The sequence below is a fragment of the Stegostoma tigrinum genome, chromosome 5 (assembly GCF_030684315.1).
Source record: "Stegostoma tigrinum isolate sSteTig4 chromosome 5, sSteTig4.hap1, whole genome shotgun sequence".
NCBI lineage: Eukaryota > Metazoa > Chordata > Chondrichthyes > Orectolobiformes > Stegostomatidae > Stegostoma > Stegostoma tigrinum.
The window spans coordinates 13,271,676-13,343,764 of NC_081358.1; the positions used below are offsets into that span (position 1 = coordinate 13,271,676).

The following is a 72,089-nucleotide window of genomic DNA, read 5'->3' on the forward strand; positions in this document are numbered from 1 at the left end:
AGGATGCGGTGGATACAGGTACAGGTACATTTAAAAGACATTTGGATAAATACCTGAATAGAAAAAGGTTTGGAGGGATACGGGCCAAACACAGGCGAGTGGGATTAGTGAAGTTTGGAACATGGTTGGCATGGATTAGTTGGATCAAAGGGTCTGTTTCCACGCTGTATGACTCTGTTTATGTTTATGATGCAAACACAATGAGAAGGAATCAAAAAGGATATGCTAGTGGAAGTGAGTGAAGATTTGAGAATCATACAGTGAAGCAGATTCAACCTTACAACACGTTTCACACACTTTCAAGTGTATAACTTTTACCTCAGGTTAAACAAGTTTAAGATCATTAAAACAAAAGTTATTTCAAATTCCATCATCAAATCCACACCAGGGCATAATAGATGCCATTCCAAAGGTAGTCAACACTTGGAGTAAGGCAGTGGCAAAGTAATATGTGAAATATCAACAACATGATACTATAAATGACAGAAAAACATTTAGACAAAATTCTTCAATCTCTATGTTCATCAACCCACTCACTGCTAATAAAAAGGCACTTAACTGCAAAATGTCACTACACAGAAATTCAACTGCAAATTTCTGCCTCAACCTCTTGCTTATGGTCTGATGGTGGTTTACGCTACATCTGAAATTTACTCACGGACTTTATACCAAACTTCTGTTCCAAACATGGACACTGTGAAATTGCTAACTGATGAATGATAGGGAGCAAAATACTCCTATTAATGCAGAGTTATGAATTTGAAGTCAGCAATTTCTAAGTAAGGGAACAGATTTGAATAGGTGGGCTGATCAAATCAATACCAGCTGTTACCACAGCATGTTGTTACAATACCGATTTGCATTTTACAGCTGTAGTGCAACTCTACCAATCATGTGCTGAGACAGTACCAGAAGAGGAGAATGGGTCATGCATAAACGTCGAGTCTCTATTGAATTAAGAAGTGCCTAAAATATTCTGTTCGTTGATTTATAAAGAAAGACAGGCAGCAATGTAGCAATATGTTTGTGAAAAGTGATATTCAGTGTTTGCAGGAAAAGGAAATATTCCTTCAGTACAGCATAAGATAAGAAACCTGCAAATTAAAAAAAACTTTGTATTTAACGAGACCATTGTAGAGAACACATTTTATCAAACTAATAATAATTTTAAAAGCTTTCAGAATTCAAATGTTTAATATTTAAAACAAATTGACATACTGGACATTGAACTACTCATTAATAAAATGGCAACTGTATATCAATAAACATGAGGTCTTGGTCCTAGTGATTACTTCTCTCAGCAGATCATCTTCCTGCATCAGAGTCAGCATTGGCAGACAATATTGTTTCCTCCCTAAAAACTAAAATCCTAGACAAAATCACAATTATCTCTATTTCAAAATACAACCGATTTTAAAGCGAAAATGTACGTTGCGTGTTCAGCTAATAAAACTATTTATTCTTGTGGTTCACAATGGCATCTGAATCTGTACATTGGACTTAGTGCCTTATACTCTGTACAGTAATTTCCAGAATTCAACTACTGTAGATGCATGAAATTGTTGATCATAATTGTGAAAAACACCTTCTACTTTTGTGAAACTTAAATACCTAAAATATTTTTTTTACAGTACCCTGGAAGAAATCAAGTGTAAACATACAATTATCAAAATAAAGATTTGCAGTTTTGTGACAATAACATTAATTTTCCAATTAGTTTTCAGAAGATTAGAATTTCTACATAAAAGAAATGAGTTGGAACAATATGGTTTGATGAACTGATTTCTATGCAAAGGTTTAGAACAGTGTTTTACAGAACTAAAGGGTAATGCATTGAAAATCTATACTTGGATTAGACTTGTATTTCTCTAAATTCATTTTAAGTTTGAAAAGTTGTAGAGCACGTCCAATTTCAAAAGACAGCAGCAGTGGACATTGTAGATCTTAAAATCTTCTCAGGACACTAACAAACAAAAGGCTCAGCTACAAATGTAATGAGAATTCTGAAAAGTTAAAGCCAACACAAACCTGTTTCAGACCCAAAAAGTAAAAACACACTAATCCCATGGCTGCAGCAGTCAGCTTTGTTAGACTGGAATATGGGTCAGGGCTAACCACATTTACTCACAATTCCCCATTTTAGCATTATACTGAATTCCCTGTAGGTTTAAGGTTTCTACCCTACACTGTGTCAACATGGATAAACCTAGTATTTGCTACACAAATAGATTAATATAGTTTCTAAAATTAATATATTGTATCACAAAGTGACCTTCAGCTCTGGATAAGTTCTTCTGTGCGCACACTCTTTTGCACAAGGACTTAAAACTGCACACCAGCCATCAAACTTGGCTAGAAAGTGCTGGCTCTGATTATCGCCATGACTGGCATACATTCAGTCAAAAACAAACTAAAAGAATATTTTGACTTAATTTCTCATTGCTAACATTGCATTAATGTCCCATATCAGGTTCCGCAGTTGATCCATTATTTGCTTCAGTTGTTGATTTTTCAGTTTGAGGCTCTGTGAGGAAGGAAGAAAAAGTAAAACATTCAGGAAAACATTACCCTTCAACAACTTAGATCATGTCTTTCAATTTACCTTTTGTCCCATTGTTTCACCGAAAAGCTTCATTTCCAACATGAAGCCTGGCAAGTAATCTCATTTACTGTGCAGCACACCCTGGGAAATAGTTTGAAACATGATCGTTCTCTTGGGGTATTTTCTATTTACAAAATTACAAATCTACATATGTTTACTGTTGGTGTTATGCGTACGGGATCAAAAACAGCTTTATCCCCCCCCCAAGTACATCGGTACTTTTCTTTGGGGGTGGTGTGCACACGTGCATCTCTGTCTGCATTTGTGCCTGCGTGCACTTGCAACACCTTTCAACACTTGGTCTGTTTATTTCAGGAGCTTTTCAAATGCCCATTAAAAATGAGACAAATTCTCCAAAAGGCATAATTGCAAATGGTCTCTCACACACTTGCTTTCCCACTATTTCTGGGATGATCAAACACCATCCACCATATACACTAGGTTCCTGTGCCTACAGCTGTGAAATGACTAAGTGGTAGTAGGATACATGAAATTTTTTCTGAGCATCACAGCTTCACCAATACACTGGAACAGAAACTTATTGCAATGTGTACTTATATATGAAAAATACAGTGAAAAGTTTTATAAGTATACCCACCATTATGCCTACATCAATGTAAGAAAAAAAGTAAAATTGAGACTGAATTCATCTCAAATAACTGCTTCAGGGCTCAGGGGAAGCCGATTAAGGAATGATGGAACACCCCAAAGATGTAGCCAGGACGAGAATGTCATTTCAAGATGAGACGACTATGCCAGGCCACTAGAAGACTGGGCCGGAAGCCTCTGCCAACGACGAATGTCATGCTAGGCTGCTGGAATACCTGGGCACCGAAGACAAACTCCACACCTGGTACAAGGCTGCCACACTGGGCTGAGGCCAACTTTCTCCACCTTCAGGCGCCCAGGCCCAGCTGCAGACCTGGAGACTCACCCTAGCCTGCAAGTCCAGACCAGGGGAGTCAGCCCGGGTCGGGATAGAGCTGTGTCCAACTCTAATGTTGCATTGCTAATGTTATTGCAGGAGGCCTCCTCCTTCACCTGCTCCTCTCCAGGCATTCCTGTAAGTTCCAACTCTCTCTCAATGGTTTCTCACACTCCATCTCTCCCATGAGGGACTAACCCTGTTCCTGGGATTGGGCCTGCTGTGTTCATCCAGCCCCACATTTTACTGCCCTGTTCCTGGGGTTTGCTTCAGTCTGGCTCCTACTCTATCTACATGGCAAACTACCATCAAAGGATACAAGGTAAATTATAGGGTTATGCAAAAATATCAGGATAGCTGAAAGGATTTTGACAGAATCAAGATCAAGCTTGGGTAGTTACATTTTTAAAAATAAATCCAGAAGTTAGATATTCTAATACTTGAAAGAACCAAATTGGTTTCAGCTGCTTTGCAGAAATTCCATTCGTCCCCAGTCTGTGAGGCTAGCAGAATTTCAAACATTTTAGGTACCTGCTACTTCTAATATTCCGACACTAACTGACATTATTATGGGGCAATTCAGATCCCAGAGTGAAACAAGACTTGATAGATCATATTTGATTTGATTTGAGGTTCTGGATAAGGGTCACTGAATCAAAACGTTAGCTCCACTTTCTCTCCAAAGGTGGGGCTAGACCTGCTGAGTTTCTTCAGCAATATGTCTTTCTTTCAAAGTTTGTCTATATTGGTTTTAATTAGGTCATCTCTCACTGAAACACAAGTATGGAATGCTGTACATTCTGATTTAATTAGTTTATTAACAAGGTGAAGATAAAATGGAATAAACCAAAACATTTATTGATACAAATTCAAAGGTTTCTAGACACACAGTAAAGTATAATCCTATTAATCCCTAAACACTCCTTTGTGAACTGAAGTGAAAAACAGTTTTTGGAGAATACCCAAAACACATGCCTGATACAGTACTGAAAACATCACCCACCTGTGACAATCTTGAATATTGGACTGTAGATAATGGCTCCAGGAAGAAATTGTACATCTGAGCTTAAATGTATTCAGCTTTAAGTGACCTCCATAAGAGTTTATCCCAACACTTCTGGTCTAGGACTAAGGCCAACTCTTCCCTCTAAGGTAATCTAAGTGTGCTGCAGCTTTCCCTTCTCAGCAGCACTGGTCTGTACAATCATCCTTATCCAAGGACTGCCCCACTCAAAGTAAAATCGAAACCAAAACTCTCCTCTAAATTATGGGGGCTTCCCTTACACTAAAAAGTTTCAGAAATCTCTAACAAACTTTGAGACCCCATTATTTATCTTGGAGGGGCACAAAACAATCTAAGATAAACAAAATAAACATTAATGGTGCACACAAATTCCTTCACTCTAGCGCCAAGTTGCAAAAATTGTTTAAAGAAATTATCATAGCTACAAGATAATTTTCAACTTTGGACAGAAAATCCATTTTTACCAACTCAAAAATATAAAAATGCAAATTTAAAATAAACATAATTATAAATCAGTTTATATTATACTAAAAACTGCTTTAGAACTTAGTGAGGCACAGAAGCTGTCTATTACAAGGCAAACAAAATGATACATGTAATCACTTGCTAAGTCAGCAATACCTGCACCTACACCTGGGAGAAAGCTGGACATTAGGGGTGGCTGTTGCATACGTGAGGTGGAGATACACTAGACTTCACAGTGAAAATGACCAATGACCAAAATGATCAATGCAAAATAAATAATCTGCTAAATGACCATCCTGCCCCTCTACCCTCCAAGATGATGTGGTAGATACTAGCATAGCAGGTGCCTGGTGCTGCTTATGCTTGCCTACCTCAAGCTAGGAGAACCTTCCACTGATCCTGGAAATTTCACCAAGATTGCTGCTGGAGGGCATCAGGCACAATTGCCTGAATAGAGACCAGATCAATTATGGGGCTTTTTTCCCCCCAAAAACAAATATATTCTATACAATAAAATGACACTTCATAAGGTTAATTTCACCCCAAGTTGATACCTTCTTAAAAGCAGCAATAATTCAAGTGCAAATCCTGACAATGAACAGGAGCAGACTAGTCATATGAGGGATCATCATAGTCAACCCTGGCTCTGTTCTTATCCCAAAGTCTTTTTATTTCCCTTAGATTTCTGAGGCTGACTGAATTCTACCTAATGTAACACTAGTTGAGTTTAGTTAAATCAGTAGAAATTGGAGATACATGGGAGATTTTCCAGGTTAGATGGTAGTCACTTCTTCAGATGAGAACTTCCAAGTAAAAGGGAGAACGTATGTAAATACTGCACTCACTGATTTTAGCCAAAAAGGGTTTTTTTGAACATGCACACAACGTGGTGGGAAAGATTTAACTCTCGAAGACAGACAAGAGAATGGGACACAACGGACAGCCATGGTCTGGCACGGGGATGGAGGCTAGTGACAGAAAGGCCTGCATCCTTCCAACTAAACTGGCTTGTGATCACTAAAGTATGAACATGGAGCTGCCTGTTGATTCTTACCATCTGGGCTCACGTAAGTAATTAGAACATAGAACATAGAACATAGAACAGTACAGCACAGAACAGGCCCTTCAGCCCACAATGTTGTGCCGACCATTGATCCTCATGGATGCACCCTCAAATTTCTGTGACCATATGCATGTCCAGCAGTCTCTTAAATGACCCCAATGACCTTGCTTCCACAACTGCTGCTGGCAACGCATTCCATGCTCTCACAACTCTCTGCGTAAAGAACCTGCCTCTGACATCCCCTCTATACTTTCCACCAACCAGCTTAAAACTATGACCCCTCGTGCTAGCCATTTCTGCCCTGGGAAATAGTCTCTGGCTATCGACTCTATCTATGCCTCTCATTATCTTGTATACCTCAATTAGGTCCCCTCTCCTCCTCCTTTTCTCCAATGAAAAGAGACCGAGCTCAGTCAACCTCTCTTCATAAGATAAGCCCTCCAGTCCAGGCAGCATCCTGGTAAACCTCCTCTGAACCCTCTCCAAAGCATCCACATCTTTCCTATAATAGGGCGCCCAGAACTGGACGCAGTATTCCAAGTGCGGTCTAACCAAAGTTTTATAGAGCTGCAACAAGATCTCACGACTCTTAAACTCAATCCCCCTGTTAATGAAAGCCAAAACACCATATGCTTTCTTAACAACCCTGTCCACTTGGGTGGCCATTTTAAGGGATCTATGTATCTGCACACCAAGATCCCTCTGTTCCTCCACGCTGCCAAGAATCCTATCCTTAATCCTGTACTCAGCTTTCAAATTCGACCTTCCAAAATGCATCACCTCGCATTTATCCAGGTTGAACTCCATCTGCCACCTCTCAGCCCATCTCTGCATCCTGTCAATGTCCCGCTGCAGCCTACAACAGCCCTCTATACTGTCAACGACACCTCCGACCTTTGTGTCGTCTGCAAACTTGCTGACCCATCCTTCAATTCCCTCGTCCAAGTCATTAATAAAAATTACAAACAGTAGAGGCCCAAGGACAGAGCCCTGTGGAACCCCACTCACCACTGACTTCCAGGCAGAATATTTTCCTTCTACTACCACTCGCTGTCTTCTGTTGGCCAGCCAATTCTGTATCCAAGCAGCTAAGTTCCCCTGTATCCCATTCCTCCTGACCTTCTGAATGAGCCTTCCATGGGGACATGAGCCTTACATGAGCAAAGCATAGGGTTTTGGCAGTTTTGGAAGTCTGCTCTACAAGTTATTTCTTTACAGGGTGGGAAAGAAAATCTGATGAAATATTAAATTTAATGTCCTGAGTGAATTATTTACATGTACAACTGGCTGAAAATTTTGAGGGCTTAACATTTCTCCTGTTCCCCAAATGCCAAACAGCTATGTGATGTCTGAGTCTTGTTGACATCACTCTCAGCAGCGCAGAGCCATTTTCTCCTTTTCACACTTTTATTTACACTGATGTATATTGCCATCTTTCCTTCACTACCATTAGCACTTCCTTTGCTCTGGGCACTACTTGTTCCATTTTGTCCTCCTTCCCATCTGTCAATCCCTTTCATTCCTGAAGAGTTGTATCAGACTTGAAAATTTAACTGTTTCTCTATCTTATAAATGCTGCTAAGACCTGCTGAGTTTCTCTGCTTTTACTTCATATTTCCACTATCCACAGTATTTTGAACTTACCTAACTTGGTTCCCAACACAATCCACAAGACCAGAGAAAATTACAAGGATAATTTATACTTAACTGGCTTCTGACAGTTTATTAGCCATGGACTGTGCAGACAATTCACTGAGTCCTTTTCAAAGTTGTTGACATGAGTTTTTCCATAAATCCGAGTGGTTAAACTTAATCAGTTTTAGTAGCCCAAACATTTTCACTTCTTCTGATTTGAAAGTGTTGCCAACTAAACTGTGCCATTCAGGCAGCTTGTTCCTTGAACTACCCTGAATTACTCCTCGGAAAGAAAAAAGCTTGGTTCTAAACTCAACCCTGAAGTCTCCTGAACGGGAGTAAGAACTGACTTAAATGTGGATGGTTCTGTACTGAAAAAAGCCAATGAATCTCATAAAGACAACAGTTATGGACATCTTTCCATTAATAACATGGGGGCATGCAGTCACATGCTTTACGACAAAAATCACTTTAATCAAATTCACAAAGTCAACTCCGATTTTGTTTATTTTAAAACACTTCACAGAAATAACCAACACCATCTAACTATTTTGAAAGCCAAACTTCAAAAACTATACTTGTACACAATACACCTTTCATCACAAGATGCTATTCAGACTTTCGGTGCTATGTACCTATGTTCCATTAGCCTTCCTGAATACTGCTGACTTGTGTGCTCGCTCTGGGTTTCATGCACAAGTACCTCCAAGGCCCTTTCTGTTGCAGTTTTCCCTATTTAAATAATACTGTCCTTTTGTTCTCCCTTCCAAAATGATCAATTTCACATCTTCCCACATTATACGCCATTTTTGCAATTTTTAGCCTACTTACTTATCTATATTTCTCTAAACTGTTTGTATCCCCCTCCCAACTTGCCTTTCCGCTTATTTTTAAAAGCTGTTTGCAAAGTAGGCTGCAGTACATTTGCTTCCTTCCTCCACGTTATTTACATACTGTAGTCACAGCACTAGTGTACCCCACTGATTTCAGGTCACCAGTCTGAAAAAGAACCCTTTACCCCAATTTCGCTGGTTCTTTTCCGATAGCCAACATTCTATCCACACCAATACATTACCTCCAACACTATGCGCTCTTATCTTATGACTTAAGATTTGTGAAGGACATTGTCGAATGCCTTACGGGACTCCAAACATATCAAATCTTCCAGAGATAATGGGAACTGCAGATGCTGGAGAATCCGAGATAACAAAGTGTGAAGCTGGACGAACACAGCAGGCCAATCAGCATCTTAGGAGCACAAAAGCTGACGTTTCGGGCCTAGACCTTTCATCAGATTCTAGGCCCAAAACATCAGGTGTTGTGCTCCTAAGATGCTGCTTGGCCTGCTGTGTTCCTCCAGCTCCACACTTTATTACATCAAATCTTCCAGCTCACATTCCATGAAAGATTAATAGAAAATGTAAGGGCATGAACAGATACAAAAATACGAATTGTGCCTCACTTATTAAATCATGATGCTTAGTATATGATCAGATTTGAGGTTAGACACCTACATGCAGCTACATGCTTGTGTCACAATTCTCAGTTTCAAAAAGCTGAATTGAGAAACTACAGCATAATTACTACTAGGTTTATTGGGGGAAAAAGGAAAATACACTTCAGGCTCTTCCAGTGGCTCATTAATGTATGCAGTGCACCAAAGATGCCAATTTCTCAAAATCAATCTTTCATGTACATTGTGTTAACTGTTTTCAGTCAGGACATTGACCAGTCACTATATTGCCTCAGCATTCCAGGCTAGATGGGAAGAAAACTAAATGAAATTTCAGCAGATTTTCCATCCCCAACAACTTTTCAGAGAATGATGGATTAAATTTGGTCAAAGCAAAACGTGTTAAGTCATCTAAAGTTGATGATAAGCTCTTGATGCTTCTTTTTGCCATAATTTTAGATTTAAATATGAAATACTATTTAAATCAGGTACTTCAGCCTGGAACTGCACACAGCAATGTACATGTTGAATAGGATTTCAACTTCACTGCAGAGTTCAGCTCTTCTACAGGGTCCTTTGGCACATTTTGGTCACTTGTTTAGCTGCCTTCAGCTACCAATTACTATTTTACAGCATTTTCATTTACACAGTCCACATTTGTTTTTCTGAATTAAGTATGCTGGCTTCCACCATTGTTTTCTTTAATTAGCCACTACAATGCTGCATGGAAAATCCCTGGGAAGAGCTGTCCACTGATTGTATCTCTTTCTAAGAAAGCAGATAACTATGGGCCTCGTACCTCCTATATATTACACATGCAAGTTCAGGAATTCACCGCCCTGATTATAGCAAGCATTTTGACACAGACAATGAAGATCATAAACAGAACATATATCAGGAATAGAGTCACTGAAATAAGAATAAGCGTGTGCTGAGAACCTGTGACACCAAATTTAGCTGAAGTAGGATTCCTTTAAATATGGCCATTGTTTTACAAATGTTAAAGCCCATATTCAGAATTTTAAGAAACAAAATTGGTCAAAAGGTCACAAAGATTTGTTATTGTCTGATATTTAATCCCGAAATAGAAGCCAAAAAATACTTCAGGTAGATTTGAATCTTAAAACAACATTGTTAGCCATTGTGACACTAGCATGATGATCCTCTTTTCAACATAAGCTGTTTACTACTGCAGTGCTCCAGTCTCATGCATTTCTTATGAAAGGCACTCATAAAAGCTACAGACGACAACTAAAGACACCAATACAACACTTCCCAGATCTCTGTATGATATTCTTATAAAGATCTGGAACGTCAAGATACCATAAACCGCTAAACATCAAAACTCTCAGACTGTAATGTTGTTTAAATCCACCTTCTGTGCCCTGAAGCTAAATTATTATACTAAGGAGAGAGACTGGGGTAACATCTGAATTGATTGGATACCTGGGATCCAACAGATTTCAAGGAAAACTGTATAAATATCATCCAGTCTCTATTTAAAATGATGTTTTAGCCTGAGATTTGGGCTGTCAAATCAAAAATCTTTTTCATTTACCTGCCAAAAATATTGTGAAATAAAGGAATATATTAAATCCAGTTAATACCATCCTGCTGGCCTTAGACTAGTCAGGGAGGTTTCTTAGTGGACTGTATGGTGTCTATTTTAGAGAAGATCCTCAGGAACTAATCAATTAGTTATATTTTTGTAAATGTTTCAACCTTCACTTCATTTTATCATGTGAAACGGTCAATTATTACAGTTCAACTGAGCTGCATTTGAGTTTAGCAGTAAAGACGTTTCAACTGATCTTGATAGTCCTCAGTTGGGGAAAGAGAGAAATATTCAAGAAATTAGCTAGGGCTATTACTCTAAATTTGAAAAGTCAAAAATGTGAGGGCAAAATCAAGCTTCCTGCACTGCCAAGTGTGGGGGGTCTCTTGGAGGAGCTTCCCCCGGTGGAGGGCAGCAAAGTGTTGGGCAGAGGCATCTTGATGCAGCGTCCGGTAGTGAAAGCTCTTAACCCAGGTTCCTTACCGAATATTTCCCCGTGATCATTAATAGGTTAGTAGAGTTATCTAGGCTCACACACTAGGAATGGCAAAGGAACAAGGAATTTGAAAGCACCTACAAAAATCTTTCATCACGTAAGTCACTCCTTTCAAGAGCGGAGACAGTGAACTCTTTAGAAGATGATGAGGGGCGTCGATAAGGTGAATAGCCAAGGTCTTTATATGGAATATGGGACAAATGCAGGCAAATGGGACTAGTTCAGGAAACCTGGTCAGCAGGGACGAGTTGGGCCAAAGGGTGTGCTTCTGTGCTGTTTGACTCTAAAAAGAAATTATCTAGTTGGACATTCTATGGAATATTTCGTAACTTTCCTAATGGTGCAGCAGCTACTAAAACGTTTCATCCTTAGTAGTAGTAAAGTTTCAGCGTATGAATCAAAATATGGTTTGAAAATCTCAGCACTGAGTTTATACATTTTAAAGCTTCTAAATTATTCAAGGGAATGGGCTCACCTTTTACATTTTAGGCACAGTACAAGTAATCAACATGTAGCACTGAAGCTTTGTATCAGGCACAAACATTTTCCAATGAGAAGGAGCAAAAAGGCAAATAATTCCACAAGTGAAAAGTTCTAGTGCTTAATGGTTGGTTTGGATCGGTGGTATATGCAATATTTAAAAGCAAAGCTGTACAGACAGATTTACAAGTGTTTTCAGCAAACTGATGGATCAGGATTTAAGAAAGAAAAATGTATGACTGCTTCTGCCCAATTTAACATTTTGGAAAATGTTTGGTCAAGGCTTTGCAATTCCAGGAATGCCATTAACAAAGAGTGATTGATTACAACTGCTCAGTGACATTAACAGATGTTTAAACTTCACATTTGAAACTTTTTAGTAGCTGCTGACCAAACTAAACAACTTTTTTTAACATAGGTCATTTTTATGAAATGAATTAGCTTCAAGTTTTGCTCAACTAGATTTATTTTTAGTTTTAAAATAAGACACGGATGCCACATCCATAGTTGAGTAAATATCATTAATTTTTGTTTTTGAGTTACGTGAGCCGCAAATTATCTATGTAAAGAAATTGAGATCTTATATTTGCATTATTATAATTCATCGTCATTATTGTGGACCAAGCATGAGTTCAAAACTTGTGACTGCTAATTACCCACAAATTTCAATTACCTACTGGCAAATCAGCTTAGTTATAACCAACGATGGAGATATGAATTGTTGGAAGATAAAAAAATTGCGTCAATTTTATGCAGATGAAGTGTACGAATTGACTCATATCCCCTCAAGGCTTGAAAGGATGAAGAAAGCCACAACGAAAACCTTCTCCTGAAGGAAAGGCAGACGAGAAACAGAACACTGTTTGCTTTCTTTTAAAAAAGAAAGATTATAGATAAGGTCAAAACAAACAAGTTGTATAAATTAGATAATGAGCTTGGGACTAAAGTTCACAAGTTCAACACTCACATGCCACATACACAGTTGAGATTAAGAAAGAGGACCCCTCTCAGCCGAACAGCTTCACAGGATAGCAGACACGCAGATGGTAGCTTTGGGGTTGACTAACATATTTTAAAATATTTGTGTTTTTCCTCAGGGAGGGAGATGAAGGAACTTAACTATTCCCTAAAATAGGAGCAACTGTAAAGGCAGTGGATGGAGCTGAAAGAAAGAGTGAATTCAAAAAGAATAACTAAGGATTTTGGGTGAAACTGCTTGATAGCTGAATGGTCTTTTCTCTTAAAAATTTGTTATGCCTTTTCATCAGCTTTGGAGCTTCTCCTCCATTGTTAAAGTGTTGAAAGACAATGGTTTTAAAACCAGGAGTACTCCACCAAAAAAATAACAGCTTATTTGTTTTGGCAATATTTTATTATCTACAGAAGATACTTATATTGGTTCTTCAGCTGTGAAGAATGAATGTACTCAACATTACAGGTATCACGGGAACAGCAAGAAGAGAGACCCAATTTAAAAAATCTCAGTGAGCAGAAAACACAACACAACCTTATTTTCCCACCGGACAGAGTACTTTGAACAAAGGGTAATCTCTCCAGATCTACCAACTACTTTAAACACAGTAATAAAGTTTAACAGCACAATGAAAAGGGAGTAGATCTGGCACCATGGGGTGAATTCACTTTCCTTTGACTTCTGGAATCAGCCTGCGCAAAATGAAATCTCTCTCTCTCTCTCTCTCTCTCTACTAGCTAAAATCTCAGTTAAGAACTACAGGACAGCTTATTTAACAGAAATATCACAGCACAGAAACAGACCCTTTGGTCCAACTCATCCACCCTGACCAGACAACCCAATCTGACCTAGTCCCACTTGCCAGCATTTGGCCTGTATCTCTCTGGATCCTTCCTATTCATATACCCATCCAGGTGCCTTTTAAATGTTTAATTGCACTCACATCCACCACTTCCACTGGTAGCTTGTCCTGTGCCCTCTAGCTTTGGACTCACCAACCCTGCTCCCCCAACTCCAAAGGAAAATGACTTGGCTAGTTACTCTATCCGTGCCCCTCATGAGTTTATAAACCTCTATAAGCTCACCCCTCAGCCGCCAAAGCTCTAGGGAAAACAGTCCCAGCCTGTTCAGTCTCTCCCAATATCTCAAACCCACCAGTCCTAGCAACATCTTTGTAATTGTTTTCTGCACCCTGACAAGTTTAACAATATCCTCCCTGTAGATAGGCGACCAAAACTGTACACAGTACTCAAAGTGGCCTCCTGTTCAGCTACAACATGACATCTCCCAACTCCTATGCTCAATGTTATGACAAATGAAGGCAAGTACCTTCTTCATTTCACTGTCTACCTGTGACTCTACTTTCAAGGAACTACACGCACGCACCCCAAGGTCTCTTTATTCGGCAATACTTCCCAAGACTCTACCATTAATTGTACAAGTTCTGCTCTGGTTTGCCTTACCAAAATGCAACACCTCACATTTATCTAAATTAAACTCATCTGCCACTCCTTGGTCTATTAGATCAAAGTCCTATTGGACTCTGCGATAATTATTTTCACTGTCCACTACACCACTCATATGCAAACTTACTAAGCACGCCTCCTACATTCTCATTCAATTCATTTCTGTAAAGGACAAAAAGCAATGGGCCCAGCACTGATTCTTCTGGCACACCACTGGTCACAGGCCTCCAGTCTCAAAAACAACTATCCACCAACACCATGTCTCCTACCTTCAAGCTAATTTTACATCCAATTGGCTAGCTCCCTTTGAAACCAACATGATCTAAGCAGTGTATCATGTGGAACCTTGTCAAACGTTTTGCTGAAGTTCATACATACAATGTTTATTACTCTGCACTCAATCTTCTTTGTCACCTCTTCTAAAACATTCAATTGAATTAGTAGGACATCATTTCCCAGGCACAAAGCCATGCTGACTATCCCTAATGAGTCCTTGCCTTTCCAAGTGTATGTAAACCTGTCCCTCAGAATCCCCTTCATTGACTTACCCACCACCGACATAAAGCTCACCGGTTTATAAACCCTTGCCTTTTCCTCATAGCCTTTCTTAAATAATGGCACCACATTAGCCAACCTGCAGTCATCAGGCACCTCACCCATGGCTATCAATGACAGAAATATCTCAGCAAGGAGTCCAGCAATCTCTTCCCTAGTTTCCCACAAGGTTCTAGGGTATATCGCATCCAGTCTCAGGGATTATTCTACCTTTAATGTGTTTTTAGACCTCCAGTACCTCCTCTTCCCTAATATGAACTCTTAAGACAAAAAATATTTCTAAGTTTCCCGATTTCGAAGTCCTTCTCCACAGTAAATACTAACAAAGTAAAGGTCACTTTTCTAAGATCGGTGTGAAGACATATTACAGGTCACAATTTCTCAATCAACAATTATACAATGCAGACACTGGATTTCCATAATAGAGGAGCTTTCTACATCTCATCATGAGAACAAAGCTTCAAATATCATTTCTATTGCAGTTGTTCATGAAATTACGAACATTAAATTATAGCTTAAAACAGCAAAGTAACAAAACTTGCACAAATATATTTTTTAAAAATTGTCAAAAAAAAAATGTTGCTGTACCTTATTTACCTCTACAATTTCCCGCCTCTCCTCATTTGCTAAGCGGAGTTGATTTAACAAGCTACGATCTTCATGTTTTGTACTATCATCCTCCACATATGGAATAAGTTGCTGTGGACATATAACAATACTTTTAATTAAATCACTTTTCTACCTCAACTCCCAAGTAGCTGCTGCAGCTTCGGCACAGTAAGCAATATTACAACTTAATAATAAAATGTGTGGAGCTGGATGAACACAGCAGGCCAAGCAGCATCTCAGGAGCACAAAAGCTGACGTTTCGGGCCTAGACACTCATCAGAGAGGGGGATGGGGAGAGGGAACTGGAATAAATAGGGATAGAGGGGGAGGCAGACCGAAGATGGAGAGAAAAGAAGATAGGTGGAGAGAGTATAGGTGGGGAGGTAGGGAGGGGATAGGTCAGTCCAGGGAAGACGGACAGGTCAAGGAGGTGGGATGAGGTTAGTAGGTAGATGGGGGTGCGGCTTGGGGTGGGAAGAAGGGATGGGTGAGAGGAAGAACCAGTTAGGGAGGCAGAGACAGGTTGGACTGGTTTTGGGATGCAGTGGGTGGAGGGGAAGAGCTGGGCTGGTTGTGTGGTGCAGTGGGAGGAGGGGACGAACTGGGCTGGTTTAGGGATGCGGTGGGGGAGGGGGAGATTTTGAAACTGGTGAAGTCAACAGTGATACCATTGGGCTGCAGGGTTCCCAGGCGGAATATGAGTTGCTGTTCCTGCAACCTTCAGGTGGCAACATTGTGGCACTGCAGGAGGCCCATGATGGACATGTCATCTAAAGAATGGGAGGGGGAGTGGAAATGGTTTGTGATTGGGAGGTGCAGTTGTTTGTTGTGAACTGAGCGGAGGTGTTCTGCAAAGCGGTCCCCAAGCCTCTGCTTGGTTTCCCCAATGTAGAGGAAGCCGCACCGGGTACAGTGGATGCAGTATACCACATTGGCAGATGTGCAGGTGAATCTCTGCTTAATGTGAAATGTCATCTTGGGGCCTGGGATAGGGGTGAGGGAGGAGGTGTGGGGGCAAGTGTAGCATTTCCTGCGGTTGCAGGGCAAGGTGCCGGGTGTGGTGGGGTTGGAGGGCAGTGTGGAGCAAACAAGGGAGTCACGGAGAGAGTGGTCTCTCCGGAAAGCAGACAGGGGTGGGGATGGAAAAATGGCTTGGGTGGTGGGGTCGGATTGTAGATGGCGGAAGTGTCGGAGGATGATGCGTTGTATCCGGAGGTTGGTGGGGTGGTGTGTGAGAACGAGGGGGATCCTCTTTGGGCGGTTGTGGCAGGGGCGTGGTGTGAGGGATGTGTTGCGGGAAATACGGGAGACGCGGTCAAGGGCGTTCTCGATCACTGTGGGGGGAAAGTTGCGGTCCTTGAAGAACTTGGACATCTGGGATGTGCGGAAGTGGCATGTCTTATCGTGGGAGCAGATGCAGCGGAGGCGGAGGAATTAGGGAATAGGGGATGGAATTTTTGCAGGAGGGTGGGTGGGAGGAGGTGTACTCTAGGTAGCTGTGGGAGTCGGTGGGCTTGAAATGGACATCAGTTACAAGCTGGTTGCCTGAGATGGAGACTGAGGGAAACAGGAAGGTGAGGGATGTGCTGGAGATGGCCCAGGTGAACTGAAGATTGGGGTGGAAGGTGTTGGTGAAGTGGATGAACTGTTCGAGCTCCTCTGGGGAGCAAGAGGCGGCGCCGATACAGTCATCAATGTACCGGAGGAAGAGGTGGGGTTTGGGGCCTGTGCAGGTGCGGAAGAGGGACTGTTCTACGTAACCTACAAAGAGGCAGGCATAGCTGAGGCTCATGCGGGTGCCCACGGCCACCCCCTTAGTCTGTAGGAAGTGGGAGGAGTCAAAAGAGAAGTTGTTGAGGGTGAGGACGAGTTCGGCTAGGCGGATGAGGGTGTCGGTGGAGGGGGACTGGTTGGACCTGCGGGACAGGAAGAAGCGGAGGGCCTTGAGGCCATCTGCATGCGGAATGCAGGTGTATAATGTGGTATGGTGTGGTATACTGCATCCACTGTACCCGGTGTGGCTTCCTCTACATTGGGGAAACCAAGCGGAGGCTTGGGGACCGCTTTGCAGAACACCTCCGCTCAGTTCGCAACAAACAACTGCACCTCCCAGTTGCAAACCATTTCCACTCCCCCTCCCATTCTTTAGATGACATGTCCATCATGGGCCTCCTGCAGTGCCACAATGATGCCACCCGAAGGTTGCAGGAACAGCAACTCATTCTGCCTGGGAACCCTGCAGCCTAATGGTATCAATGTTGACTTCACCAGTTTCAAAATCTCCCCTTCCCCCACCGCATCCCTAAACCAGCCCAGTTCGTCCCCTCCCCCCACTGCACCACACAACCAGCCCAGCTCTCCCCCCACACCCACTGCATCCCAAAACCAGTCCAACTTGTCTCTGCCTCCCTAACCTGTTCTTCCTCTCACTCATCCCTTCCTCCCACCCAAGCCGCACCCCCATCTACCTACTAACCTCATCCCACCTCCTTGACCTGTCCGTCTTCCCTGGACTGACCTATCCCCTCCCAACCTATACTCTCTCCATCTTCGGTCCGCCTCCCCCTCTCTCCCTATTTATTCCAGAACCCTCCCCCCATCCCCCTCTCTGATGATGGGTCTAGGCCCGAAACGTCAGCTTTTGTGCTCCTGAGATGCTGCTTGGCCTGTTGTGTTCATCCAGCCTCACATTTTATTATCTTGGATTCTCCAGCATCTGCACTTCCCATTATCTCTAATATTACAACTTACTTGCGTTGCATGATCCAGCGCCATCTGGAGGAGCTCTAACGTACAGCCTCAAAGCAGTTCAGAAAGCATCAAATGATGCATTAACTGGAGATCCTGACTGTTCTGAATAACACTGCAGTGGTAGCTGATTAATCCTGGTAAATATTTTTCTCAACCAACTCAACAGGAAGGAGTATTTCATTTAATCTGTGTTTTCCCTTTGGCAGAGAAATAAGGATTGATGAGCAAGGTTCTGAATGTGAGAACAGCATGTCAATTAGAAAAGAAGTGTGACTCTGATGAACGGAACGCAATTCATTTCAATGCAAGGGGGCTTACAGGTGAGGCTGATGAACTCAGGGTACGTTTAAAAACATGGAATTAGGACACTATAGCTATTACAGAAACCCTGCAACACGACACCTTCCAACTCCTATGCTCAATGGACAAGAGATAGACAAGACAGGCAATGTTCCAGGTTTAAGATGCTAATAGGGAGGAGAGGCAAGAAAGGTGGTTGGGGAGTGGGTGGTGCTGACATTTTTGATTAAGGAATACATCACTGCTGTAACAAGGAAACATATCTCTGAAAAATCATCCAGTGAATTGTATGGGTAGAAATTACAAATGAGAGATGAAAGGAAAGGTCACTTTGATGGGATTGTACAATAGCATTCCCCCCCGCCAAGTAATAACAGAAAAATTGAGAAACAAACAAGTAAGGATATTTCAGATATACATAAGCATAATAAAGTTTGTTATAATGGGGCATTTTAATTTTCCAAACATTGTCTAGGGCTACCATTGTTTTAAAGGTTTGGAGGGTGAAGAGTTTGTCAAATGCATTCGAGAAAACCTCTCTTTATTAATATATGGATGCTCCGACAATACAGGAGCAAAACTTAGACCTTTCTTTGAGCAATAAGACAGGGCAGGTGACTGGAGTAAAAGTGAGTCTAAGGATCATGATCGTGTTAGGTTCAAAGTGGGTATGAAAAAGGATAAGCCTTCCATAAAAAAGTTCAAAGTTTTCAATTGATGTAAGGCAAATTTTCATGGTATGAGACAAGAGATTTCAAAAATTGATTGGAGTAGCCTGTTTGCAGGTAAAAGATGGGAGATGTTCAAGAGAGACAATAAGAGTTCAGAGGCATTTGTTCCTGTAAAGTGAAGGGTAAGGTTGGTATGATGAAGAAACAATGGATGAATAAAAGTATTGATATTCTAGTCAAGAATAAAGGAGAAACTCATTTTAGATATAGGCAACTTAATTCAATTGAATCTCTTAAATCAATATGAAAAGTATGGGGCATTCGTAAGAGAGAAATCAGGAAGGCAAAGAGGGGATGAGGGATAGCATTGACAGATAAGGTTGAGCATAATCCAAAGAGCTTCTACAAATACATCACAAGAGCAAGAGTAACTAGAGAGCGGGTAGGCCCTCTTTGAGATCAAGGAGATAGGAGAGATACTGAATGAATATTTCACATCAGTTTTACTGTGGAGAAAGAAATGGAGTCTAGAGAATGCACAGAAATAAACTTTGATGTTTTAAACACAGTTCAAATTACAGAACAGGGTGTTCAAGAGGTCTTAGAGAATGTAAAGGTGGACAAATCTCCAGGGACTGATCTAATGTATCCCAAAATATTCTGGGAAGTAAGGAAAGAAATAATGAGGCCCCTTGCAGAAATATTTGCATCGTCTATAACTACAGGTGAGGTGCCTGATGGCTGGAGGGTGGCTAATGTTGTACTTTTAAGAAAAGTCTTAAGGAGAAACTAGGGAACCATAGACCTGAGAGTCTGGCTTCAGTTGTGAGTAAATTGTTGGTGATTATAAAGATAGGATTTATGGACACAGAGAAGCAAAAAATTGACTAGGGATAGTCAGCATGGTTTTGTGCAAGAGAAAATTGTGTCTCACAAACTTGATTGAGCTTTTTTGAGAAAGTTACCAAAAAGATTGATGATGGCAGAGTAGTAGACATTGATTATTTGGATGTCAGTAAAGCCCCTGAGAAGGCTCCGCACGGTAGACTAATTAGTAAAGTTGGGTCACACGGGATTCACAGTGAGCTTGCCAATTGTACACATAATTAGCTTAACGGCAGGAGACAGAAAATAATGGTAGAGGGTTGCTTCCCGGACTGGAGGCCTGTGACCAGCAGGGATCGGTTCTGGGTCATCTTTTGTTTGTCATTCCTATAAATGATTTGGATAACAATACAAAAAGCATAGTTAGTAAGTTTGCGGATGATACCAAACTTGGTGGTATTGTAGACAGTGAAGAAGGTTTTCTAAGATTACAGAGGGATCTTGATCAAATGGGTCAATGGACTGAAAAATAGCAGGAGGAGATCAATTTGGACAAATGTGAGGTACTGCATTTTGGTACAACAAACAAGGGTAGAGCTTATACAATTAATGGTAGAGCTTTGGATAGTGAACAGAGGGACCTGGGGGTTCAGGTACATAATTCTTAAAAGTTTGCATCACATACAGACATGGTGGCTAAAAAGGCATTTGGCACACTTGCCTTCATTGCTCAGTCCTTTGAGTACAGAAGTTGGGCAGTCATGTTGAGATTCTACTGGACATTGGTGAGGCCTCTTCTGGAATACGGTGTCCAGTTTCTGGTCGCCCAGTTACAGGAAGGATATTATCAAGCTGGAGAGGGTTCAGAAGAGATTCATCAAATTGTCGTCAGGTATGGAAGGTTTGAGTATGAAGAAAGGCTGGATAGGCTGGGACTTTTGGCACTGGAGCATAGCAGATTGACAGGTGAACTGGCAGAAGTTCATAAAATAATAAAGATATATCAATACAGTTGACGGCAGTTGCCTTTTCCCTAGGATGGGGGATTCCAAGACTAGGGAGTGCATTTTTAGGGTGACTCAAGAGATTTAAGAAAGACAAAGGAGGAAATTCTTTATCCCCCAGAGGGTGGTTTGGGTGCGGAATGAACTTCCCGATGAAGTGGCGGATGCAGGTACAATTGCACCATTTAAAAGACATTTCAATAACTATGTTAAGATGAAAGGGTTGTAGGGATATGGGCCAGGAGCAGGCAGGTGGGACTAGTTCAGTTTGGAATTACGTTCGGCAAGGACTGGTTGGACCAAAGGGTCCGTTTCTGTGTTCTATGACTCTATGGCTCAAGTATGGAGCTACTATTGTTAAAGCAGTGTAACAAAACAAGGTATTTCACCACCTACCCTCAATCTACCAGCAAATTTCCATTGCTGCCCATTGTTCATTCACAGGAATATTTTTTCATCTTAAATCTTTCATTTCTGTACCTTTTAATGCTGCTATTTACCTATTTTAAAATATTGTCAAAACATTGCACAATGCTTTGAAGTTAAATTATATTTTAATAGTAAATCTCAACAGATAACAGCAATTTAATACAGCAATATTTATTCAGATTTCTGAAGCACTACATCAAGCTGCGAGTTTGGTCACTTCTGAATTTAATTTTCTTGTGATCTGTGCCATAGCAGCTCATCAAAGGAACCAGTGAGTAGACGAGCCATCAGGCAGATTGCCCCAATTCAATTCACTTGTGGGCTCGGTCAACATAAAGCAAAAAAACAGAAAACTAAAGAGGATCATTGTTCAAGTCCTTGTTATCAGTAAATTTAACTAGATCATCAGTCTCTTCATTCAAGTCATTTACATCAATTGTGGAAAGTCAAGGCCCCAGCATTTTGCCCAAGGCACATTTCATTACATCTTTCTAATGAGAAAATGACTTTTTACGCCTACTGTTTTCTGTTGGCTAGCCAATCTTCTAGGCATGCAATATATTGACCCACGTATATCAACAGGTTTTATTTTCCAGAATAACCTTTGATACGACATTATAGAAAACTCCTTCTGCAATTCGAAGTATAGTAAATCCATCAGTTCCTGTTTAGACACAACACCATGCTTCTTGGAAACTTAAGTTGGTTGATCATCATTTTCATTTCACACGCTGACTCTGCTTGATTACCTCGAATTTTCTATGTGCCTTGCTACTGTATCTTTACTAGCAGCTTCTAACATCTTCCCTATGACAGATGTAAAGCTAAGTAGCATGTAGTTTCTTGCTTTCTGCACCCCTTGGTTTTTGAATAAAGCTGTTAGATTCAGCCTTCTCTCTAAGTTGTTCAGCTGTTCAGAGATTCTGTGCATAACAATTGACATGCTGACACACAGATTTCCAATTGCAGAAGCTGCTAAGCATGGATCTCGGAAGTCTGCACAGTGGAAAACAATTACTCATAACATAGGTCACATTCACTATTTTCCAATCTAATGGAATCTTCACTATACCTAGGGACTTTTAGAAAATTCAGAATAATGTATCAACTATCTCACTAGTCAATTAGCTGAACATTTCTAATTTTCTTGAGTGACTGGTTTTCCTGATTTACAGCTATGTCTGGAATGTTGCTTGTATATTTTATAATGAAGGTTAAGCAAAATTAGCGTTCAATTCATCTGTCATCTCCTTATTTTCCGCTTTTAATTCCCCAGACTCACTTTCTATAGAAAGAACATTCACTTTAAATTTTCAGGAATATCAACAGAAACTCTTACTATTAGCTTTTATATTTCTAACTGGTTTCTCTTATACGCCACTTTTTCCTCCTTTCAATCATTTGGGCAGAGTATTTTTAAAAAAAAGCAAAGAACGACCAATCTTCAGACTCAGTTGATTCGACTCTTGCCCAATCAGGAGGCTGTAGGTTCAAATCCTACATCAGAGACTACAGCAGATAATATAGTGAACAACATAGCACTATGTTGTTTGGGGTGCCATCTTTAACACAAGATATTAAAGAGACTTCACATCTGCCCTCTTAGGTGGATGTAAAACATCTCATAGAACTATAAGAGAACAGTGGGGAAGTTCTTTCAGTCTGCTAGGAAGCACTTAACCTGCAGCCATCATCACTAAAACAGATTTGTTTTTAAATGAGATAACAAGCAGTAGAGCTGGATGAACACAGCAGGCCAAGCAGCAGAGGAGCAGGAAGGCTGACGCTTTCGGCCAAGACCCTTCTTCAGAAATGGGGAAGGGGAATGGGGCTCTGAAATAAATAGGGAGAGAGGGGGAGGCGGATAGAGGAGAAGGTAGGTGGAGAGGAGACAGACAGGTCAAAGAGGCGGGGATGGAGCCAGTGGAGGTGTGTGTAGGTGGGAGGTATGGAGGGGATAGGTCAGTCCAGGGAGGAAGGATAGGTTGGGGGGGTGTGAATGAGGTTAGTAGGAGATGGGGTGGGGCTTGAGGTGGGAGGAGGGGATAGGTGAGAGGAAGGACAGGTTATGGAGGCGGGGACGAGCTGGGCTGGTTTTGGGATGCGGTAAGGGGAGGGGACATTTTGAAGCTTGTGAAGTCCACATTGATACCACTGAGCTACAGGATTCCCAAGCGGAATATGAGTTGCTGTTCCTGCAACCTTCCAGTGGCATTGTGGCACTGCAGGAGGCCCAGGATGGACATGTTGTCTAAGGAATGGAAGAGGGAGTTGAAATGATTCGCGACTAGGAGGTGTAGTTGTTTAGTGCGAACCGAGCGTAGGTGTTCTGCAAAGCAGTCCCCAAGCCCCTGCTTGGTTTCCCCGACGTGGAGGCGGCTGTAATGGGAACATCGGATGCAGTATACCACACTAGTAGATGTGCAGGTGAACCTCTGCTTGATGTGGGAAGTCTTTTTGGGCCTGGGATTGGGTGGGTGGGTGGGTGGGGGGGGGGGGGGGCGGTGGTGTAGGGGCAGGTGTAGCACTTCCTGCAGTTGCAGGGAAAAGTGCCGGGTGTGGTAGGGTTGGAGGGGAGTGTAGAGCAGACAAGGGAGTCACGGAGAGAGTGGTCCCTCCGGAAAGCAGATAAGGGTGGGGAGGGAAAAATGCCTTTGATTGTGGGGTCAGATTGCAGCTGGCGGAAATGTCGGAGGATGATGCGTTGGATCCGGAGGTTGGTGGAGTGGTACGTTCGGACAAGGGGTATTCTGGACAGGGGAAGGAGGGAGACACGAGGTGGTGAGGAGTGGTGGTCCTTGAAAAACAAAAGTTATCTGAGATGTACGGGAGTGGAATGCCTCATCTTTGGAGCAGATGCAGCGGAAGTGAAGGAATTAGGAATAGGGGATGGCATTTTTTGCAGGAAGGTGGGTGGGCTCCAGCATCTGCAATTCCTACTATCTCTGTTTTTAAATGCATTGCTGCTTGTCTGTCATTACTATCCACTGATACATCTTTTCCCCCCATCATAATAGCAGTACTGCAGAAGTACTTGATTAGCCATAAGGTGCTTTGGAATATCCTAAGGCTAAGAAATGCAAGGTTGAAGTGCAAGTCTTTATCACGTTCCCACATCCACTTCACCAGTAACTACGCAGTAATTACATTAAAACTCTTTTGATATTCTTTAATGATTTCAGTATCTTTTTGAATATTATCCTTACACTTGGCAGTTGGCCACATCGTTTGAAGCCATTACTAAACCATTTGATTAAGTAGCTTCCTTCAATTAATTTATAGTCAGTGCAACATCATAGGGCTGTGCTACACAGAGTCCTGCCCATTCAGTTTTCAAACAAGCTAATTAGTTTGGCATTAATCATAAGCTCCAAAACACCTCTGGGGAAATGTTTATTAAAAAAGTTGATGGATAGTCTTCATATAATAATTTCATTCAGCTCAATGAAGTCTGGCAGATTAGGAAGGCATAATCTACTAGGATGAAACTGAAATGGCCCATCGCTTGGGGCCTTTCTTCACTTTAACAGAACTATAGATTACCTCTAAAACATGCTCTGACTTTATCCATCATGGGTGCTAGGATAACTGGTTGAAAATGCACAAGCTTGACGTGCACTCTGCATTTAAGTATCAAGATAATATTGTGTGGACAATGGCTCAGATGCTGCTGGCTGAAAATGTAAAACAGTAACAAGCAATTTATATTCAAAATACAACATGGTACTCATCACAATACGTGGCTCAATGCGAGGGGGGGGGGAAAGAGCGCAAGAGAGAGAGCGTGTGTGCGTGTGTGCACACGCACGCAAGAGAGGGAGAGAGACAGACACAGCGTGAGAGGGAGACAGATTGAGAGAGAGAGAGTGAGAGATTGAATGAATTAGAATTTGAATTGGGCATATCCTTCAAATACAACCACAAGGGAGTGTTGACAGGGGAGTACACATGAGCAGTTGCTTTTGCCTCACATTCATACATATTTATATGCTTTTTCGATTAAGCAGGATATGCTAAACGCTTCATCTTTTTTGTGTCTCTGCCATTTGCCCTCTAAAAGGCAGCATAAACCAAGTCTAGGTATTTCTTACCTCCATTGGGACAGGATCTAAGCCAGCACAATTTTCATTACATTTGTCGTAGACTAGTCGTAACTTCCTGAAGAGCACAGAGAGCTGTCGAAGGTGCTCTTGCAGTTTCCCCTGCCTATCCTGATGGGTGGCAGTGTGATATGATACACCATTTGGCAACTGAAATGCAGATAACATAAATTGAGAGATTTTTGTATTAAGAAAAATTGTATCTGTAGCAATCCATTACCAAATCCTTGCAACTAACCAAAACCACCATTTAATGTTATGACAGAAATCACTGGGTGTTGAGTTATTTGAAGACTAGTATTTTTCTTAAGTTTGCTGACACCGGGACTTACATTCAGATTCAGTAGAATGCAATTTAGTTGTAAGGTTTGCAAGATCAGCGTGCAAACAAAAAGCACACTGCTGAAGAATGAACAGGATGCTTTATTTAGCTGAACTGCGGGTAGCAGGAAAATTTACAATAATCTAACTACAGTGACAATATTACATCTTATCCTGGCAGGTTAGACCTGCCAGATTTAACTCAACACTTTTAAGAGCAAAAAATTATTTGCATTCAAACAGTGGGGAGAAAAGTGATAATGGGTATCTTGATGGAGTGTAGAGATGATCAGGAAAAGTCGATGACATTAAGAAATACAAAAACAGTTAGTCAGAGACTAGAGTGATGACCACACTAATAAAAAGGTTATTTTGCTAGACTGAGGTGTCAACAAGGTCCCACTCCATCTCCAGAAACCCTGACAGTTTCATGCCTGACTTGGGGGACAGGATAGGCACAATTACAATATGACATCCATTGCCATATACAAAACCCCTTCTTCCATTACATACAGGCAAAAAGTACAGTCGTCAAAAATCAGAAACAAATTGCAACACATTGACATGGATGATTTGGACTGAAGGGTCTGTTTTCGTGCTGTGTGACTCTATGACATTTTTGATTTAACAATCATCTGGATCAGCTTCTCTAGTCTTTCCAACTGGCTTAAGACCCTCATCTTTGATACTATTAGAGTAAATATCCTCTGCACTCTTTCCAGTATTATGGTTCCCGGATCAACACATCTTTCAGCTTGGTCTTAACATGACTTCTGAAGATTCAATGTAACTTCCTTGCTTCTGTAATCTATACTCCATGCATTAAGCAGAAGGTCTCATATTTATTTTCTCTTAAAATAGCCATTGCAACTTTTAAGTGATGTAAAACTATACACTTTGCACATGTTTTTCTTCTACAGCCAAAATTATATAATTTGATTCATTTTCTCCTTTTTCCTGTTAAAGTGCATCAGCTTACATTTCTTTGCATTAAATACTAGCAGCTACGAATCTACCCATTTCAAATCACGTCTGCATACTTCCTGCCAGTCTGAAAGGCTTTTCACTTACTCTCAGCAACTTAGGATGCATCTCATACAGACCAAATGGCTTTTTTATTCTAAGTATTGTTAGTCACAGTATTTAATTACATCAATCTAATTCTACTTTATCTCACTTGTTTACTCATTCTACGTACATGGTATTTAATTAAGACAGATACAAATTATTAATTTAGTGTCTCAGTCATGTGTTTCCAAAGGTTTCCCCGTTAGAGTGTGCAAGAACCAAAGATTAACTTCTGTTCCATCCTAGTGGTGCCAATCTGAACGGTCCTCTCACATTATTAGACTTTTAACAGCTGTTACAGCATCACTTTGTCTAACCAGTAAGGCCCCTTACCAGCACCACCAAATGGAAGCTGATCTACACAAGGATAGTACTGGACAAAGTTGTGTCTCAATCTAATGTGCCCTGCATGAAAGTTGACTGTTTGTCAAATAATAAAAGCCCCACTTGTCCTCACTTGATCCAGATCTCCCTCAACTTCTCAGTCTTGGATCACAGCATGCATCCAAGTGGTTCTTTTCAGATTTGGGTATATTACCAAGAGAAGGCTCAACAACAGCAATTTGCTTAAACATGAACATTTATTAAGTAATAAACAATGATTAAAGAGGCAATAATAAATGGAAAAGGAAAAAGAAACTAAAAAAACCAACTCTCACACTTTTTCTAGAAAAAGCAACAAGTCACATGCTCTTCTGCCTGGCTGGTCTGGAGGCTTAAGTTTGTTCCTGGCATTGTTCACGATTCCAAGCTGAAGCGAAGTCCAGCAGCAGTAGGAGCGGCTTGGAATGAAACTCTCTCCCTGTTACAGTCTGACAAACAGCCAGCACAAAGAAAGCAGACACAGAAAATACAGGATGGGAAAACAAGTGCAGGTGTCATCTTTGGCTCGTGAAGGAATGCTCATAGGACTCATTCAAGGTTATGCAGCTTGTCCAGTACTATTTAAAAATTTCCCAGCCTATTTTCCCCATCCTTTACAATCTATTTTCTCATGTAGCTGTCGAATATCATTAACTTTTCACTCTTCAGTCCATCCTCCACACTTTCCTACCCATGTGCCTGTCCGTATGTCTTTTAAATGCTGGAAGTGAACCTGCACCTACCACTTACTCTGGCAATTCATTCCATACACACAGCACTGCATGTGAAAATGCTGTCCTTCAGGTCCCTTCTAAATATTTCCTCTCTCTCTCTCTCTCTCTTTGCCTTTCCCCTTAAAATTATACCATCTAGTTTTGAACTCCGCTACCCCAGGGAAAAGGCCTTTGCTATTCATCTTATCCATGCCCCTCATGATTTCATAAAGTTCTATAAGCTCATCCCTCAACCTCCTACAATCCAGGGAAGAAAAGTCCTGCTTACGTTTTTTTCTCTCCTCTAGTCTCCACCTCTAGCCAAAACCCCTTCCCAGTCAACAACAAAAAATTCCCTAGATAGTGCTAGTTCTGAAAAAGGGCAACTGGACTGGAAACGTTAATACTGCTTCTTTCTCCACAGATGCTGCCAGACCTGAGTTTTACAGCAAATTCTGGTTTTGTTTTTTCTCTCAGGGGTTTTAGTTGCCTACCAGTGCCTCTTTACACATTTGACTCCATAGCTACTAATTCAGTATGCTTTTTTACAAAAAAAAGTTACAAAAATTTAAATGAATACATGATATTGAAGGGAACAAGGAGTTTTAAAACAGATCAAACTACTATTCCAGATAGCATGCACCCAAGATTACTTACAGAAGAGGTATTGTTCACACACAAACTAACCAGACAGAAGGGAATTCAGGACAGATACAACATATCTTAATAACCTGTAGGAATTCTTTGATAGGGTTACCAGGCTCAGGAATAGAACATAGAACATAGAACAGTACAGCACAGAACAGGCCCTTCAGCCCACAATGTTGTGCCGACCATTGATCCTCATGTATGCACCCTCAAATTTCTGTGACCATATACATGTCCAGCAGTCTCTTAAATGACCCCAATGACCTTGCTTCCACAACTGCTGCTGGCAACGCATTCCATGCTCTCACAACTCTCTGCGTAAAGAACCTGCCTCTGACATCCCCTCGATACTTTCCACCAACCAGCTTAAAACTATGACCCCTCGTGCTAGCCATTTCTGCCCTGGGAAATAGTCTCTGGCTATCAACTCTATCTATGCCTCTCATTATCTTGTATACCTCAATTAGGTGAGTTGAATTGTTTCAAATTGTTGAAAAATAGAATCTACACAGTTTCAATTTATATTTTGGAATGTATTCTGTTGAACTGGTCGATCCGTTTTCTTGGTCAGTGCTGTCTAAACTTATCGAAGAACACAATACAGGAGAAGATCGAGTCTCTCTTATCATGACAGATCTTAAATCGGTAATTTTAACATTCCTGCTGAACAAAACAAAACCTCAGCTTAAAATTGCTAGTTAACCCCCAGCTGCAACAGCTTTTCGGGCAGGGATGGTAAGGACAGTTCCAGATTTCCTCTATGCTTTGTAAAGTTTTCTAATATCACCCCCAACTCCCTAAGTGGCTTTCCTGTAATTTTAAAGTGTAGGCCTTTCATCAAGTTTCCCACCAGAGGAGATAGCTTCTTCTACATGTCCTGTCAAATCATTCAATCATTTTAAACACCTCTAAGGGAACACAAGCCTTGACTATGAAACCTATCCTCATCCTTTACCCCTTTCAGTCCTAGGATTATTCTGGTGAATCAGCACTGTACCCCTACATGGCGAGTATATTCTACATGAGATACAATGTCCAGAACTGAACAGTTTTCCAAACACTGAATGCAACACCCTCAGTCTCAAGAAACTAGAGTGCAGGATGAGGTTTAATTGGCACACAATTGACAAAAGGAACATGCTAAGGCTACAAGCTGACCTTAAATTGCACACGTCAGATGATATGGAATTTCTACCCTAGAAGGACAAGAGCAGATAAAACATTGAAAACGGAAATCTGTACAATACATTTCATAGCCATAGGATGTCCCAAAGGTGATGACATATTTTGGAAGTATAGTCAATGTTGTAACGCAGGAAATTCCACAGCCAGGTTGTGTACAGCAAGCTGCCAGAATAGCAATATGAAAATAACCAGGTAATCCAGTATGAATTAAGGAATAAGTAATGGCCAGGACACAGTAAAGCTTCCCTGCTCCTCTTCAAAGCTCACACAGGATCTTCTACTTTCACCTGGGAGAACTAACTTGATTGAGTTTTTTGAGCAAGTAATGAAGTGGATTGTTGAGGGCAGAGTGGTGTACATGATGTATATTGTCTTCAGGAAGGCTTTCAACAAGGTTCCTCATGGTAGACCCGTCAGCAAAGTAAGAACAAATGGAATACAGGGAGAACTAGACATTTGTTTACAGGACTGACTCGAAGATGAAGACAGAGAATGGTGTTGGAGGGTAGCTCTTCACACTGGAGGCCTGTAACCAGCAGTGTGCCACAAGGATCGGTGCTGATGAAGGCAATTAATATCCTTTATGTGGACTTTTTTAGGTGGCTGTTGTTAAGACTGCTATACAATAGGCTGCCACACAACAGCTGCTATATAGCCCTGCACCAAGGTCCTTCCTTAAGGGGACACTGAACGAAAAATCTTTTGAGAAGAATCTGCAGCCATGTGCAAATTTAGTGCACTTTTTGAGACTCCTCAGATACTAAAGCAGTCCGTGTCACTGCAAGGTCTGGACAATGAGACTTAGACTAATAAGTGGCAAGTAATGTTTGTGCCAAGACAATAACCACCTCCAAAAGTAGGAAATCTAACAATCACCATGACGTCCAATGTCATTTCAATTGCGGAATTCACCACTACCAACAAATTGCTAGTTACTGCTGACCAGAAATCGAACTGAACCAAACACCAACATGCTGTGGCTGCAAAAACTGGTCAGAGGCAAGGAATTCTGCAGCATGTAACTCATCAATACGTGCACGCCATCTACAAGGCACAAATAAGGAGTGTCCACATTTCTGAAGGGTGCAGCTCCAAAAATATTCGAAAAGCTGAACAGCATCCAAGATAAATTAGTCCATGTTATTGGTATACTATTCACTACTTTTAATATTCACTCTCCATCAAAGCACAGTTGCAGCAGTGTATGATTTACAAGACACACTGCAGAGACTCACGAAGCTCCTGTAACAGCGCCTTCCAAGCCTGTGAGCTTGTTCATCCAGAAGGGCAAGGATAGCAGACGCACAGGAACACGTGTGCTGAAAGACATACAACACACTCAACACAATGCCTTTTTCAGGATTTGGGTTTCAAATTAAAAGTTTAACAATTCCGTTCAGAAGACAGAATTAAATTTAGAAACAAGCCTAATTTCTCTATCTGGAATAGTTCAAGCTAGTTGAAGGAAGAAACCACCTTAGTGAATGTTTTAGCTTTCAAAGCAGCAGGGTTTGGTTAGAAATCTGCAGGTTATCAGAATTAAGAAAGTGAAAGTTTAGATTTACAGATGTGTGTGAAATTCACGATGGTAGACTTTAGTAAAGACTCATTGAATTGTTTTTATAGTCCATGATAGGGAAACTGCAAGGAGTCAGAGTCTAGGAGATATACAGATGGAAGCAGACCCTTCAGTCCAACTGGAACTATGCTGACCAGATATCCTACATAAATCTGGGCCCATTTGCCAGCTTTTGGCCCTTATCCTTCTAAAACTTTCCTATTCATATACTCATCCAGATGCTTCTTAAAATGTTGTAAATATACCAGCCTCCATCTCTTCCCCTGGCGGCTCATTCCATACAAACACCACTCTCTGTATGAAAAAGTTGTCCCTTAAACCTCTTTTAAATCTTTCTCCTCTCATCTTAAACCTATGCCCTCTACTTTTGGACTACAACATCCCAGGGAAAATACTTCGTCTATTCACCCTATCCATGCCCCTCATGATTTTATAAACCTCTAAGGTCAGCCTTCAGCTTCCAATGCTCTAGGGAAAAGCAAATTCATCCTCTCCCTATAACTCAAACCCTTCAACCTTAGCAAATCATAAATCTTTTCGAAGTTTCACAACATTCTTCCTATAGGAGGAAGGCCAGAATTGCACATTGATTCATCCACTTGTGAAGTACTACGTCCTGGACAGCCGCAACATGAACTCCCAATTCCTATATTCAATGCACTTACCAATAAAGGGAAGCATACCATGCCTTCTACACTAACCTGTCTACCTGTGACTCCACTTTCAAGGAACTATGAGCCAACATTCCAAACTCTTTGTTCAGCAACACTCCCCAGGACCTTACCATTACGTGTACAAGTCCTGCCCTGATTTGCCTCTCCAAAGTACAACACTTCACATTCATCTAAATTAATCTCCATCTGTCACTCTTCAGCCTATTGGCTCATCTGATTAAGATCCCATTGTACCTTGAGGTAACAATCTTCACAGTCCACTACACCTCCAATTTTAGTGTCATTCACAAACTTACTAACCAGTCCTCCTATGTTCACATCTAAAAAGCAGTGGATCCAGCAAAAATTTTGTGGCACATCGCTGGTCACAGGCCTCTAGTCTGAAAAAGCAACCTTCCAACACCATCTTCTGTCTTCAACCTGTGAACCAGTTCTGTATCCAAATAGCTAGTTCTCCCTGTATTCCATGTGATCTAACCTTGCTACACAGATTAACGAGGAACCTTTTCAAGCACCGTACCGAAGTCCATACAGAGCACATCCACCGCTCTGCCCTCATCAATCCCCTCCGTTACTTCTTCTAAAAGAACTCAATCAAATTAGTGAGACCTGATTTCCCATGCACAAAGCCACGTTGACTAACCCCGATCAGTCCTTGCCTTTCCAAATACATGTAAATCCTGTCCCTCAGGATTTCTTCCAACAACGTGTCCACCACTGATGTCAGGCTCACCTACAGTTCCTTGGCTTCTCCTTACCACTTTTCTTATACAGTAGCACAGCATGAGCCAAGCTCCAGTCTCCTGGCACTTCACCTCTGGCTATCGATGATACAAATATCTCAGCAAAAGGCCCAGCAATCTCTTCCCTCGCTTCGCACAGAGTTCTAGGGTACACCTGATCAAGTCCAGGGGATTTATCCACCTTCATGCATTTTAAGACGTCCAACACTACTTCCTTTGTAATATGGACAGGTTTCATGATGTCACTACTTATTTCCCCACATTCTAACTCTTCCATATCCTTCTCCATGGTAAACACTGATGCAAACTACTCATTTTGTATCTTACAACTACTTATTGTGAATCTCACCCACCTCCGGCAGTTCCAAATGTAGGCAGCCTTGCTGGTAATTAAGGGCACCTACTCTCTCCCTAGTTACCATTTTGTCTTTAATGTATTTGTTGAAATCACTTTGGATTCTCCTGAACCATGTTTGTCAAAAGCTATTTCATGTCCACTTTCTGTCGTAAGTATACACCTCACGCCTTTAAAATGCTCAAGGGATTCATTCAGTCCCTGCTCTCTCTACTGACATATTCTTCCTTCCTTTTCTTGACTGAAACCTGAATTTCTCTAATTATCTACCATTCCCTACACCTAACAGCCTTGCTCTTCACCCCAACAGGAACATACTGTCTCTGGACTCTTATTATGTCATTTTTGAATACTTCCCATTTTATAGCCATTCCGTTAATCTGCGGACATCCACGCACATCTTGTGGAAGTTCTTGCCTAATACCATCAAAAACTGGCTTTTCTCCAATTTAGAACTTATAGATCCAGTCTATCTTTTGCCATCACTATTTTAAAACTAATAGAATTATGGTCATTGGACCCAAAATGCTCCCCCATTGACATCTCAGTCACCTGCCCTGCCTTCTTTCCCAAGAGTAGGTACATCCACATACTGAATCAGAAAATTTTCTTGTGCATGCTTAGATTCCTCTCCCTTTATGCTTCAGCAGTCCCAGTCTATGTTTGGAAAAGTCAAATCCCCTATCATAACCACCTCACAGGTAACTATGACCTTCTTACAAATTTGTTCCTCAATTTCCTGCCGACTATTGCAGGGTCTATAGTACAATCCCAACAAGGTGATCATCCTTTTCTTATTTCTCAGTTCCACCCAAATAACACCCCTGGACGTATTCCTAAGAATATCCCCCTTAAGTACAGCAGTAATGTTATCCTTAACCAAAAACGCCATTCCCCTTCTCTCCTGCCCCCCTTTCCATCCTCCCTATAGCATCTATAGCTTGGAACAGTAAGCTGCCAGTCCTGTCCATCCCTGAGCCATGTCTCGGTAATTGCTATGACATCCCAGTCCCAAGTTCCCAACCATGCTCTCAATTCATCTGCCTTACCTGTTAGGCCTCTTGCAATGAAATAAAAGCAGTTTAATTTATCAGTCCTACCTCGTTCTCTGCTTTGTTCCTGCCCGCCCTGACTGTTTGGCTTCTCCTTTTCCCAACAGATAATAATCAAAAGAACTGCAGACGCTGATCCAGCAACTTTGTTTTTGTTCCTTTTCCCAACAGTATCAGTGAGACTGGTCTCTTTCCTCACTATCTCCCTGGACCTCACCCATCCTCCCACACCCCAAACTCCCCACTGCCCCACCACCCCCACCCCATCCCCTAGCTTAAATTCTCCCATGCAGCTCAAGCAAATCTCCCCGCTAGCAAATTAGATTCCAATTCAAATTAATTCCCTCCTTATTCAGGTCACTTCTACTCCAGAAGAGATTCTAATGATCCAAAGCGTTCTCCCTTGCACTAGCTCCTCAGTCACACATTTATCTGCTCTAGACTCCTATTCCTAAACTCGCTAGCTTGTGGCATGGTGCATAATCCAGAAATTACGATCCTCGAGGATCTAGTTTTTAAATTCCTAACTTCCTACATTCCTCTTCTCAGTATCTCATCTTTATCTCTTCCTTTGTCATTAGTTCCAATGTGTACAACAAACTCCTACTAGTCCCTCTCGCTTTTGAGAATATTCTGCACCCTGTGAGGTTTCCTTGATCCCAGCAATAGGGAGGCAACACACCATTCTGACGTCTCGCAGCTGGCCACAGAAACATCTGTGCCTCTGGTTAAGGAATCCTTTACCACAACTGATTGCTTGAAACCTAGCATACCACTCGTTACATTCAAGCCAGTCTCAGCACCAGAAACCTGGTTGTCAGTGTTACATTCCTCTGAGACTCCATCACCCCTCACAGTATCTGAAACAGCATACTTGTTTGAGACGGGGATAGACACAGGAGACTCCTGCACTTACCTGCCTTCCTCTCCTAACTTCCTAGAAGTAATCCATCTGCCTGACCTAGATCTTCAGTTTATCTCACATCCTGCAACTGCCATGCATCATACCCCTAGCGTCCACAAATTCCTCACTGCCTCTAACTCCCATTCCAACAAATCCATGTGGTCTGATTGAGAATCCTATCATGCACACTTCCTGCAGACATAATCATCAGTAACATGGAAACTCTTCCTAGTCTCACACCCAACAGGAAGAGCACATCATTCTATGAAAGACCATCTTTGCACTTTAATCTACAGACCCAGAAATAGCAGTCTTACTACTCTAAAAACACTGTTTCAGGCTAATTTGGTACCTTTTTCGTTAAGAGACAGATCTCAATAAGAACATGTAATCAAAAGAACCCACTCTATTCACTATTGTAGATTTACAAAAAAAAGCCACTTAGCTGCTCCCCTGTTGTGATCGCCTCACACAGATTTCTACAAAATCAGCTGTGAATTTTGCTCAGAGATAACAGGAACTGCAGATGCTGGAGAATCTGAGATAACAAAGTGTGGAACTGGATGAACACAGCAGGCCAAGCAGCATCTTAGGAGCAGGAAAGCTGACGTTTCGGGCCTAGACCCCGCTGAAGAAGGGTCTAGGCCCGAAACGTCAACTTTCCTGCTCCGAAGATGCTGCTTGGCCTGCTGTGTTCATCCAGCGCCACACCTTGTTATCTCTGTGAATTTTGCTGTTTGTTTTATTTTCCTTAGATGAGCTCCGACATACAGAAGTACTTGAAATCAAACAGCAGAGGCAGCAGCTGTGAAGGTTCACTGCTGAGTCAGACAGCAGCGTAGGTTTCTTTTTCGGTTCACTCACTTCCCACCACGTGGTCACTGCCTTTGTCTCCCTTCCTTCTTTATTAAATTGTTAATGTTTTGATTTTATTTCCCAAAGTTTCACAACATTGCAATAGATTATGAAACTGTAATTACTGCTCCTGGAATGAGGAACTCAACTCCAACACTGAAACTACCTCAAAAAAAAAGGAACAGTTCTTACAAGCCCAACTGTTATCCCATCTGCCATCTTGGATTACCCAGAATCCTTTTACCCCTCAGTTAAGTAGGAATGCTGAAGAGTTGAGAGAAGTTACCATTTCTCTTCACTATCTCTAAAGTATAGTGTTGGGAAACAGTTTGAGACATGTATTTGAGATCTTTCCAACTGTCTTCTAAGCTTATACAACTTGGTTTATTTAATTTCTTCTTTTATATAGTAAACCTCTGTTGTTAGAGAAAATCCTCATATGAATGTGTTTCAGTGATAAACCACCACATTAACTAAGATGATAGGTGGAAGATATAGGTGAGATGTCAGAAGTAGGTTCTTCACAGAGTGGTGGGTGTGTGGAATGCGCTGCCGGCAGTGGTGGAGGAGTCAGATACTTTAGAGACTTTTAAGTGACTCTTGGATAGGCACATGGAGGATAGTAAAATGTAGGGTATGCAGGGTAGATTGATCTTCGTAGGATAATAGGTCAGCACAACATTGTGGGCCGAAGGGCCTGTACTGTGCCGAACGGTTATACGTTCTATGTTCTAAACCACATTAACGAGAGCTCTTCTGGCTCAGTGATAGTGTTCCTTCTTCGGGACTACGAGACATGGGATCAGGGCCCACCAAATCCAGAGCTGTGTAATAGAAAAAATATACTAAAGCACAGTAACTTTTCATGTGGCACTTTGTTGAATGCTTTTTCTAAATACAAATACACCACAAATGTACTGGCTATCCTTTATCTAATCTGTTTATTATGCTCAAGAAGTCCAATAAATTTGGCAAGTTTGATTTCCCTTTCATAAAACGAAGCTGACTCTGCTTAACTGTATTATAGCCTTCCTTATACATACTCCTTCTTCAATACTGGATCCAACATTTTCCTAATAAAAATTGTTAGGCAAACTGGCCCATAGTTTACTACTTTCAGTGTTCCTCTTTTCTGAATGGAGCTATTACCTCTGCAGTTTTCCAGACTTCTAGGATTTTCCAGGACTTAGACAATTTTAGAAGACTACAACCAATGCATTACTATAGCCATTTTTTTTGAAATCCTAGGACGCAGGACATCAGGTCCAGGGAACCTGTCAAACTTTAGTCTAATTAGTTTGTCCAGCACTTTGGCCCTAGTGTCCCTACTTTAAATTCCACCCTCCCCTTTGTTCCCTGATTTCTGTCACTGACATGAATTGAATGTCTTCTACCACAAAGACAGAAACAAATTATTTGTTCAAAGTCTCTACCACTTTAAAGGATAAAGGGTAAAACAATCACTTTGCTTTTTATACGTCTAAAAATTCTTACTGTTTTTTTTCTATCATCCTAGGTTCAGAAGGAACAACATCAGGCTAGCAGGAAGGCAAATGGAATGCTGGCCTTTATTACATGCATAGTAGAGTATAAGAATATGGAAAACTTTCTAGAATTGGGCTGAGATTTGATGAGATCACATCTGGACTATTGTAAACAGTTTTGGTCTCCACATTGAAAGGAAGATCTCCTTGAATTGGGAGGTAGAACAGTGAAGGTTCACTAAGTTGGTTGCTGGCTCTCAAATGATGACAGACTGAGTTTATATTCCCTGAAGTTTAGGAGAATGAAAAAATATATCATTGAAAAATACCACATACTGACAAGATGGCTGCAGCAGACCGATGTTATTTCCCTCAGCTAGGGAATCCATGACACAAAGGCTCAGTTGCACACAAGGGAATAATCTTTGAAAACTTAATACGTTAAAAGCCCATTTGTGAATCTTCTCTATTTGAGGATGCCTGATATTAAGTGTGTTTATATCAAAGAAAAATTCTTGGTCTCTCAGGGAATGCAGGGGTATGGATGCAGGTGCTAAACTGGACTGGGTACAGGATCATGTATTATTGTACGAATAATAAACTGGGACAATATGGTCTACTCCTGGTCTTATTTCTTAAATTCTTGGTTAATTTCTACTACATTTTTCTCATCCTTTGCTAAAAATTTCTAAAATTTTCTCAATCCTTTTGTTTCCCACCAAGCTTTGCAACATTGAAACAAAAGACAATCAATTTAATATTATGCCTAATTTCTTTATTGACCTTTGATGGTTCATTTTTCTAGCAGCTTTTTTTCTAAGCGGAATAAATCTTTGAGAATTACGAAGAATCTCCCATAATGTACACCACTGCTTTTCTACCGTTTTACTTTTTAACTGTCTCCTGTGTATTTTAGTTAAATGGCTCCATGCCTTTGTGACTGCCTTCATTAAGGTTAACACACCAGCTTTATGACTCAAGTATCTGATACCCAATAGAATGTGAAAGTCTACCTTCGACACTTGAAATTCACAGAGCTGCCCAATTCCTAGTTAGTAAAATTAAGACACAGATAACCTGCTACGGTCAGATCATCACAGAATCCCTACAGTATGGTAACAGGTCCATTGGCCCAACAAGGTCACACCGCCCCTCAGAACATCCCAACCAGACCCATCACTCTTAACCCACCTAATCTACATATCCCTGAACACTACAGGCAATTTAGCATGGCCAATCCACTTAGCTCACACATCTTTGGACTGTGGGATGAAAGTGGAGCACACTGACGAAGCACACGCAGACACAGGGAGAATGTGCAAACTCCACACAGACAATCGCCAAAGGGTGGAATCAAACTCAGGTCCCTGGCGCTGAGGCAGCAGCGCTAACCACTGAGCCACTGTGGCGCACTTAAGGTGGTGACAAAAATACTGGGAACTCAACAGAGTAGCATGTCCAGCCCTTTATCTTGTAGATATTAAACACGCATTTGTGTTTCTATTTGTTGGAGGATTACAGGGTGGTGGGGTGTGCAATAACTAAAATATCTGGCTTCTCTCCAGCCAAAGTGCATTTGCAAATGGAAAAAACAGAATGTTGGCATTATACTACAAATTGGAAAAACTGACATTTATTTCACAGCTACTGTACTGCATCACGCACAAAAAATGTTGCAACAACAGAATCTGCTTCTGCAGCAATTATTCACTCAGACTGGGAGAGCTTATAAGCTACAGCACATTTGATTTGTCAACTTTCCATTTCTGGATTCAGCAGTACCACAGTCTAATTAATCAGTAAGTAAATGCTAGTCAATGAAAAAAGTAACTGGAACAAGACAGAAGAGATTGTTCCTTTTGAATCATTTTTGAGTTGGCACCAGCAATTTTCAGAGTAAGAGAACTTATTAAATTTTCAGAAAATAAAATATTCCAAAAATGTAAACAGGAAAAAAAATGACCGAGAAGGAAATACCTGCTCTGAAAGACAAGTGTTTCATTTGGAAGTACCTGTCAAACTTGTCGGAGTTTTTAAAGCATACATAGGGGGTAAATTCAATTCTCATATTAATTTATTTACTCCCCTATTTGCAAACCAGGAATCAACTACTGGAAACTGGTCACGCAACAAGCATGTTTTAGATTTAGATACTCATCTACAAATTGAGACTCAAACAACTTGTACAAGAATTGTAACATAGCAGGTCATCTGGCTGGTGGTCATTCACTGACCAAAACCATCCAAACCCATCTCATTCTTTTTGATTCTTTTTCAAATATTAACCCAATTCCTTTTTAAGTTGAAGTTATGGCTTTAAAGCAGCCTGTGGTGTCATATTCAAAGTGGAAATTATTCACTGTGGGAAAAGACATCTTTTAACTTTCCTTTCAATTCTTCTACAATGAATACTATTATCATTGACTGCCACGCAGTTGGCAGTGATTCAGAATTCTAGCTCCATTCACAATATCTGTGTTGCAATGACAACACAGGTAAAAAGCAGACACTGACCTGCATGTTCCTGAGAAGCTGGAAGATCTCCATGGTTCTCGAGACAATGTCTTGCACCGTCTCTTGGCCAATTCGGCAAAGGGAAGCTGTGTTAACTTCACGGCCAGCCTGACCCTGGGGTCCAGAAAATGCTCCAGGCATCCCGGCACCAGGCACGGGGGGTGTTGCCATGATTCCCTTTCTTCTAACACGTCAATGTTATTAAAATGCTAGCAGAAAGAATTTTGCACAAACAAGACACCGTGAGTATTTCAAGGGATGACAATTTAGTGAAGAAATTGAGAATACTATGTGCTTGCAACACACAAAACCTGCATATGATGTTAATTAATAAAACATAAAATCTTGATTTTGATATTTGACAGTGTAATTATAACAAAATTGTAAAATACTCAGGTGTTAATGATGGTCTTAGCTGATAGAGAAACATTATTTGTAACAATACCAAGAACACTGAGCATGTTGTTGCATCACAAAACCACCCCTTGAGACTCATCATCCACATGGATAATGTTATTTCATTTCCATTTCTTTCATTTCCAATCTCAGAAGCAAAATTTGCAGGTTCTCCATGTGTGCTATAGTCTACAATTTCTACCCCAATGAACTTCAAATGTGGGTATTTGATGACATAAATGTTTGTTCGCGAACAAAATAAGAACTTAAACAATTCAGATGATAAAAGAAACAGAACTTCACTCAGCAGTAAATGGTCTTACAGCAGCTGTACCTTATAGTTAAAAACAAAATTAATGGCAGGTTTTATTTTCAAGGAAATACCTGTCACAGTTAGGGGTACAGGCCAAACACACAAAAGCAGCCACTCACTACTAAACCACATTTAAATTGTACAGAACTGCTCTGTCTCCATAATTTTTGTACACTTGATTTACAAAGCCGATTCCTCAAATTTAAAACGATTTCAACTAGCATCCACTGCATTTTGTGTGAGATTGTCCTATACTTCTAGCAGCCTTGATTTGAATAAATGTTTCCTAATTTCTCTTTTGAATGGCTTGGGTCTGATTATAGATATTTTCAATCAGCCAATTCAAACATGTCATGACACACCTCTGGGGCAGATGGAACTTGAACACAGGCTTCCCTGACCCAGAAATACAGATACTACCACTGCACAAGATCACTGTACCTCTGGCTACAAGATTATATCACTTGCTCTAGGCTCCATCCACCAGCAGCTAGTATCTCTCTACTTCAATCTTAAAACCATTGATCAAATAATAATTTAAATCTTACATTAATTACAAGTCAAATTGACGTAACCTCAGCTCAATCTATTCTTGAGTTCAGCTAATATTTTGGTAAATTTGTGCTGCACATTTTCCCAGGTTAATTCATCCTCTCTGACATACAGTGCCCAGAAATCTACATAGCACTTCAGCTAAGGCCTAACCGGAGGGTTTTGTATACCCATAGCTAAAATTTCCTTCCGTGGAATTTCTGGTCATTCTTTGCAAATTCAATAACATAGTGATTTGTATACTTGAAATCCTTTTGGGATTGCTGCTGTTCTAGTTTTACACCAATTAAGTAATACTAGGTCACAAGAAACAGTGCAGGAGCAGACCATAAATGCTAAAATTAAGCAAAGAACCGAGGATGCTGGAGATCTGAGATAAGCACAAATAGAAATTACTGGAGAAACTCAGCAGGTCTGGCAGCATCTATAGTGAGAGAAATATTGTTAATATTTCAAGTCCAAAAGCTGAAGAAGTTCTGAAGGGTCACCGGACTCAAAATGTTAACTCTTTCTCACTCCACAGCTGCTGCCAGGCCATATACCTTGTTAAGCTTGTTCCATCATTAATATGATCAAGACTATCAAGACCTTTCAGAATCGTGCATGTTTCAATGAGATTGTTTCTCATTCTTCTAGATCCCAGAGAATACAGACGCAACTTGCATTGCCTCATCATTGGGCAAACACCACACTCCGGGGACAAATTAATTGAATCTTCACTGTATTACCTCCAATGCAAGTATATGTTTGCTTAAGAGCGGAGACCGAAATTGTATAAGGTTTTACTGAGACCACATCTGGAATACTACGTGTAACTGCAGCAAGATTTTCTTATTCCTGATACTCAGATCTTTCCTTTTGACCCAAAATGGACAACCTCACAATTAAACGCAATGAAATAGATCAGTAACAACATGGTGTTACCCCTAAAATAATCAATCTCAATGCAATTTTGTGCTCCCACTTTACCAAACATGATTAACAGCAAAGCTAAATGCATAGCTTTTCATTATGTTGTCAAACAGATTCCATGCAGTCTGCATTGAAACCCATCAAATGTGATGGATTTGTTCACAGAATCATAGAAACATAGAGCAGAAAAGAGTGCTATTTGACTAACAAGACCTCTATGGATTCTTTGAAAAAGGCAGTTGTGTGTAGTCAGGCCCGTAACCCTCTAAACTAACTAATTCTCAGATAATTGTTCATCTTCCTTTAAAATGATTTAAGGAATTATTTCCACCCCCTTTCACCAAATCAATTGTTATAATCCACTTGACCATTTTGCAAGTTAGCTGTGGCACATCTTTTAAAAGTACTGTTTTTCAAAAACACTTCAGGCAATTTCTAAAGCAAACTTCTTGATCAGGTTATTGTAAATTTTCACTTGATCTCCCTTTTCAGAAGCTAACAATTACAATGAGCAGATTACCAGAAATTATGGGAACTCCCTGGATGTCTTCAGTCACGTAATTAGTTCAACCACAGTACCATCACAGTTTACTGCCTTGAAGAGGTTACTGGGACATATATTGACAATTTAAAGAGCTCAAAGCAGTAGGGGGACCAGAATTAGCACCATGGCAGTCCTTTAACAAAATTTAAAAATTCCATTAGATTAGCTTTCCGAATGTTCTGCTACAGGGTAAGAGAATAAATTTTAGGAAGTTACTTTTCACTGGCAGATTAATAGCAATATGCGCAAGACAAAGTCTTTTACTCTTAAACCCTCTTGCAGACTGCTTCACTGATGTCCAATATCTTCCTTTTCATTTGATAAAAGTGATGAACAATGTAGTCTTGAAATCAAAAATTCAAGGCAAAATCTTACAATTTGAAACAATCAACTTCCAATGTGGCCAATGATGATCAACTCTTGCCAATTGTAACTACCAACTAGAGTTGCTGCTTTTCCATCTGACTGCTGCTACATTTAAGTAGTAGTCTTCCCACAAATCAGGATCAGTAACAATGAAACCATATTTTTTTCTCCAAACCAACACTTGATTCTATTAACTAACTCCCCGATTCCAATTGTAGCCTGGTCCTATTCAGCCTCAAAAGTCTTGTTCTACTTTGACATCAGATTTGATAACAAGATCTTCTATCTTATTTGCCACATGTGCTTCTAACTCATTCCTCTACCACTGAAAGTTTTACTGATCTTTAGCAATCAGAGATTGACTCTTCATATATTCTTTTTTCCACACTGCCCAGCTCCCAATTATTACGAGGTGTAGAATTCTGACATCAAATTTGGTACTGTGCATCCACTAAATTTGATCAGCTTCAATCATTCTTTGTGCCTCAAGAACTTCAAGATGTATTTTGAAATCTATAAAATGTATCTTGTGCTTCCCCAGACATAATACACCCATTTCTCCATCTCCAAATTATTTTTCATTAATGACACCGGTACCTAGTTTTTCACATCAACTTATAAAGGGTTAATCACTTAATCAGGAGAGACGATAGTGATAATAGGCTAGCAATCCAGAGGCCCAGGGTAATGTCTCTAGAGCCTGGGTTTAAGTTCCAGCATTGTAGCTGGTGGAACCTAAATTCAATCAATAAATTCAACATGATTTCTGTCATTGAAAGTGAGAAAAATCTGGAATTAAAAGTTAATTTCACTGGTACCATTTCTGGAACTATTATTTGTCATAAAAACTGATATAGATCGCTAACATTCTTTAGTATTCTGACCTGGTCTGTCCCTTATGTGACTTGAGACTCAACATTAACTGCCCTCTAGGGCTATTGAAGATGGACAAGAAATGCTGTAGTGGCTTTGCTTGTGACACCCACATTCCATGCACAGATTAAAAAATTTTCCCTTTCGTTTGGATTTTCTTCCAAAACTATTTTGTCCATTTAATCTCCTGCCTTCAAAACCTAAGAAAAAACTTTAATCCCTTCCTTTAATTTTTGTTTAGCCATCTCTGCCTCACTTAAAAAAGATGCTAAAAGGAATTGACAAAGTAAACATAGAGAGGATGTTTTCTCTTGTCGAGCAATCTATAATGAGAGGTCGTAATTTTAAATCTGCTACTGCTAATCCTAAAACAGACATGAGGAGAAATTTCTTTTCTGAAAAACAGTTGTGATCTGTTGAACTCATTACCCCAGAGTATGGCTGGTGCAAGGGTAGACTGGATTTGACTTGTTATTGTCACGGGTACTGAGATACAGTGAAAAATATTTCTTTGTACGCTATCCTGACAAATCATACCTTACATAATTACATCAGGGTGAAAGAACAGAATTCAGAGTATAGTGTTACAGCTACAGAGAAGATGCACAGAAAGATCAACTCTGTATTCTCAGAAGTTTAGAAGAATGATAGGGGATATAATTGAAACTTGCAAAATTCGTAATAGGATTGGGTGGCATGGTGTCTCAGTGGTCAGCACTGCTTCCTTACACTGCCAGGGACCCAGGCTCGATTCCACCCTCCAGCGACTGTGTGTATGGAGTTTGTACATTCACCATGTCTGCGTGGGTTTCCTCCCACAGTCTAAAGATGTGCAGGTTAGGTAATTTGGCCATGCTAAATTGCCCACAGTGCTCAGGGATGGGTCTGGGTAGGATGCACTGAAGTTTGGTGTGGATTTGTAGGGCTGAAGGACCTGTTTCCACACCGTAGGGATTCTATGATGATAAAATACAAGAGGTCCATTCACAAGCCTGGTAAAACGGGGAAGAAGCCATCCTTCAATTTGTTACTTATTTTCAAACTTTTGTATCTTTTGCCCAATGGAAGAAGGTGGAAGAATATATAAGCATGGTGGGGAAGTCTTTGATTATGTTGGCTTTTTCCTGTAGCAATGGAGAGTATAGACAGAGTAAATTTGAGGAGATAGACAGATTTTTAAATTAGTAACACATTGAAGGGTTACAGGAAATGAGCAGTAAACAGAGTTGAAGCTGAAATGAAACCAGCAATGATTGCATTGAATGGTGGAATAGGTTGAGGGACCGAAATACCTACTCTTGCTCCTAATTCTCATGTTATGTAAAAGTATTCCAATAAAATATTCTAATGTAAACATTATGTGAACTACAAAAACTAATACTAACCTTTGTGTTTTAATTCTGACTGTCCATTCACTCAAATAAACAGCAACATCTCATCTCAGGTAAAAAAGCTTCCAATATAAAATTAAATGGTTTCAGTTTTCCATTTGTACCTATTTCTAGGTAACTTAAATTGGTCTGTGGTATGCTGAAAAGCAAGTTACTATTTTAGAAAGTTTAATTAATGTGTAGTCTGAGAAATAACACAAGAGGGAAATTTCAGAGCCTCAAAAGAAAAGGTAGGAGACAGCAGATGCCAAGCACATACTTGCATTAGATATGCTCTGTATAGAGGACAAACAACAGGCATTCCTCAAAAGGGTTTATCATTGCCTGAGAAACTGGGTCAGATGCACACAGCTGCAATTCCTTCAGGCCACCAACACTTAAAACGGTGTCACTGGCAACATAGTTAATAATAATATAAATGAATAGGGCCTATTAGAAGACAATGTAGACAATTTTGCTCTGATGTAAACTTATTCTCAAAGGTTGTTTTGTAAGCTATAAATCTTGTTCCTAAGCCAGTAACTAAAGAGATACCTGCACCCCAAAGTGTGAGTGAGTGAGTGTGTGTGTTGGGGGGAGGGGGAAAAGGACAGAGGAGGGAAGAAGGGTATAGGGAAAAAGAACTTAATTTCATATTCAAGCAAGATCAACATTTTCTTGTTTGTTTATGTGACAGGGTGGTAAGTGCTGTAAGCATATACGGTCGTATGTGAATACCTGGCCTGAGCTCTGTAGCCTGACAGAACACAGTGAAGACCCTCACCTCAATGGAGTGAGCTCTCACCAGGTTATCATGGTGCAAGGGGAACACTGTCGTTTTTATTGGAAGGACGGTTTAAAGTAAAATCAAACATCAGCAGGTTGATGCCAACAGAATTATCGTTCCCTGACAAATGCTTGCTAAACACACGGACCCACTTCTTACACAACACTCACAAATTGTGGAACTTTTCAACAAGAAATAGGGCTGGTAGCTATCCGAACGTCGATGCCTTCCAACCACGAAAGTGCGCAGAACGCCGGCCGCGGCTTGAACAGGCACAGCTGCTTCGATCTCCAAACACCGTGCCAATGCTGAAACGTTATTCATCTCGATACTCACAATCCAACCTCATCCTCAGATTCCCAATCCAGAGAAAGGAGCCAGGAACACGGCTCACTGACACTCAGCCCACCGGCTGGCTCATGCACGAAACTGCAACCTGCGCCTGCGCACTGCCCCCGGCCGCCCGGAACCGCGCCTGCGCACTGCACGCGGCCGCCCGGAACCGCGCCTGTGCACAGTGTCCGGCCGTCCGGAGCCCGTGCCTGCGCAGCACTGTGCCCGCGCACAGCCGCCGGCCGCCCGGAACTGCGCCTGCGCACAAAAGTGGGGGCCCAGGTTTCGATTTACCATTATTCCACGCTGCAGAAGTTCTGTGAAAAAAAACTACTTACGAATTGTCAAAGCTGTACTTTAAGCGAACAACTGAATTCGAAGATGGTGCAAATGTTGCTAAGAAGGCTCACTGGAACTGAAATGTTAACTCGTTGTTTTCTCTCAGATGCTGCCAGACCTGTTGGCGTTCTTCCAGCATTTTCTTTCTGTTTCAGGCTAATGCTCTTGGCAGTGGGCAGAACTTACATTTGGGTAATAAAATCTGCAATTAACCATTGGCCTACAGTGTGACGTGAGGAAAACTACCACCTGGATAACAGTGTCACCCTTGTCTGGGATAATGGGAACTGCAGATGCTGCAGAATCCAAGATAACAAAGTGTGGAGCTGGATGAACACAGCAGGCCAAGCAGCATCTCAGGAGCACAAAAACTGACGTTTCGGGCCTAGACCCGATACTATTGGGCTGCAGGGTTCCCGAGCAGAATATGAGTTGCTGTTCCTGCAGCCTTCGGGTGGCATCATTATGGCACTGCGAGAGGCTCATGATGAACATGGGAGGAGGAGTTGAAATGGCTTGCGACTGGGAGGTGCAGTTGTTTATTGCAAACCGAGCGGAGGTGTTCTGCAGAGCAGTCCCCAAGTCTCCGCTTGGTTTCCCTGATGTAGAGGAAGCCACAACGGGTACAGTGGATGCAGTACCTGCAGATGTGCAGGTGAATATCTGCTTGATGTGGAAAGTCTTCTTGGGGCCTGGGATGGGGGTGAGGGAGGAGCTGTGGGGGCAAGTGTAGCACTTCCTGCGGTTGCAAGGGAAAGTGCTGGGTGTGGTGGGGGTTAGATGGGAGTGTGGAGCGGACAAGGGAGTCCCATAGAGTGGTTTCTCCATAAGGCAGACAAGGGTGGGAATGGAAAATAGTCTTTAGTGGTGAGGTCGGATTGTAGATGGCAGAAGTGTCGGAGGAGGATGTATTGTATCCGGAGGTTGGTGGGGTGGTATGTGAGAACGCGGGATGTTCTCTTTTGGCGGTTATTGTGGGAACGGGGTGTGAGGGATGAGTTGCGGGAAATGCTTTGCAGAACACCTCCGCTCGACTGCACCGCCCAGTCGCGAACCCTTTCAACTCCCCCTTGCATTCCTTAGACGACGTGTCCATCCTGGACCTCCTGCAGTGCCACAACAATGACACCCCAAGGTTGCAGGAACAGCAACTCATATTCCACATGGGAACCCTGCAGCCCAACGGTATCAATGTGGACTTCACAAGCTTCAAAATCTCCCCTCCCCCCACTGCATCCCAAAACCAGCCCAGCTCGTCACCGCCTCCCTAACCTGTTCTTCCTCTCACCTATCCCCTCCTCCCACCTCAAGCCGCACCTCCATTTTCCACCTACTAACCTCATCCCGTCCCCTTGACCTGTCCGTTCTCCCCGAACTGACCTATCCCCACCTACACTCACCTCTGCAGGATCCATCCCCGCCCCTTTAACTTGTCTGTCTCCTCTCCACTTCTCCTCTATCCATCTTTGATCCACCTCTCCCTCTCTCCCTATTTATTTCAGAACCCTCTCCCCATCTCCCTTTTGTGATGAAGGTTCTAGGCCGAAACGTCAGCTTTTGTGCTCCTGAGATGCTGCTATGCCTGCTGTGTTCATCCAGCTCCACACTTTGTTATCACCCTTGTCTGGCCCGGTTATGTGCGAATGCAAATCACTATCCTCTGAAAACCGTCCGAGTCAAGGCCAATTAAGGAATTTCTACAATTGCTAACCCAAGTGCCCTGAGAGAATAATGGAAATGAGCAGCAAGAGTAGGGCCCAAAAGAAATCGTAAAGTTAACTGGAAAAGGACATATGAATTAGAAGCAGTTCGAGGCCTTGCTGTGCCATTTGCTACAATCATAGTTGATCTGATTGTAAGCTCAGATCCACGTTCCTGTCTACACTTGAAAATCTATCATTGCCTAATAGGAACCTATCCAGCTATGCCTTAAATATAGACTGCCCACCTTACCTATGCCTCTCATAATTTTATATACTTTTATCAAGTCACTCCTCAGTCTCTGAAACTCAAGCCAAAACAATCCAAGTTTGTCCAATTGTCTTTATATCTATTTACACTCTAATCCAGACAACATCCTGGTAAAGGTGACCCCGCCCACGGCCGACAACCTCATCGCTCCGCCCACAACCTCCACAGCCAGCAACCCCAGAGGTGACAGCCACACTGAACCCTGCCGCATCTTCACCATTCCCCCAGACCTTCCACTAACTGAGGACGAACAGTCAGTCCTTAGTAAGGGGCTCACCTTTGTCCCCCTACAACCACATATCAACGAATACCAGTCACGGTTGGACATAGTATCAGAGATAATGGGAACTGCAGATGCTGGAGAATTCCAAGATAATAAAATGTGAGGCTGGATGAACACAGCAGGCCAAGCAGCATCTCAGGAGCACAAAAGATGCTGCTTGGCCTGCTGTGTTCATCCAGCCTCACATTTTTTTATTACGGTTGGACATAGAACAGTTTTTCTGCCGCCTTCACCTCCATGCCTACTTCTTCAACTGGGAACCTAAACCTCCCTCCACTGATCCCTTCACCCGCTTCCAACACAAGTCCTCCTCCTGGACACCACCCCCAGGCCTCCTACCTTCCCTCTACCTCTTCATCTCTAACTGCCATCGAGACATTAACCGCCTCAACCCCTCCACCCCTCTCACCCACTCCAACCTCTCCCCTGCAGAACGAGCAGACCTCCGCTCCCTCCACTCCAACCCCAACCTCACCATCAAACCCGCAGACAAGGGCGGCGCAGTGGTAGTATGGCGCACCAACCTCTACATCGCCGAGGCCAAATGACAACTGTCCGACATCACCTCCTAACGCCCCCTCAATCATGACCCCACACCCGAGCACCAAACCATCATCTCCAACACCATTCATGACCTCATCACCTCAGGGGACCTCCCACCCACAGCCTCCAACCTCATTGTTCCCCAACCCCGCACAGCCCGTTTCTATCGCCTTCCCAAAATCCACAAACCTGCCTGCCCTGGTCGACCCATTGTCTCAGCCTGTTCCTGCCCCACCGAACTCATCTCCACCTATCTGGACTCCATTTTCTACCCTTTGGTCCAGGAACTCCCTACCTACGTCCATGACACCACCCACGCCCTCCACCTCCTCCAGGACTTCCAATTCCCTGGGCCCCAACACCTCATTTTCACCATGGACGTCCAGTCCCTATACACCTGTATTCCGCATGCAGATGGCCTCAAGGCCCTCCGCTTCTTCCTGTCCCACAGGCCCGACCAGCCCCCCTCCACTGACACCCTCATCCGCCTAGCAGAACTTGTCCTCACCCTCAATAACTTCTCTTTCGATTCCTCCCACTTCCTACAGAATAAGGGGGTGGCCATGGGCACCCACATGGGCCCCAGCTATGCCTGTCTCTTTGTAGGTTACGTGGAACAGTCCCTCTTCCGCACCTACGCAGGCCCCAAACCCCACCTCTTCCTCCATTACATTGATGACTATATCGGCGCCGCCTCTTGCTCCCCAGAGGAGCTCGAACAGTTCATCCACTTCACCAACACCTTCCACCCCAACCTTCAGTTCACCTGGGCCATCTCCAGCACATCCCTCACCTTCCTGGACCTCTCAGTCTCCATCTCAGGCAACCAGCTTGTAACTGATGTCCATTTCAAGCCCACCGACTCCCACAGCTACCTAGAATACACCTCCTCCTACCCACCCTCCTGCAAAAATTCCATCCCCTATTCCCAATTCCTCCGCCTCCGCTGCATCTGCTCCCATGATGAGGCATTCCACTTCCGCACATCCCAGATGTCCAAGTTCTTCAAGGACCGCAACTTTCCCCCCACAGTGGTCGAGAACGCCCTTGACCGCATTTCCCGCAACACATCCCTCACACCCCGCCCCCGCCACAACCGCCCAAAGAGGATCCCCCTCGTTCTCACACACCACCCCACCAACCTCCAGATACAATGCATCATCCTCCGACACTTCTGCCATCTAGAATCCGACCCCACCACCCAAGACATTTTTCCATCCCCACCCTTGTCTGCTTTCCGGAGAGACCACTCTCTCCGTGACTCCCTTGTTTGCTCCACACTCCCCTCCAACCCCACCACACCCGGCACCTTGCCCTGCAACCGCAGGAAATGCTACACTTGCCCCCACACCTCCTCCCTCACCCCTATCCCAAGCCCCAAGATGACTTTCCATATTAAGCAGAGGTTCACCTGCACATCTGCCAATGTGGTATACTGCATCCACTGTACCCGGTGTGGCTCCCTCTACATTGGGAAACCAAACGAAGGCTTGGGAACCGCTTTGCAGAACACCTCCGCTCAGTTCGCAATAAATAACTGCACCTCCCAGTCGCAAACCATTTCCACTCCCCCTCCCATTCTTTAGATGACATGTCCATCATGGGCCTCCTGCAGTGCCACAATGATGCCAACCGAAGGTTGCAGGAACAGCAACTCATATTTCGCTTGGGAACCCTGCAGCCCAATGGTATCAATGTGGACTTCACCAGCTTCAAAATCTCCCCTTTCCCCACTGCATCCCAAAACCAGCCCAGTTCATCCCCTCCCCCCACTGCACCACACAACCAGCCCAGCTCTTCCCCTCCACCCACCACATCCCAAAACCAGTCCAACCTGTCTCTGCCTTCCTAACCTGTTCTTCCTCTCACCCATCCCTTCCTCCCACCCCAAGCTGCACCTCCATCTCTTACCTACTAACCACATCCCACCTCTTTGACCTGTCCGTCTTCCCTGGACTGACCTATCCCCTCCCTACCTCCCCACCTATACTCTCCTCTCCACCTATCTTCTTTTCTCTCCATCTTCGGTCCGCCTCCCCCTCTCTCCCTATTTATTCCAGAACCCTCCTCCCCATCCCCCTCTTTGATGAAGGGTCTAGGCCCGAAATGTCAGCTTTTGTGCTCCTGGGATGCTGCTGGGCCTGCTGTGTTCATCCAGCCTCACATTTTATTATCTAACATCCTGGTAAACCTCTTTTGCACCAACTTCAAAGTTCCCACATCTTTTCTTATTGTGTGGTGACCAGAATCACAAACAATGCTACAAATGTGGCCTGACGAAAATTTTACATAGCTGCAACATGACTTAGTTGCTTTTTACTCAGTGCCCTGGCTGATGCAGGCATGAAGGCAAGACCACTTCACCCTTCTTCACCACCTTATCCATTTGTGTTGCTGCTTTTAGGCATCCTGAGATCCCCATGTACATCAGTGCTCCGAATGGTCAACTATTTACTGTATGTTTGCTTCTTGCATCTGATGTTCCAAAATTCATCATATCACATTGTCCAGATGAAACTCCATCATCCAGTTCTCCATCCAACTTTCCAGCTGATCTATGATCAGGCTGTATCTTTTGATAATATTTCTCACTATCCACAACTCCCCCAATTTTCATGTCATCTGCAAACATATTAATGGGACCACCTACATTTTCATTCACTCATTTATACATATTGCAAACAACACAGGTCCCAGCACTGATCCTTGCGAACACCACTGATCTCAAATTTCTAGTCGGAAAAGCATCCCGCTACCAATACCCTCTCTCCCATGACCAAGTCCATTTGTAGCCAACTTTCTACTTACCAACGCACCTCAAAAAACTCAATCAAGTTTATGAAACAACGCCTACCCCATATAAAGACATGCTAACTATTCACAAAAAGTCCATTCTTCTCCAAATACAGGTAAATCCTGTCCCTAAGAATCTTATCCAATACTTCGACTTCCACTGATGTTAGGCTCCCCAGCCTACAACTTCCTGGATTATCCCTGTTGCCCTTCTTAAACAAAGAAACAACATTGGCTATTCTCCAGTCTTCTGGTATCTCACTTGTGGCTAAAGAGGATACAAAGATCTCTGTCAAGGCCCTAGCAATTTCTTTTCTTGTCTCCTTCAGTACTCTGGGATAGATCCCATCAGACCCTGGGGACCTAAATACTTTAATACTTACATTCCCTGGAATATCAACAAACCCCTCCCTAATCTTACTATCGTCCATGTGTTTCTCTCTGGTGAATACTGATGCAAAATACTTATCAAGGACCTCCCCACTTTCTCTGACTCCACACATATTTTCCCTTCTTTGTCTTGAGTGGACCTGTCCTTTCGCTAGTTACCCTTTTACTTCTAACATATGTAAAAAATAGCTTGGGATTCTCCTTAATCTGACTTGCCAAGGACATTTCATGGCCTCTGCTAGTCCTCTTAAATTTCTTGTTTAAGTTTGTCTGTCCTGCTTCCTTTATAATCCTCAAGGACTTTGTTTGATTTCAGTTTCCCAAACCTTATATGTGCTTTCTTTTTACTTTTTGACTAAACTTTCATTATCTCTTGTCATCCAAGATTCCAGAACCTTGCCATCCTTATCTTTCATCCTCACCTTAAACCTCTAAACTCTGAACTGTTGATCTGCCATTTTTATGTCAATCAATTTTCTGCAATGGCCACCACATTGTAGTCCCATGTACTAATCCAGGCTCTAAGGTTCATCTGCCGTACCTGCTATACTCCTTACATAAAATAAATACGCTTAAGACCACCAGGCCCTCTGTGTTCCTTAAGCTGGCACTGCCTGTTTTTCCTATTAGACTTAATGTTGAACTTCTCTTCAATCACACCAAAGGCTTATCTACTGCTGTGTTGTTTCCCTACCCCCCTACAACAATAGTTTAAACCCTCCGAAATGGCACTAGCAAAACTCTCTTGAACGATATTGGTTTCCCCTCCAGTTTAAGTGCAACCTGTCCTTCTTGTGTAGGTCCTACCTGCCTGGAAGTCATCTCAGTGATCAAGATTTCTGAAACCCTCCACCCTACTCCAGCTCCTTATCGTTATCTTCCTATTTCTGGCCTCATCAGCATGTGGCACAGAGAGTAATCCCAAATTACTTTTCACCTTTCTGACTAACTCCAGACATTCCCTTTGCCGATTTCATTTCTCTATGGTCTATGTTGTTACTACCAATATGAACCACAGCCTCTGGTTGCTCACCATCTTCTATCAGAATATCCTTTGTCTGCTCAGACAAATCCATGACACTGTCACTAGGGAGACAACACGTTATCCTGGAATCTCACTTGCGTTTACAGGTGTTCCTATCTGCCACAGACTATAGAGTTCCCTATCATTACTGCGTGACTACATTTCAACCCTCCCTGCTGTACCAGTGCCAGTCATGGCACCACTAATCTGATTGCTCTTGTTACTTTCCCCTGTGAGGCCGCCCATCTCCTCAACAGTATCTGGAACACATGTCATTTGAGGAAGTAACTTGTGCTTTGGATACAGGGGAACCAGTGGATGTGTTGTACCTAGCATTCTGGAAAACAGTTTATAAGGTGCCACATCATAGGTTATTGGTGAAAATAAAAGCTCAGGGTGCAGTAGGCATCATATTGGCATGGATAGAAGATTGGCTTTCTAACAGGAAGTAAAGAGACGTAACAAATGGGCCATTTTCAGCCTGGCAGATGTCACAAGTGGAGTGCCACAGAGCTGGGGCCTCAACTCTTTGCAACTTATATAAACGATTTGGATGAAAGGACCAAAGCTTTTATAGCTAAATTTGCCGATGACACAAAGATTGTTAGGCAAGTGAGTTGTGAAGACAATAATAGCAGTCCCCAAAGGGATAAATAGAATAAGAGAGCAGGCAAATGTCCAGAAAATGCAGTATAATGTTAGAAAGTGCGAAATTGTCCAATTTGACTAAAAGAATAAAAAAGAAGTATAATATCTAAATGGTGAGATTCTGAAGGGATCTAAGATGCAGAAAGATATAAGTGTCCTAGTGCATGAATTACAGAAGTTTAGTATGGAGGCACAGCCAGTAATCAGGAAAGCTAAGAGAATGTTAGGATTTATTGAGACTGGAATTGAATGCAAGAGTAGGAAAGTTATGCTTCAGTTACACAGGACATTGGTGAGACTGCATCTGGAGTATTGTGTACCGTATCGGTTACTACACTTACTGAAGAAGTTCAGAGAAGGTTTTCCAGACTAATACCTGAATGAGCGGCTTGCTTTACAGGGAAAGGCTAGACAGACTAGGCCTGTATCTTCTGGATTTCAGAAAAGCTAAATGTGGCTTTGTTGAAACCTGAGTGGCTTGACTGGGTGAATGTTGAAAGGGTATTTCATCTTGTGGAAGAATTTAGAACGGGGGATCATAGTTAAAAGGGGGTGTCCATTTAAGACAGAAATGAGGAAACATTTTTTCTTGCTTGGGTTTGTAAGTCTTTGTAATTTCTTTCCTCAAAAAGGCAGTGGATCTAGAATTTTGAAATCTTTAGAGGTGGAGGTAGGTAGATTCTTGATTGTGAAACGGACACAGCTCGCCTGTAGTTTCACACACCAGCAGTATTTCTGCTGGAACGCAACTGGAAGGTTCTCTCATGCAGTCCGGTGTCTCTCTATGTTGTGTGTCCATGCAACAATGTTTAAATGAGCCCCACGTTTATATAAATCGCCCATGCAGTGCAATCAAAACTTTGCTGCAGCTCCTGCTCAGTTAACTCAACCACATTCGGGGCATTTAAACAGTCTTTGGATAAGCATATGGATGATGATGGGGTAGTGTGGGGGAGGGGCTTAGATTAGTTCACAGGTCGGCGCAACATCGAGGGTCGAAGGGCCTGTTCTGCACTGTATTGTTCTATGTTCTATATGTTCTATCAAGGAGAGAAGATCATAAGACACAGGAGCAGAATTAGGCCTTTTGGCCTATTGAGTCTGCTCCACCATTTGATCATGGCTGATATAATTCACAACCCCATTCTCCTGCCTTCTCCCCTAAAGGTGAGATGAAAGGTTATTTGAGTTATGCAGGAGTATAGAGTTAAGGTTAAAATCAGATCAGCCGTGACATTATTGAATGGCGGAGCAGGTTTGAAAAGCCAAGTTGTCCACTCTTGTTCCTGGTTGTATGTTTATAAATCATGAACACAGAAATGCTAGAATTTTACAGTGTTAGCATGTAACGTAATTCATTCTGAAACTAAAGTCTTACTTCTGATCAAAGGAACCAATGAGTGTATGAAGGGCAAGATAGCTATGATGGATTTGGAAAACACACTGAAAGATTCGGTGGCAGGTAGGCTAATATGTAAATAAGTACCAGATATTTCTTCAGGTATACACATTTCTTTGAGGCTAAACATCTAAAGATGAATTGACTATAGTTAACAAAATAAATTAAAATTTGTTTAAAATCAAATGAATGTCTTATAAAACGGCCAGAAGTAGTGGTAAGTCTGAGGATTGGAAACATTTTGGAAACAATTTAGAAAACTTTCTGAAGAAGGGTCACTGGACCCAAAACGTTATCGCTGTTTTCTCTCCACAGATGCTGCCAAAGCTGCTGAGTTTTTCCAGCAATTTGTCAGCAATTTCTGTTTCCATTATAATTTCCTGCAAACGTAATTCTTTTTTTGTTTCGAGTGTGTAGGGTTGGATTTCTGTTAGTGACAACATGGCAGGTTAAATATGATAAGAACAAATGGGAAGTTATTCAGTTTGGTAGAGAAAAGAAAAACAGGAAGGCAAAATATTTTTAAAGAATTTTTTGGAATTAAAAGAGTCAAAAGTTATCTGGATGTCCTTGTCCATAAATCCCTAAAAGGTAGCATATAGGTACAGCAAGCAATTAGGAAGGCAAAGGGAATTTTGGCCTATACTTTAATGGGGGTTTGAATGCAGAAATAAACATATCACACTGCAGTTGTTTAGAGTCTTCGTGAGTCTATATTTGCTGTGTTCTGTATAGATTTCCTATTATTATGTAAAGAAAGATACTTAGCATGGAAAGAGTTCAGTGGAGGTCCACGAAACGAATCCCTGGGAGGTCAGGATTGAGGAAACTGTGTCTGTGTGGCATAGAGTTTCAAAGAATGAGAGGGGATCTCATTTTAACTTATAAAATGTTTGCAGGACATGACAGCGTGGATGTAGATAGGATTTTTCTCCTGGCTCATGAGTCTAAAATCAGAGGATGTAATCTCATGATAAGGGGTGCCAGTTAAGACGGAGATTAGGTGAAATTTCTTCACCAGTGTCATTGGTGAATGTTTGGAATTCTCTATCCCAGAGAGCTGTGGAGCTTAATAATTGAGCAGGTTCAAGACAGGAAGTGTGGGAAAGAAGAATTGAGGTAAAAGATCAGCTCGATCTAACAGAGTGCTCTGCCTATGTTTCTTTATTCAAAAGAGGGTGATGATGCAGGCATTATAGTTGAGAAGGAGTGTGACTTATATTGGATGTCATAAACATAGGGATGGAGGAACATATTATGGTGTTTAGTATCCTTGAATGTGGATAAACACCAGGGCCAGACTATTAAAATAGAACATAGAACACTACAGCACAGTACAGGCCCTTCAGTCCTCGATGTTGCCCCAACCTGTGAAACCAAATTGAAGCCCATCTAACCCACACTATTCTATTATCATCCATATGTTTATCCAATGACCATTTAAATACCCTTAAACTTGGCAAGTCTACTACTGTTGCAGGCAGGGCATTCCACGCCCTTACTACTCTCTGAGTCAAGAACCTACCTCTGACATCTATCCCATGTCTATCACCCCTCAATTTAAAGCTATGTCCTCTTGTGCTTGCCATCTCCATCTGAGGAAAAAGCCTCTCACTGTCCACCCTATCTAATCCTCTGATCATCTTGTATGTCTCCATTAGGCCACCTCTTAACCTAAAGCAGAGAGAGCCATCATTTTCACTGGATTCCAGAGGATTGGAGGATGACTAATATTTTACTTTTGTTTAAAAACGGAGTGAGAGATGGACTGAAAAGTTAGACCCCAGCAACCTAACCTCAGTAGTAGACAAGTTACTAGAATCAACTCTGAGACAAGATATACCATCACTTATAAAGCCATGGGGGAATCAAGACAGTGTAGTCTGAATTTGTTGAGGGAGAATAATAAGAACATTAGAACTAGGAGCAGGAGTAGGCCATCTGGCCCCTCGAGCCTGCCCCACCATTTAATAAGATCATGGCTGACCTTTTTGAGACTCAGCTCCATGTACCTACCCACTCACCATAACCTTTAATTCCTTTACTTTTCAAACATTTATCTAGCCTTGCCTTAAAAACATTCAGTGAGGTAGCTTCAACCACTTCACTGGGCAGGGAATTCCACAGATTCACAACCCTTCAGGTGAAGAAGTTCCTCCTGACCTCAGTCCTCCATCTGCTTCCCTTTATTTTGAGGCAATGCCCTCTCATCCTAGTATCACCTGCTAGCGGAAACAACCTCCCTGCCTCCACCTTATCTATTCCCTTCATAATCTTATATGTTTCTATCAGATCTCCCCTCATTCTTCTGAATTCCAATGAGTATAATCCCAGTCTACTCAGTCTCTCCTCATAATCCAACCCTCTCAACTCTGGAATTAACCAAGTGAATCTCCTCTGCAACCCGCTCCAGTGCTAGTATAGTTCTTCTCAAGTAAGGAGACCAAAACTGCACACAGTACTCCAGGTGTGGCCTCACCAGCAGCATAGCCTCCCTGTTTTTAAACTCCATCCCTCGAGCAATGGCAGACAAAATTCCATTTGCCTTTTTAATCACCTGCTGCACCTGCAATCCTACCTTCAGTGATTCATGCACAAGGACACACAAGTCTCTCTGCACAGCAGCAAACTGCAAATTTTTAACATTTAAACATAGTCCATTTTACTGTTATTCCCACCAAAATGCATGACCTCACACTTATCAACATTGTACTCCACCTGCCAGACCTTTGCCCACTCACTTAGGCTATCTATATCCCCCTGCAGACTTTCAGTGTCTTCTGCACAGTTTGCTCTGCCACTCACCTTAGTGTCATCTGCAAATTTTGACACACCACACTTAGTCTCCAACTCCAAATCATCTATGTAAATTGTAAACAATTGAGAGCTAGTTTACTCTCATAATCTATCTTACTTTTACTGATCCCTGAGGTACACCACTAGCCCCTCACTGCCAACCAGAAAAACACCCATTTATCCCTAATCTTTGCTTTCCATGGGTCACCCGATCCTCTATCCATGTCAATACATGATCTGTAATACCGTGCAACTTTATCTTATGTAGCAGCCTTTGGTGTGGCAACTTGTCAAATGCCTTCTGGAAATCCAGATACACCACATCCACAGGTTCCCCATTGTCCACCATGCAGATAATGTCCTCAAAGAATTCCACCAAATTGGTTAAACATGACCTACCCTTCATGAACCCATGCTGGGTGTTCCCAATGGGACAATTTACATCCAGATGGCTTGCGAGTTCTTCCTTAATGATAGATTCAAGCATTTTCCCCACTACCGAAGTTAAGCTAACTGGCCCATAGTTACCTGTTTTTTGCCTACTTCCTTTTTTTAAACAGTGGCATCACATTGGCTGTTTTCCAATCTGCAGGAACTACCCCAGAGTCCAGTCAATTTTTGTAAATAATTACGAGTGCATTTGCTATTTCCCCCATCACCTCCTTTAGTACCCTGGGATGCATTTCATCAGGGCCAGGAGACTTGTCTACCTTTAGCCCCATTAGTTGCCCAGCACTGCCTCCTTAGTAATAATGATAGTTTCTAGGTTCTCACCTGCTATAACCTTCTTGCCATTAGTTTTCAGCATGTTATTTGTGTCTTGCACTGTGAACACCGATACAAAATAACTGTTTAGTGTCTCAGTTATTTCCTCATTCCCAGTTATTAAATTGGCCTTCTCATCCTCTAAAGGACCAATGTTTACTTTTGACACGCTTTTACGATTTACATATTTGTAGAAACCTTTGCTGTCTGGTTTTATGTTCTGAGCTAGTTTACTCTCATAATCTATCTTACTTTTCTTTATAACTTTTTTTGTGGCTTTCTATTGGCTTTTAAAGATTTCTCAGACTACTAGTTTTCCACTACTCTTTGCTTTTTTGTATGTGTTTTTTTCAATCTGATACTTTCCTTTATTTCCTTAGACATCCATGGCTGGCTCTCTCTTTTCCTACAGTTCTTCCTTATCACTGGAATACACTTCTGCTGAGCACTGTGAAAATCGTTTTGAAATTCCTCCATTGTTCCTTGATTGGGCCACCATAAAGTTCTTGCTCCCATTCTAACTTAGCTAACTCATCCCTCATTCCTTCATAGTCTCCTTTGTTTAAGCACAGGACATACCTACTAGATTTAATCTTCTCACGCTCCATTTAAATGTCTTTTAAATGACTAAATTTGACCATGAAGTGATCGCTCCTTCCGGATCCCTAACTGTGAGATCATTAATTATTCCTGTCTCATTACACAGGACTAGATCTAGGATAGCTTGTTCCCTCGTAGGTTCCATTACATATTGTTCAAGGAAATTATCGCGGATGCATTCTATGAATCCCTCCTCAAGGTTGCCATGACCAACCTGGTTTGACCAATCGCTATGTAGATTAAAATCCCCCATGATATTTGCTGTACCATTTTTACCTGCATTAGCTATTTCTATGTGTATTGCTCGCCCCACCATGATGCCATTATTTGGTGGCCTGTAGACGCATCCTCACCCTCAAGTACTTCTCTTTCAACTCCTGTCATTTTCTTCAGGTAAGAGGGGTTGCTATGGGTACCCGCATGGGCCCTAGTTATGTCTGTCTCTTCGTGGGGTACATGGAACATTCCTTGTTCCAGTCCTATCAGTGACTTCTTCTCCCTGCTCTTCCTAATTTCCACCCAAATGGATTCAACGTTTTGTTCAGTAGAACTTACATCACCTCTCACTACTGCCCTGATATCATCCTGATGAAAGGTCTAGGTTCGGGACGTCAGCTTTCTCGCTCCTGAGATGCTGCTTGGCCTGCTGTGTTCATCCAGCTCCACACCTTGTTATCTTCAATTGGCCTTAGTCAGTTTAGCTTGCTGTGCTGAATGAGTCACATCATTATCACTTTTCGCTACAGACAAAATTGAGATCTGTCAGAAATGGGGACAGGCATCCACAATCACTAACCCAGAACATTTTTTAAAAAGATTCACGGGGTATTTCTACTTCTGTAAAAATATGCTTTCACAGTCTCGTTGTGACAGCTCAAACGGTGATGCAGTAATATATTCAACCTGTAGATGGCATCAAAGAACAGCTGACAAACAAAAACCGAAAGAACTGCAAGATAACAAAGTGTGAAGCTGGATGAACACAGCAGGCCAAGCAGCATCTCAGGAGCACAAAAGCTGACGTTTCAGGCTTAGACCCTTCATCAGAGAGGGGGATGAGGAGAGGGTTCTGAAATAAATAGGGAGAGAGGGGGAGGCTCCCCCCCCGCATCCCAAAACCAGCCCAGCTCGTCCCCGCTGCCCTAACCTGTTCTTCCTCTCACCCATCCCTTCCTCCCACCTCAAGCCGCACCTCCATTTCCTACCTACTAACCTCATCCCGCCTTCTTGACCTGTCCGTCTTCCCTGGACTGACCTATCCCCTCTCTGCCTTCCCACCTATACTCTCCTCTCCACCTATCTTCTTTTCTCTCCATCTTTGGTCCGCCTCCCCCTCTCTCCCTATTTATTCCAGAATCCTCACCCCATCCCCCTCTCTGATGAACGGTCCAGGCCCGAAACGTCAGCTTTTGTGCTCCTGAGTTGCTGCTTGGCCTGCTGTGTTCAGCCAGCTCCATACTTTATTATCTTGGATTCTCCAGCATTTGCAGTTCCCATTATCTCTGGTACCAAAAGAACTGCAGATGTTCTAAATTGGAACAAAACCAAAGTTGTTGGAAGAGCTCAGCAGTTCCTACCTTGACTCAGTGTTCTCCCCCCAGTCCAATCCCCACCCACGTACATCCATGATTCATCTGACCAATTATGCTGGTTTCAAAACTTCCAGTTTACTGGTTCCAGCCACCTCCTCTTTACCATGGACGTGCAATCCCTTTACACATACATTCCCCACCAGAAGGGTCTTAGGCCTCTCCACTTCTTCCTGGAGAAAAGACCTGAACCATCCCCACCCTTCTCCGCTTGGCCGAGCTTGTCCTCACCCTCAAGAACTTCTCTTTCAATTCCTCTCATTTTCTTCAGGTAAGAGGCGTTGCCATGGGTGCCTGCATTGGCCCTGGTTATGTCTGTCGCTTTGTGGGGTACGTGGAACATTCCTTGTTCCAGTCCTATTCCGGCCCCCGCAATCCGCCACCCCCTCTCTCCCCATCCCCCTTTTCTGATGAAGGATCTAGGCCCGAAACGTCAGCTTTTGTGCTCCTGAGATGCTGCTTGGCCTGCTGTGTTCATCCAGACTCACATTTTGTTATCTCTGTTATTCACCCTCCCAGCCTAATCGTTAGCAACTCCTTTGTCTGTCCAACTGTCTTTCTCTCTCTTTGGGCTCTATCCTATTGTTTACTCCCTACTCCACCCACTTCCCTGTTTTCTTCATGTAAATTGATGTTTTCTCAGCCACCATCAGTTCTGAGGAAGGGTCACTGGGCCTGAAATGTTAACGCTGTTTTCTCCTTCACAGATGCTGCCAGACCTGCTGAGCTTTTCCTGCAACTTTGTTTTTGAGCTGACAAACAAAAGGTATTTTTTTTTAAAAAAGCAGCTTAGTTATCTATCAAGCTAAGTTTGCAGTATATTTCATTGTAATAATAATATCAGATGCAAGAATTAGGATGATGGTACTTACAGTTTCTTTTCCCTCCAGTAAGTCATTAGGATAAGAATATACCGCCTACTTGCAACATGCTTGACTCTGACTTGAGTTTTTGATGGTGCATGTGTGTCATCAATGACACCAGTTATTTCCATCTCCATAGCGTAGTCCAGTTCAGGAGAGTACGGGTGGGGAGGTAGGGAGGGGATAGGTCAGTCCGGGGAAGACGGACAGGTCAAGGAGGTGGGATGAGGTTAGTAGGTAGCTGGGGGTGCGGCTTGGGGTGGGAGGAAGGGATGGGTGAGAGGAAGAACCGGTTAGGGAGGCAGAGACATGTTGGACTGGTTTTGGGATGCAGTGGGTGGGGGGGGGGGGGGGGGAAGAGCTGGGCTGATTGTGTGGTGCAGTGGGGGGAGGGGATGAACTGGGCTGGTTTAGGGATGCAGTGGGGGAAGGGGAGATTTTGAAACTGGTGAAGTCCACATTGATACCATTGGGCTGCAGGGTTCCCAGGCGGAATATGAGTTGCTGTTCCTGCAACCTTCAGCTGGCATCATTGTGGCACTGCAGGAGGCCCATGATGGACATGTCATCTAAAGAATGGGAGGGGGAGTTAAAATGGTTTGCGACTGGGAGGTGCAGTTGTTTATTGCGAACCGAGCGGAGGTGTTCTGCAAAGCGGTCCCCAAGCTTCCGCTTGGATGCCACCCGAACGTTGCAGGAACAGCAACTCATATTCCGCTTGGGAACCCTGTAGCCCAATGGTATCAACATGGACTTCACCAGCTTCAAAATCTCCCCTCCCCCCACTGCATCCCAAAACCAGCCCAGTTCGTCCCCGCCTCCCTTACCTGTTATTCCTCTCACCCATCCCCTCCTCCCACCTCAAGCTGCACCTCCATTTCCTGCCTACTAACCTCATCCCACCTGCTTGACCTGTATGTCTTCCCTGGACTGACCTATCCCCTCCCTAACTCCCCACCTATACTCTCCTCTCCACCTATCTTCTTTTTTCTCCATCTTCGGTCCGCCTCCCCCTCTCTCCCTATTTATTCCAGAACCCTCTCTCCATCCCCCTCTCTGGTGAAGGGTCTATGCCCGAAACGTCATTTTTTGTGCTCCTGAGATGCTGCTTGGCCTGCTGTGTTCATCCAGCTCCACACTTTGTTATCTTGGATTCTCCAGCATCTGCAGTTCCCATTATCTCAGAAACTGACCCTGACTGCTCTGAGCAGTCAACTGACCGTGCCAACTCTGGACTGGGATCAGCTGTGTGCCCACTTATTGAAGGGTGTCTCTCTTGACTTGACTGAGGATATTACACTTAGACTTTGAGGCATGGTCATGGACAACTCGCAATGGGTGCTAGGTGTTGGTTCACCAGCAATGTTTACATCTGACGAATGAATCATAATAAAAGTTGTTAGAACAATATGCAGAGATAATGGGAACTGCAGATGCTGGAGAATCCGAGATAACAAGGTGTGGAGCTGGATGAACACAGCAGGTCAAGTAGCACCTTAGGAGTACAAAAGCTGAGATTTCGGGCCTGGACCCTTCAGAAATGGGGGAGGGAAAGAGGGTTCTGAAATAAATAGGGAGAGAGGGGGAGGCGGATTGAAGATGAATAGAGAAGGTAGGTGGAGAGGAGACAGACAAATTAAAGAGCTGGGGATGGAGCCAGTAAACGTGAGTGTAGGTGGTGAGTTAGGGAGGGGATAGGTCAGTCCAGGGAGTACAGACAGGTCAAGGGGGCGGGATGAGGTTAGTAGATAGGAAATGGGAGTGCGGCTTGAGGTGGGAGGAGGGGATAGAACATAGAACATAGAACAATACAGCGCAGAACAGGCCCTTCAGCTCTCGATGTTACGCCGACCTGTGAACTAATCTAAGCCCCTCCCCCTACAGTATCCCATCATTATCCATATACATTAAAAACTCACTTCCGTACTGCATAACCCAATCTGCCTCAGAAACTGCCCCAGATGTGGTAATAAAAAAACATCAAATGTGCAGCAAACACAAAGTGTTGTAATTCCACATGTTTAAACTTAATACTGAATCCTGGGATCTTATCATGTTAATATACAGCAACTGGAATTGGACAATATTCTGAAAGTTATCTTGATTCACTGCCATCAGATCACAACTCCAACCAAACAATGCCACTATCAACAGCATAGAACAGAATATCCTCCACTGTCACATGTACTCCAATGCAAAAGTGCAGGAGCACAGGGACAAGTTTTAAAATGTCGCCCCTAAAGCCACCATCTCAGGCTCAAGCACCATCCAGGACTGCTTCCCCTGCACCAGCACCCAACCAGGACTGCCACCCCCACACCAGCACCCAACCAGGACTGCCACCCCCGCACCAGCACCCACACAGGGCTGCTTCCCCTGCACCAGCACCCAACCGGGACTGCTTCCCCCGCACCAGCACCCAACCAGGACTGCCACCCCCACACCAGCACCCAACCAGGACTGCCACCCCCGCACCAGCACCCAACCAGGACTGCCACCCCCGCACCAGCACCCACACAGGGCTGCTTCCCCTGCACCAGCACCCAACCGGGACTGCTTCCCCCGCACCAGCACCCAACCAGGACTGCCACCCCCACACCAGCACCCAACCAGGACTGCCACCCCCGCACCAGCACCCACACAGGGCTGCTTCCCCTGCACCAGCACCCACACAGGGCTGCTTCCCCCGCACCAGCACCCAACCAGGACTGCCACCCCCGCACCAGCACCCACACAGGACTGTTTCCACTGCACCAGCACCCAACCGGGACTGCTTTCCCCACACCAGCACCCACACAGGACTGTTTCCATTGCACCAGCACCCAACCGGGACTGCTTTCCCCACACCAGCACCCAACCAGGGCCACTTCCCCCACACCAGCACCCAACCAGGACTGCCACCCCTGCACCAGCACCCAACCAGGACTGCCACCCCCGCACCAGCACCCACACAGGGCTGCTTCCCCCACACCAGCACCCAACCAGGAGTGCCACCCCCGCACCAGCACCCAACCAGGACTGCCACCCCCGCACCAGCACCCACACAGGGCTGCTTCCCCTGCACCAGCACCCAACCAGGACTGCCACCCCCACACCAGCACCCACACAGGACTGCCACCCCCACACCAGCACCCACACATAACTGCTCCCCAAGATTAGGACGCTGTTCCAGGGCTGTCCATGTCAATCACTGCTCCAGAATATGCCTCTGGGCCTTAACATTCCTCCATTCCCCGAACGCAGAAAGGGGAAATCAAGAAGGAAGAAAAAAGGAGAAAAACAAGCCGATGTCAAATGTGATAAATCTTTGATGAAATTGGAAAATTGAAATGCATCTATCAAGACATAACTCATGAGCTTGACACGGGTTTCTCACGTAAAATGGTTCAAAGATTAACTCTCCAGTGGAGCCTCTGCTAAGTTTCAGGAATATTTTGCTGACAAAGCATTTACAGAAAATTAGTTCCCAGATGGAGATTGAAAATTAGAGTTACTGAAGTCCAGTTCAGTCAAGCTGGGATTTTGATTGTCACACTCTATCATTCGATTCTTGTCCTGCACATTCGCAGAGCAGTGCAACGAAATGAAACTTTTACTGAAAACAGGGAACCGTTCAACATTTTGGAAACTATTCTTCTCCTCTATTAGAACTTAAACTTGCAATTATTACAGTCAAACACGCCTAAGACAACAGAATCTTGATTCAGTTTGTCAGCCCAAAATAATATCTTAATAATATCTTAGAATGAGGGACCTCTGTATCTTTTTGTCGTGGAACAATTACACAGCCGATTTAATTACCAAAAGTCATTAACTTTTCATTTCAGTGTGATAAATAGTCAACATTGCAGGAAACCACATTCAATGAGAGCTCTTATTATTCTGCTGACTAAGGATGATAAATGTTTTTGTGGAACCTTATGCAGGTCAGAATAACAATGGTCTTCTTGTCTGACATTCATAGACATTTTGTGGACCAAATTTTTTGAATATCAGCCTTTAAAAAGAAAGGTCAATCTCAATTAAAAGATAATTGGTCAAGATTTAGCCTAGTCAGGTACAATTAAGCTTCTGTTGCAGTTCCATTTATTACGCATTCTTCTGACAGTGACTTGGAATCCTATCCCTTCACCTTAGAAACTGAAACTCCATTTCAACCAGGTAAAATTTAGATCTTCATCTGACACTGTTCAGAATGCTAAATGGTCATGACTGAAGAGCATTAGTTTCCATATTTTTTTAATGAATGTGAAATTAGAAATAATAACAATACCAGCAAAGAATAGCAACGTAAAATATCTAAATTTCTTGAAGCAAATGCCTGTTCCTGGTCTATACCAATGGTGCGACTGTCACGATTTCTCTTTTTTCACCTGAAATCAGCACTGGACCAATTGAATATGCAAAAAAGGCCCCTGGATCAGTTTTCAGAATTTCTCAACAATTTTCTGAAAGAAAATTGAAACCAAACATGTATCTTGTGTTATGTCATCCACTTCTACAACTTTCCCCTCACAGTCCAAAGATGTGCATGTTCAGTGGATTGACCACTAAAGTGGCCGCAGTGTTCAGGGATGTGTAGATTAGGTGGGTTCTAGGGGAATGGGCCTGTTGGGATGGTCTGAGAGTCAATGTGGACTTGCAGGCCGAAGGGCCTGTTTCCACACTGTGGGCGTGCTATGATTTAACCAGTCATGTTTAAAGGGACACTGGAGGCTGTTAAAGAAATGATGAATATAACTTCTGTGCAGCTGGGAAGAGGAGACCCGTAATTATTGGACAGCCTTGCTGCCCATATTTTCCTCCTATCCCCAATTTCCAGGTCTTAGGTCAGGGATGGTGTCGACAAGGTAGGTGCTGTAATTTGATTTGATTTGCAAACGCTGGAAATTCACTACATTATTAAATGAAGAGCTTCTGCTGAGTCTTTGGATCACAGAATATGCTTTATTTTGGGCCCTACAATATAAGTAGCCAATTCTCGATCATTGCCGTTAATTATCATAGTGAGCAAAATGAGAAATGACTAATTGGCAGCTGTTTTCACTTCTAACTTTTATATGTCATCAGTTATTCTGAAGGTCAAGTAGCACACGCTGTTGTTGTGGATTAATCAACCCAAGGAATGTGGGGATTTCCTTTCTTTAGCAAGCTGGGAATCGTATCTGAGCCCAGTTATTGCATTTTATCAAAACAGAGAATTAGCAAAAGCAAGAAAAAGGACAAGATTTCCATTCATCTAACAATGGACAGCACTCAGGCAGCCTCACTTGTTTTGCTTTGGAGGTGGAATTATATTTGGATGATGGCAGGGTTGGTCACTCCATTCAGAGCTGCACTCTGTTGGCCAATTCCCTCTCCTGTTCCTTTCTTTTCACTTCTTCTTCTCACTCATCTCTGCAGGAATTCTATACCCCTGCCACCACCCCGGCCTTGTAACTACCTACCTAAGGTGTGGGATGGCAACCAGGAACTGCGTGTCGGTACCTGAACATCTCCTGCAGCAATGGTGGATCAAGCGGGGACCAGAGTAACAACAGCGGTGAAAGCGGAGTCGGTGAGGGGGCAGTGGGTCATGAGAGTGGGGACGGTGAGGGGGCAGTGGGTCATGAGAGTGGGGACGGTGAGGGGGCAGTGGGTCATGAGAGTGGGGACGGTGAGGGGGCAGTGGGTCATGAGAGTGGGGTCGGTGAGGGGGCAGTGGGTGGTGAGAGCGGGGCCAGTGAGGGGGCAGTGGGTCATGAGAGTGGGGTCGGTGAGGGGGCAGTGGGCGGTGAGAGCGAGGCCTGTGAGGGGGCAGAGGGTGGTGAAAGCGGAGTCGGTGAGGGGGCAATGGGTGGTGAGAGTGGGGATGGTGAGGGGGCAGTGGGCGGTGAGAGCGGGGCCGGCGAGGGGGCAGTGGGCGGTGAGAGCGGGACGGTGAGGGGGCAGTGGGCGGTGAGAGCGGGACGGTGAGGGGGCAGTGGGTGGTGAGAGCGAGGCCTGTGAGGGGGCAGAGGGTGGTGAAAGCGGAGTCGGTGAGGGGGCAATGGGTGGTGAGAGTGGGGACGGTGAGGGGGCAGTGGGCAGTGAGAGCGGGACGGTGAGGGGGCAGTGGGTGGTGAGAGCGGGGCCGGTGAGGGGGCAGTGGGCGGTGAGAGCGGGACGGTGAGGGGGCAGTGGGTGGTGAGAGCGAGGCCTGTGAGGGGGCAGAGGGTGGTGAAAGCGGAGTCGGTGAGGGGGCAATGGGTGGTGAGAGTGGGGACGGTGAGGGGGCAGTGGGCGGTGAGAGCGGGACGGTGAGGGGGCAGTGGGTGGTGAGAGCGGGGCCGGTGAGGGGGCAGTGGGCGGTGAGTGCGGGGCCGATGAGGGGGCAGTGGGCCGTGAGAGTGGGGCCGGTGAGGGGGCAGTGGGTGGTGAGAGCGGGGCCGATGATGGGGCAGTGGGCCGTGAGAGTGGGGCCGGTGAGGGGGCAGTGGGTGGTGAGAGCGGGGCCGGTGAGGAGGCATTGGCTGTGAGAGTGGGGCCGGTGAGGAGGCATTGGCCGTGAGAGCGGGGCCGGTGAGGGGGCAGTGGGTAGTGAGAGTGGGAATGGTGACAGGACAGTGGGTGGTGAGAGCGGGGCCGATGATGGGGCAGTGGGTGGTAAGAGCGGGGCCTGTGAGGGGGCAGTGGGTGGTGAGAGCGGGGCCTGTGAGGGGGCAATGGGTGGGAGAGCGGGTTCGGTGAGGGGGCAGTGGGCGGTGAGTGCGGGGCCGGTGAGGGAGCAGTGGGCTGTGAGAGTGGGGCCAGTGAGGGAGCAATGAGTGGTGAGAGCAGGGCCGGTGTGGTGGCAATGGGAGGTGAGAGCGGGGCCGGTGTGGGGGCAGTGGGCGGTGAGAGCGGGGCCGGTGGGCGGACAGTGGGTGGTGAGAGCAGGGCCGGTGAGGGGGCAGTGGGCAGTGAGAGCAGGGACAGTGAAGGGGCACTGGGCGGTGAGTGCGGGGCCGGTGAGGGGGCAGTGGGCGGTGAGTGCCGGGCCGGTGAGGGGGCAGTGGGCGGTGAGAGCAGGGACAGTGAGGGGGCAGTGGGCGGTGAGAGCGGGGCCATTGAGGAGACAGAGGCTGGTGAGAGCAGGGCCGGTGGGCGGACAGTGGGCGGTGAGAGCGGGGCCGGTGAGGGGGCAGTGGGCGGTGATGGGGCAATTGGTGGTGAGAGCGGGGCAGGATTAGGGGGCGGTGGGCGGTGAGAACGGGGCCGGTGAGGGGGCAGTGGATGGTGAGAGTGGGACTGGTGACAGGGCAGTGGGCGGTGAGAGTGGGGCCAGTGAGGGGGCAGTGGGTGGTGAGAGCGGGGCTGGTGAGGGGGCAGTGAGGGGGCAGTGGGTGGTGAGAGCGGGGCCGGTGGGCGTACAGTGGGCAGTGAGAGCGGGGCCGGTGAGGAGGCAGTGGGCTGTGAGATTGTGCGCAGTGAAGAGCCATTGGGTGGTGAGAGTGGGGCCGTTGAGGGGGCAGTGGGCGGTGATGGGGCAATTGGTGGTGAGAGTGGAGCTGATGAAGGGGGCGGTGGGCGGTGAGAATGGGGCCGGTGAGGGGGCAGTTGATGGTGAGAGCGAGACTGGTGACAGGACAGTGGGCGGTGAGAGTGGGACTGATGAAGGGGGCAGTCGGCGGTGAGAGCGGGGCCGGATGAGGAGGCAGTGGGCGGTGAAAGTGGGGATGGTGAGGGGGCAGTGGGCAGTGAGAGCAGGGCCGGTGAGGGGGCAGTGGGCAGTGAGAGCAGGGACAGTGAGGGGGCAGTGGGCGGTGAGAGCGGGGCCGGTGAGGGGGCAGTGGGCAGTGAGAGCAGGGACAGTGAGGGGGCAGTGGGCGGTGAGAGCGAGGCCGGTGAGGGGGCAGTTGGCAGTGAGAGCAGGGACAGTGAGGGGACAGTGGGCAGTGAGAGCAGGGACAGTGAAGGGGCAGTGGGCGGTGAGAGCGGGGCCAGTGAGTGGGCAGTGGGTGGTGAGAGCGGGGCCGGTGAGGGGGCAGTGGGTGGTGAGAGCAGGGCCGATGAAGGGGCAGTGGGCAGTGGGAGCAGGGACAGTGAGGGGGCAGTGGGCAGTGAGAACGGGGCCGGTGATGGGGCAGGGGCACTGAGAGCGGCCGAGCAATAGAATCAGCCACTACACCATTGTGGAGATGCGACTTGGGACTTTGAGCTCTGGATTTTTTTGCTGCTTACCTTTTGGTTCTGATAAACGTTTTAATTCTGTTTTTGGTAACCAAGTGGGGGCAGTGAACGGTCACCCCGGGGACGTTTCACCGTACTTATGTTTTCTGATAGTTTGGTACTTGTGACAAATAAATCTAAGTCTAAGTAAGGTAATTCTAAGTCTAAGATGAATGTGAAGTACTGCATGTTGGAAAGGCAAATCAGGTTCGAACTTATGCACCTAATGGGAATGAGCATGTAGCTGACCAAAGAGACCTTGGAGTGCAGGTTCATAGTTCCTTGATAGTAAAGTTGCTTGCCGTTACCAGCCAGTGCATTGAGTGCAGGAGGTCATGTTGCGCCTGCACAGGACATTAGTTAGGCCACTTTTGGAATACTGTATTCGATTCTCCCTGCTATAGGAAGGATGTTGTGAAACTAGAAAGGATTCAGAAAAGATTTACAAGAATCTTGCCAGGGTTGAAGGATTTGAGCTGTAGGGAGCGGCCAAATAGGCTGGGGTAATTACCCCTGGAGCAGGTGACCTTATAGAAATTTATAAAGTCATGAGGGACATGGATAGAGTGAATAGCCAAGGTCTTTTCCCTGGGGTGGGGAAACCAAAACTAGAGGGCATAGGTTTAAGGTGAGAGGGGAAAGATTTGAAAGGCAGCTAAGGAGCAACATTTTCACGCAGTGGGTGGTGTGTGTATGGAATGAGTTGCCAGAGGAAGTGGTGGAGTCTGGTACAATTCGAACATGTAAAAAGCACCTGGATAGGTATGTGAATAGGAAGGGCAAATGGGACTAGATTAATGTAGGATAGCTGGTTGGCATGGGTGTGTTGGACCGAAAGGTCTGTTTCCAAGCTCTGCAGCTCTATGATCTGTAAGTCAATGAAAGTCCTTGTGTATGGACCTGTTATAGTCACCTCACTCCTTTACAGCTGTAACACATAGAATGGTAGAGAAATTTAACCAGCAATGACTGGCCTCACCTTCTGGATGCTAGGAGGGCCATCGAGAAATGTTAGACTCCTCCTTGAAGCTAAGTCCACATGTATTCAGGCAAATTTCCTGCAAAATTAAGTACAATGAGCAGGACAGAGCTTCTCCCTCATTATGTCCTCAAATGGCCAACACTTCATTGGAGGTCAAAGAAAATGCTTTAAAAGTGTCAATGTCTTAATAATGAGAAGAGCAGCAGCAGAAAAAGAAATCCTGCACTTCAGATCTCATCACCACATGGAATGTCCTGCTCCTTGTGCCCAAAGATCAGCGGATCAAAAACTGCTTTGTTCAGTCATATGAAGATCCATACCCTTAATCCAGAGTAGATGTAATTCTCAAATACAGTGCAGCCACTGAACCCAGATACCAGACAGGCAACACAGCCTTTGGGATTTTTGATTCCAACAACAGAAGACAATGTCTATTCATCCAACTGTAGTATTTGCTATTACAATTACATTCCCTTTTCCCTTCCACCCCTCATCAATGGCTCCCGGTATCACAGTGCTGTTTTTAGTTTGCTCATCCTCTGTACAGCCCCTGCTTTCATCCACTGAGGCTGCAAGTATCTCAAACCTGTTAAACAAGCTCAAGGGCTGAGGCTTCTTCAACACTACCTCCTGGATTCTTCTACATGGCT

General features: G+C 43.6%; 1 protein-coding gene across 3 annotated transcripts; it reads right to left on the reverse strand.

Moving 5' to 3' along the window:
• Positions 1 to 1,162: 1,162 nt before the first annotated feature.
• On the reverse strand, positions 1,163 to 46,412 carry med30 (mediator complex subunit 30). 3 transcript variants are annotated; one of them, XM_048530127.1, is made up of 5 exons: positions 46,289 to 46,412; positions 39,840 to 40,048; positions 25,373 to 25,531; positions 15,281 to 15,391; positions 1,163 to 2,524 (listed from the first exon to the last, which is right to left on the reverse strand). In XM_048530127.1, exons 2-5 carry the CDS (start codon positions 40,008 to 40,010, stop codon positions 2,429 to 2,431), a joined length of 537 nt encoding a protein of 178 aa, XP_048386084.1. In that variant the 5' UTR covers positions 40,011 to 40,048; positions 46,289 to 46,412; the 3' UTR covers positions 1,163 to 2,428. The 3 variants fall into 3 exon arrangements, with proteins under 3 accessions (XP_048386084.1, XP_048386085.1, XP_048386083.1); XM_048530128.1 differs by having other exon boundaries at positions 15,290 to 15,391; positions 46,123 to 46,412; XM_048530126.1 differs by having other exon boundaries at positions 46,123 to 46,412.
• Positions 46,413 to 72,089: the final 25,677 nt, after the last annotated feature.

Excerpts from the sequence above, each read along its gene's own strand:
- med30 (XM_048530127.1), bottom strand. The coding sequence starts at position 40,010 with ATGGCAACACCCCCCGTGCCTGGTGCCGGGATGCCTGGAGCATTTTCT. Across the intron at positions 15,392-25,372 it reads TAGATCCTGTCCCAATGGAG|CAACTTATTCCATATGTGGA; the intron begins GTAAGAAATACC and ends ATATGTCCACAG. Across the intron at positions 2,525-15,280 it reads AAATTGTAGAGGTAAATAAG|AGCCTCAAACTGAAAAATCA; the intron begins GTACAGCAACAT and ends CCTTCCTCACAG.